Raw genomic sequence first — 62844 nt, forward strand, 5'->3', positions numbered from 1 at the left:
AAACAAAGCCATCAGATATTTAAAACTGAGGTGTTAAAAATGTTATTGTTAGAATGAAAACACTTCTGCAAGATTACTTCTGAAGTAGTTTGGAAGAAAAACATTTCAATTTTATAAATGACATTGAGGATTTTTTAAAGCACTGTGTTCCTACATGGTAACACCTGAGCAATGCTGAGTTAATGGTCCATCACCAACCTCAAAATATTTTCACACATTTTGTAGGTAGGCTGTGAATAACATATGGGGAAAAACATACTGTAGTAAATTCAAACTAGTTTGAATATGTGGCAAAAGAATAAATATATTTACTAACTGTGGTGTACTGTATTTTCATCTTTTCTAGTTCTATAACAAAACAGAGAAAAGGAAATTATGGCTTTGTACAAGCACTGATATTTCAGTGACAAAATAAATACTAAGTGAAGAAGCATAAATTTATTTTTCAAATGTTAGTTCATGTTGAAGACGATATATATTCCACCACTTTATGAAACCATCTCTAAGTGTTTGCAGTTCTGTGATCATGTATTACTACCAGTCTTATGCAAGTTGAAATAAATGACTGGATGGATGGATGGATGGATAGATGGATGGATGCAGGGCGTAATACAAACAAAAATTATGAACTTTCTGTGAATTTTAAATGAGAAATAATGGAATCATGATTGTAATGTGCAACTAGTCATTGTTTTAGTAGATGGTTTTACTAATATTCTCATTCAAAACTTAATACAGGCTACCATATCTCATTATGTAGCAAAAGCTTTAAATTTCTCTTTTATTTTGTCAAAATGATCAGTAAAAATTAAATATTCTTCAGATTAATGGATATGAAATTTGAATAAAAATAAATACCCCAGTATACAGTACAGACTGAGTTAATAACATTAATTCAGTTTGACCAGAACATCATTTTTTTGAGTAATCATCATGTCAGTTGTAATATTGTCCAAGTATTCCTACTAACAGAAAACGTCTTGCATCCAACAATAGATTAATTAAGAACAGAGAAGAAAAACATTTTCCTCTTTAAATCAGACAATCTTAGAAATTGGCTTCATAGGATAACTTTTTTTTTTCTTTTTCTTTTTCTTTTTCTTTTTCTTTTTTTTTTTTTTTTCCAAGAAGAAAAAGTTATCCATATGGAAAATAAAGATTTCTATACTGATCTCATAGTCTGAAATCAAATAATAAGATTTAAATGGAAATTTCCTCAATAAGAATGCAAAATACTTAAGAATTAAATTTGAAATAATTTAGTGGAAAATTTCTGTTCTCGTCTTTTGACATCATGGCTCTCACCAACTGAACTTTTTGCAAAACCTGAAAATTCTGTCAAGATTTTATTGTCTTTCAAAGGTAGAAATATATCAAAAAGGGATAATAACAGTGAGACTACAAACCTCACTTAATAAAAAGATTGAAAATCATGCTTTTGGGGGAATAATTTTATCAATTTTGTTTTAAAATGTCAGAGTTTTAGAAGTTGACTATGCAGTAACAGCTTCTGCCAGTTCATTTATGACTTAATAAATCTTTCCTTCCTTCTTTAATCCCTCTGTATATCTCATTGGCTGTATAAACATGGGAGCTAAAAATGAGGATTTCTGCCAAATGAGAGATTTGCATATAGATAGCCATTCAAGTTCTAAAGCTTTGAGAGGTTTTCTGTTAGAAAGCAAGGAAATGGGAGGAGGAAGGGCAATAGTTTCAATCACTGTGGGATTTAAAGGTGAACTTCAGTAAAAGCTCATACAATTCTTGTCTCTTTCACCTTGAGATGAAAATACTAGCATGCTTGTGATAGTTCCCATGGTTGCACTTCTACCCAGCTTAAAAAGTGAAGCTAGAACATATCACAAAGCCTCTTCTTCTTGACCTATGGTGAAATGAAAATGATATGAGCACTTATAACAAATCAAAGGGAACATCTCGTGGCTGGACTGTTGTGCCCCCAACCTTATTTTGCTCTTTTTGTTCTAATTTTCAATTGCATTTATTTTAGTTACATTTTACAAGATGTACACTTAAGCCACTGCAGAGCAGATTTTAGTGCCTGTTTACATAAAAAATATATCTATTTAATACCCTTTCTCCTTTTTTAATGTCCAAGTGTAGCCTCCATTCTCATCTATGCTTCTGTGTATACATTTATTTTTTTTTTAATAATTTGTCTAAGACTTCCTGTTTTCAGTATAACATAACAACACACTTAAAAGCCTTCCCGAATGGGGCATGTGGTCATGAGAGAAATAGTCTCTAAAAAGCAGCTCTCTATTGTAGCTGTTTTGACCTCTTTGCCATCCACAGTACCAGTCTTTCTGTTTTTCTTGTTCTTGTTTGTCAGCCTGATTTCAGTGTATGTGAAATACTAAGCAATAGGCAGCAGGATTAGAAGAGCAGGTATTTATTTAGTGACCTGTATGTCAAAAGCTTCTGGCTTATAATAGCCAATAATTTTACTATTCAGATGCTTTCCTTGTGCTGTCACTTCCATTAAGATGTCTCAATGGATATTAACTTTGCACATCTAGTCTAGGTTGACAAACTGCGTGTTCTCCCCATCATCATTATCTTCATTCACTTCCATGTCTCCCTCTTCCTCTTCTTCTTCTGTAGAGGTGTCATAATCTTCCTGGGCCATGGAAGGGAGAAAGTCTGTGAGAGAGACATTCTCATCTGTAGAGCTGTTGATAGTGTTGCCTCCATTCATTGCCACTGCTTCTTCTTTCTCATTTTCCCATGCATCTTGATGCTGTTCCATAATGTACTGTGTTGTGTTGTGGGGTGCACGCATCCCAGGTGGACAATGCCTTGCTCTGTTCATGGAGTGGAAGTAGTTTCCCATCTCTTGCAGCAGATTGAGATGCACGTTGAACCTTTCATTGCAGCTATGACCCTTCATGTTGCATAGTGGGAAACTTTTCCCATTTCTGCTCTTCCTTCTTTCATCTCTGGGTCTGTTGCTGTCCTTTGCTGACTCACGAGGCTGTTGCAACCCCAAGGAAGAGTTGCAGTAGTGGGCAGAATGGCAGGCTTGGCGCTGCCCATCTCTAGTGGCAGGGCTGTGCATTTGGGACTCTTTGGGGCTGTGCTGCCCACCTGACCCTTCTCGGTGGAGTGGCTTGGAAGTGCAGTGGCACCTCACTGTTTTCCTCTGCCTTCTCCTTCCGTTGTATTGCTGGCATGTCACTCCAGGTCTCTTGCGCCATGATCTCTGTGCAGGAGATTTGTGCAGCCGTTTCTGCCCACTGCTACCTTTTGATGAAAATGCATGGATTTGGTGCATCTTTCTCTCTGGTTTTCCTTGCTTTGTTGATCTGTTAAATGTTTGTTTCCCTTCCCTTGGCCATCTTCTGCTTTTGCCAGCCCTTAAGCCAGTCAGCTTGAGTACATCCCTCCGCCGTTGTCGTTGCCTGTCTCGTCTACTATTACAGTGCTGCCTCAAGTTGGCTGCGGCTTGCAGAGTGATGTGGCTGCACAAGCATTTCAAGGGACAGCCTTCTCTACCATCAGGGTTCCAATGTGTAACAAGGGTGATATTTGACAAGTGGGGACAGGAGAGAGCCTTGCACCTCACCTGATACATGCTAACACCCAGCTGTCTCACTGTGTTCTGCCAACACGGCTTCATCTGTTGTGGCCTGAGGGACAATTGACTGACATGCCACCCCAACCCCACCCAGTGGTATAGTGTGACGTCATCAATGGGGTGATACCTATGACAAGCGTCATCCTCTGTGACCTCAGCCCTGCTCAGCTGTGGGAGCACAGGGGATATTTGTACCTGCCTCCCAAGTAAACCTATGCACCATACCAGGTCTAGCTTTAATGTTAGTCCTAATTTTTCCTTCTCACAAAGCACCTCATACAGTGAATGAACTTTACCCAGGGGGAGAGGAATATGTGGAGGGACTACGTAGCCTTCACAATCTCACAGAAAAAGCCTGCACTTCCAAATTCCTTGCTTTCTTGGTGTCAAACCATGTGTCCAGTTCTCCACATTGTCTGTTGAAATTAATTCCTTCCATGGACATCATTAAGATGGATAGCAGACCTACCTCAAGATTCCTTATCCATACATATTTTAATTCCATCGCACCAGGCACTGCTTGTAGCATGTGTTTTGTTGACTTTCCCCAGTGCAGAACACATAAATAAATGAATAAAGGTGTCTGTTGTGGTGACAGAACAAAGCCTTACCAAAGATAGCTAGATTGAAGACAAGTGTTATGCGTTTATTTCTGGAAAAGCAGATACTGTGTCCTCATTCATATCACAGGAGGGTAAGGTTTGTTTGTTTGATTGACTGTTTGTTTATTCTCCTTTTTTAATTAATTATATTTTTATTTGTCTCTGTGAAGCTTTTCAAAGCCTGTGCAGCTGAGAAGAAGTGGACACGGGGGATGTATTTCTTTAGCTGTACACTGGTAGATCGGGGTCATGGTTTTGTCTTATGAGTTTCACATTTACATCAGGTCTTGTGTTCATCACTTGCTGAGAGATATTGTCAAGTACTCAACATGTAAATTATTTGCATGCAGCATTTATTTGTGTTCAGCATTTCAGAGAAAATGATATATACGTGTATTATTTATTTATTAATTTTCTAGTTCACTAACTTTCACTTGTTTTTTTCCTGGAAGTTTCCAAATCCTTCCAAATACAGAATGTATTAAAGATGAAAGGGGAAAGGAAAAAAACAAAACACAAAACCAAACAAGTATGGCATTAAGCTTTCAAAAGATAGATAAATAGATAGATAGATACATCTATCTTTAGTGTTAGGTTTTGGTACATTTGTTACCAATTGTGTTATCATCTGTCAACGCACGATGGCAGTAGGAGCCCATGAAATATTTAACTGATCATTGTGTTAGTAAAAGCCGCCTCTTTTCACATTCTTTTCTACCGATAGCTACAGGTTTTGCTTATGAATCTTGACAGCTGCTGAGTTCAGCTTGACAGAAGACTGAAAAAGAAGATGAAGGTCCATAGTATTCGTTCAGTCAAGGTGTCCTGAACTGTTGCCACAGATACAGTTTTGATCTCACCCTCAGTATATACAAGGGCAGTCTGGTGACAGCATTAACCACCATTTGTGGAAAGCTTTGTCTCACCATGATAACTATTGTAGGTTTTGTGGTCATTTTTCATCTCTTGGTCAGATTTTAGTAATTAAGAGGCCTTCCCAAATCAAAAGAAGGAATTACTTAGCAGCTGATCTGGCTAATAATGTTTCCTTATCTATGGTGAGTTTTGAGAGGGATCAAAGATGTTTGAAGGGCAGACATAGAAATATTCTGTATTGACACAGCAAATACAACTTTTTCCAAGCTGTTATCACTTCAGTATGTCAAGGAAAAATCTTTTAGACATGCAAAAGTAATTTAATACTCGCAGTGATTGATTTAATTTGATTTGATGTCATTACTTATCTCCTTGTTGAACACTGACAGCTTCAGCAGAATGTGTCTACATGGATTCCCTCTGGATTAACTCTTCAATGCAAACCAGATATTTAACTCAAGCTCTCTGTAACCCGAAGGAGTTGCACAGTGCTGGATTCCCGTGGGTCTTCCATCCTGAGTGAGACTGATTTGTAGTTAATTCACATTTGTATTCATCAATGGATTGTGTTACTGAAAGAAAAGTATATCCTGCCAGCTCCAGAACCTTGTCACTGCAAAAAGCCCGGGTTCACAGGCTTTACCTAGAAGGGCACAAGGACAGCATAGCTATGCTGTTTCAGACATCTAATTACCCCCAGTACTTCAGTCCTGAAAGGCAGGACATGGTTCACAAGTTACTCATTCCTCCTGTGGCAGTCCTAAAGAATGTAATCATAAGGTGTCAAACACATCACTGCTGCACTGACCAGTCTATAAAATGTAACAGCAATCTTTTAAAACTAGCTCTGGTTTTACTTGTTCAATTATCTTTTCTGATAGTACTGACCTCCAAACAGAGAGGAACAACAATTGCCTATGAAGATACATGACTTTTCTGTTTCTAGGACTTGCTAATGCTAATCTCTGAACTGTTTTTTGAAGTGACAGTAGTATCAACTTCATTGTTTCTGATAATACAGATAGTACAATGGTAGTGTAAGACTTCCACAGCTAAGGAAATCGGAGCAGAATATATAGATTTCCAGACTATGGATTCAGAATGAGTAGAAATACTGTTGTACAACCTGGAGAATGGATGGGGCAGGTCTGAAGACTTGCTGCCATGATGTTTCTTAGCTAACAGATTGTTGGGAAATGGCACTGTTATGGGCTCCATCTCGTGGCACTACAAGTTCTGCACTGTGTTCCAGTCAGACACCTGCTTTGTGTACTGCCTTGCAGCTAGCAGCTCAGACATTGCAGGTGGTTATCTACAAGCACACAAATTGTGTGCTTTAAGAGTAAGACTATGACCAAAATTTCAAGGAAGACAGGAAAGCATAGGAACTGGCTGCAGAAAAGCTGGGAATCACTGGGGGTTTTTGCTTTCTCATGCCTGGAGGAGGCTCAGGGGGAGACCTCGTTGCACTCTACAACTTCCTGAAGGGAGGTTGTGATGAGGAGGGGTTTGGCCTCTTCTGGCAGGCTACAAACAGAACCTGAGGAAATGGCCACAAGTTGTACCAGAGGAGGTTTACATTAGACGTAAAGAAAAGCTTTTTCTCTCAGAGAGTGGTCAGGCACTGGAATGGCTGCCCATGGAGGTGGTGGAATCGCTGTCCTTGTCAGTGTTCAGGTGGCATCTGGATGAGGAGCTACGAGATATGGTTTAGTGGTTTGTTGTAGCTACAGTAATGGGAGGATGGTTGGACCAGATTATCATATCAGTCCTTTCCAACCTTGTGATTCTATGATTCTATGATTCTATGCTTCCTACCTTTTTAAATTTCCACTCACCTCTACACACATCTGCTGTCATCAGAGAAGAGATCTGTCTCTCTTCTCCAACTTTAATTTGCTGTCATCTTTCATTTTAAAGTCTGCATTAATCTACTGTTAAAAGTCTTTTGTATTGTGTGGATATATAAGGATTATACTGTATATTTTGTGTTAGATTAAGGAAATCAAACTATTTACTTCATGACTACTATGTTGTACATTTTGCTCCCCACCATGGAAAATTCAGTGGGACTAAAAGTCATACTCAGTTTTTAAGGATCTGGGAGCTTTTATAACTCAGTTTTGATGTCAGAATCCTCCCTCCACTTGGGAGAAGAGATCTTTTTGGAGAGATACTCCAGTGTTACACACTGTTGTATTGCCAGAATTTTTGGCATCTCATTGCAAGAAATTCTGCCATTTTCCTCTTTTGCTTGTAGAGCAAAACAAAAGGAAAGCTGGTTTCTGTATGTGTGTCTGCTGGAAATCATTTTTAATCTGCCAGTTTAGTCTATTTATTACATCCAGGAATAGTTAACAAGAAGCCTGGATTGATACCTGAGACTTTCTTTTTGCCTAAGATAAATATCCTAATTTATTGTTTGAATTTAGATTCAGCCTCCTTTATTTTTTGTAATTGTGAAGTGCTGACTGCCAGTATGGGCACAAGACTGAAAGCAGAATATTTCAAAGGTGGAACCCTTACCTTTCTTGAACTCAGTAGGTCATTTGCCACTGACATTTTTACAACTGAGATTGTATCCTGTGTCTAACATTATGATTTCCAAGACATTTATTTGTACTGTTTTTATTTATGTTGTGTTTCAACCGGTAAGGTTTGTGCACTTTCACTTTGTGAAAACAGTGTGAATATAACTCGCGTAGAAAATTTTTGAAGAATTTTCTCTCACAAAAGTCAGTGGAAAATGAGAGCTATGCTACCACTCATGGCCTTGATCATATTCTCCTGGACTCTTTACAGTGACCAGAAAAAATAAGTCATTACAAATAGAGTTGTCTAATTTCTGCATTTCCCAGCACAGCCTTTTTAATATTGTAGATACAAAGCATGACATTTCTGACTAAAGGAAATATTGTAGTTTTGTTTGCTACTCTTTTCATGCAATTTTACTACAACTTATTTTGGTGAAAATTCCCAGTAACTTTTTGCCTTACAACCGCAGATGTCAGAATATTTGCCTCATGCACATGCTTGGCATATATTTGAATGGAGAAGCTGAAAGATTGTTTGAAAGAGAAGCACTGGCATATACTTTGGATCTGGCAGAATACTGAACTTCAGAGAAAGAGAAGTTAATGATCAGGCAGATAAAAGTATCATAGTAGGTAGCATGTGCACTGTGCATGCTGAGCACCTCTCCCAGTACTCTGAAGAATGCAGGTTGGTGGTGGGCTTCAGACAGTCTGTTCATGTGAAGTGAGTCTCAACCTGAGCATCATAGTTGAGCTGCATGTGGCTCAGCATTATTTGTAAAGTGGAACAAAGACTGAAATTCAGAGAAATCACATACAGCAGATATGTAGAATATAGAATAGAAAATAGAAAGTAAAAGAAACTCCCTGGATATATTTCAGCAACTGTACAAGTTCTGCATTTTATTACTATAGCTGACCACTAAATAAGAGATGGAGTTCTGCTCTGTGGTTTTGGAAGTCTTTACCAAACCAGTGTTTAGAAAGATTGTGTTCTGTGTAGTATTTATGTCTTGACTTCTGGAGCACAGTAGTTGATTTTTGTCTACCACTGCAACTTGTTTTTTTGTTTGTTTGTTTCCATCCGCCTCCCCCCCCTCTGTCCCCTCCCCCCCAAGCATACCCTTTCCTTGCTTTTATTATCTGACAAGAGCTTTCAAAACTGTTGTCACACTGTAGAATATGTTTGGGAGAAGGTGTCTGAACGTTCACAATGTTTTGCATAATTGCCTTGATTAGCAAGTTCGGTTTTCTCCAACCACTGCATACCTTCTCCAAGAATTACTTGCTGTGATAACTTGCTGTGGGCAGAAAACTAGCCTCTAGGATGTGGTGATTTACTTTTGCAGTAGAATTAAGGGGCAGGTTCAACTTAACACAGCAACTGTGAAAGGGGCTTTAGCACTTTATCCCCAACCTTTGAATTTTCATCTTTTCCACAGAATGAACTCCACTGTGAATATGAAGATATGAGGTAGCAAGAGAGGTGAAGTGTGAACAAAACGAAGGAATAGAATCTCTTTAGCATGAAAATAGATGGAAAAGAGTCTGAGTCTTCTGGGAGTTAGCTGTTTAGCCTCTGCTAAACCAGAGTAATCTTTCTCTGCTCTCAACTCTTCTCCCTCTCTTGATTCATCATGTCACTCTATATTCCATCCTTGCTTTACCTCACCTTCTTCTTCCCAGCTCTGTTCCCTACTCAGTTCACAGAAGCTATTTGGCAGCATACTTTTCTCTATTGCATTACATTCTGTGACTCTCTGAGATCTGTTTTTCTGATAAACCTCAAGCATCTCTGTCCATTTTCTCTCCCTTGGTAGGCAAGTCACTAGTTCAAAGCTAGAAACACTTTTGCTTACGTCTTCATTTGCTGGAGGTGGAAAAGCTTTGCAGTCAATGTGAAATAACCACTGGAGATGGATGCACATTACACAAGTAATAAAATATATGTATACATGACTATGAAAATGTTACCATTTTATAGTAATGTAATATTCTTGTTAATTAGATCACTATACAATACAGCAACAGAGTGCAGTACAACAACAGAGTAGAATTTTTTCTCTTCTTTTTTTTTTTTTTTTTTTTTTTCCCAGATCTTGGAATCGACTGTTTTCTGACTTTTTCCTTAATTTATATGTTACTGTTGAGCTAAGTTCTGAGCCAGCTCTGAGAATGTCCACTTGTATGTCAGGCAATGGGAATAAGAAGACCATGACTGCAGCAATGTTAATCACACAAAATTATAGTGATCCTTTTTGAAGACAAGCATCACTTGAATTTGATGCACTGACTGATAAAGGTAGCACCACACATACTTTTATTCAGAACTGTCTTTGCTGTTGGATTTATACTTCTCAGAAGAGGTTTCAGTTTCTTATCAGAAAGAACAATTAAATGGAACATCAGGCTTGACTTTCCACATAGGAAAATTCAGCTTATTATTTTTCAAATAATTCTGGAGCAAAATAAATACAGTTAGTGACTGAAATCTCTGTGAAAGCATGTTTGAACTCTTACGTTAAAAAATAAAGTAATACTGCCATGATTGATATTTGCATAGCTGATTTCTGACTAAATAATCTTACCTCGTATGAACTTTTTATTCTCTTAATGAGAAAAAAAAAAAAAAAGAAAAGAAAAAAACCAAACCAAACCAAAACAGGAAGAAAATAAATCACAAGATATGATAGTGTGTATTAAAAAAAAAAAAAAAAAAAAAAAAAAAGACAAGGTCTCACATTCCCAGGACCTGTTCGATGTACTATGACCTCATGTTCTATTATTCAAAACTTTTGCTTTATCCCATTCTTCCACTGCTTTGCTGGACTCATTCTGTTTTTAGTGCAGCAAAGCACATGGTTTCTTTCAGAACTACAGTTAAAAAGAACGATGACATTATGCTAATGAGCTTTTAAACAAGCTTGTTATAAAACCTGTTAAACCATTCCAGGGTAACTCTAACAAAAGAGTATCACTCTTTGTAGTCAGTTCCCAATGGAATAAATGTTTTTCTTCCTTGATATTGGCTTTCATATGTTCGAACAAAAGCTCATTATTTACACACTGATTGAATGACACGGAAGCTGAGTCCCAAGGAGATAGCTACAGAACATACCACTTTATATTCTGAATATTGAAGCATATATTGTGTATTGTACCTTTGACCACTAGACATAGTCCCACATATTCATATTTTGATGATTTAAGGAAGAGGTCTGGATGATAAAAGAATTAAAAATGTCCCAGCTCCAGAAATGTGTATCAAAGAATAACATGCCTTTGGAAGGAAACATTAAAATGAAAAGAGTTGTTTTACAGTTTGTTCTGTGTGTCAGAAAATGAAGAAAAATTATTTCAAATGGAAGAGAAGCATCCTGATCTTACCTCGTTCTGTTGTTATTGTTTGTTGGTTCATCGTTTAGTTTTCCTATCCAGATTTCAAAAATGGTAGCCAAATTAATGAAAGTGAAGTCATAAAGGCGAGACATTGTGGTTTGCTGTATTCCTTCAAATCTGATTTTAGCCTCCTTGGATTTCTTTGTGTACAAACATGCTTCCCATGTTCCCAGAGGTGAAGAATGTAGTCTCTGTGCACAGATTTTCCATTGCATGGCCAGATAGAAATCTAACATGTCAGCTGCACTTGCATTTTAAATGAGTGCATGGATTCAGTTCTATGAAAGGGAGTTTGATACCAAACAAATGTCAGTCTGTGTATGTGGAAGGATTTGTTATGTTTTATGGAGATCTTTTTGGCTGAAGTCTTTTCTCAAAGATTTGCTGTCACAGATGTGCAGGTGTTATTTGTTGCCTTTCACTCTGGAATGGAATAAGTGAGCACCCAAATTATCTTGTTAAACATTTTGGAGGGCCTTTCCCTAGAAAAATATTTTAGAGCTCCTAATTCCCTCTTCCCCAAAAGGAAAATAGTTATTCAAACTATGCAAAGGGAAAAAAATTCCTAACCTCTAACTGGTAATGCTCTCAAATAACTAAGGAGAAAAGCTCAGTTCTAAACACGCTTGTAAACTAAGCCGTCTTTTCCAGGACATTTATTTCCATTATAACCCATGACTCCAGATTGTAATCCAGAACACAATAAACAGCAATATTTATTATTATTATTATTATTGTTGTTATTATTGTTATTATTATTTTTAAAATTATTATTATTATTATTATTATTATTATTATTATTATTATTATTATTATTATTATTTTGTGACTGTAGAAATACAGTGAGTTTACCTAATTCCCATGTAGAATAAAGCTCAGTATTTCTCAAATAATTCATTTTACATGAGTTTTTTATTAGCCAGATAAGCCAATAGGTCAGTTTACCCAAGATACATAAAACAGCTTTGGGCTTTATCATCATTATAAAGAATAACTCTGCAGACATTAATAAATATTTTATATTTAATCTATGATTTATTATTGACTGAAAGATTCTGTTTTCTAGAGAAAACATGCCTTTTGGAATATTGTTTGTACTCTTCTAAGGTGAAGGGATGATTCAGAAAAAAAGTAGACAAATGTGAGTGTCTCTGAGAGGGAAAATATTTAATCAAATGAAAAGGGATAAATGTTCAATTGTGCACATATATTTTCTTTTTAATACTTTTCCTCCTATGTCACAATTTCAACATATAAAATTATTTAAATTTCAAAATCATACATTGATTCAGGATAAAATTTTGCATTTACATTGATCTTCTATTGCCTTCAGTACTATTTCTGTAAGTAAAACATTTTTCCTGATATTGCTTTGCAACTTACAGTTGTTTAGATAATCAACTTGTATTATAGCATCCCATATGATTATCTGTATCTCATTATCACTTTCATTGTTAATGGAAATATTTCCCAAAATAACAAGATTTGAAAAACATGTATTTTGTGTAAGTGTAGTAGGGAGTTAATAATCTCTTTTAAAAATTCTCATAATATGTGACAGTACTGGCTTCTGTGGTAGCTTAGATGAGGTTACCAACTGGCAAACGGGGTAGACACATGTATGCATAAGGGGTTTTGCTCAGGTTGATGGGATTACCATCCAGTCTGATGTCTTCAAGAGCCCTGCGTACATAAGTGTAATCTCTCATTTTGCAGAAAGTATCTTCATGCATCTCTTGAATGTTGTTGTTCTAAAAAAAAAAAAAAAAGAAAGAAAAAAAAGAAAAGAAAAAACAACAAAAAACTGGTATATTTACAGTGTCTAGGGAGATAATAGAATTTAAGATTGTGGCTACAAGTCCTCAGCTGAGAAATCTCCTAAGCAGAGGGAAAAACTTTTGTCTGGTGCAGAGATTCAGAAAATAAATAACTCAAAACTTATAACCTAGGCATGTTTTGCAGGAGGGACCTGGTAGAAAAAAGAGCATTTTCATTTTAAGAATCTTAATGAACAGCCTTATTAATGTAACTTGGAATCAGCACAGGGCAGTCCAAAAGTCACAGAACAAAAATTGCCATCTTAACAGCTTGATGTGCCTCAACCTGTAAAGGCACAAATCTGGAATTTGATCTGTGATAAATTACTGTCCCCCCAGGCCCTCCCTCTCACATTAGCTTAATCCACATCTGTATACATATAGGGAAAATTATACGTTTTGGAGCTTACTCCTTTGATGTAAATTCCTCATATATACCTTATCTTTCTTGAGCTTTTGTTCTTTAAATGAACTGTTATGAACAGTGAATTGGTGGAATCCAAGATTGTCTGGAAATTAGAACTAAAAGAGTCACCTCTTACAGTGAGGTTTGGCTGAAAATTATTCCTTGTTACTTTTTTAGTCAGAAATTTGTGTGGAAAGAATATAGCTCGCTAGCTTTGGTCTGTAGCACATAGCACTAAATTCATTCTAGCATTTTATGACTGAAAAATATTGTATTACAAAATCTAATATTTTTTAACTGAACTAAATTTTACTTATTTCAAACACTGCAGTAATTAGTTAATTTTATGTCTTCAATAGTTTATTTGGTTCAAATACATAGACTTTTGGGCAAACAGAAAAAAGAAAACAAGGTAATATTCAGACTTTCCAGTTTCATTTGCTATAATTAACATGATACACAGAATCACTACTTTGTAGCTTACCTGAAGATGAAGAGCTTGGAGACTTTCAGGCAGTGGCAAAGGAACATGATCCAAGTTATTGTCAGTGATGTAAAGATGCTGTAATTCATGCAGATCCTGGGAGATGAAGAATGAAAGAAGGTGAGGATGTAAATTTGAAATCTATCACTTTGACTGTCTCCACTGGAAACTAACTACTTTTGCTTCAGCATTATATAGATGAAAAGGCAGAAATTCAAAGAGAGTTAAGAACTTTCATTTGCACAGGCTTTGCACAGGCTGAAAGCTATTTCTGTTAAAGATTAACTGTTTGGATAAAAATAAAGGAAAAATGTATTTGAAATGTCTTTAATTAGAAATTTCATTTCAGTGATGTAATAAATTGAACACTACTTCTACCAGTCATGCAGAAAGGTTTCCCTAGTCTGTCTTTATTCTTGCTTCTGTGAAAACTTACTCATTTTGCAGAAGCTGATTTTAAAAAAATTATCAGCATAAGAAATGCTTAAGCAAAGAATAAAATTATCTGCTTGAAAAGTAAAATGATTTTCTCCACAGTTTAGTGGAAGAAGCAGCTTAATCTGATGTCTATAGCAATATCAAGATATAAACCTGGCTAGGTCAATAAATCTCAGTAGAATGCTCTCACTTTTCTTCTTCTGTTACATACCAAAGTTATCATAGTACCTAAGTACAGTGTTCTAGTTTAATTCTTTTTGGCAGGGATTTTTGAGACATCAGAGTGAAGATGCTTGGTAAGTATGGGAGAGAAGGGCTGAGAGCTCCTCCTGCAGTGTGCAGAAGAAATAGGTGCTAGGTCAGAGTCTCAACTTCTAAGCTGATTTTTGTTCATCATTCCTATTCCCAGTACCTTTCTTTTATTGGGCTAGGCAAGAATGCCTGTTTCAGTAACTGCTTGCTGTTGGTTGCTTCCCTTATAAGCGAGGGAAGTTTGGACACAGTTGATTGCTTCTAGATGCAGTTGGATGCTCCACATGAGCCAAGTCCAATGTGTGAAGCTAGTTATGTACTCTTAGGTATTTACAATAGAGCCTAACAACTTCAGATTTCACATGCACATAGGGATACTACATGGTTGCCTCTCTACACCAAAATTCCCCAGGAAGGGTGATCACTCAGAGGTTCCAGTTTCCCTGCTTTTTAATATGGGGAGAAAGTATATTCATTTAATGATATACTCTGGAACACTCCCATGTATATACAAAGCAGAGTACTTTTGAAGCAGTATCATTCATAGTTTTTCCCTGCCTTCTTGTCTGCTTGGAAGAGAAGATGAAGGGTTTTAATGTTCAACTGGAAACGTACATTCATCTTGTTCCATTTTTGTCGCTTTCCTTGGCAATCAGCACAGTAGCAGAGTCTATAACATCAATAGCTTTGCTACTGCAGAAGGGACATTTAGGCTGCTTTTCAAACCACATACTACTTCAGTTTGGAGAGAGGAAGAAAGAATTTTCCTGTGAAACCTGGACTTACTTTAAATGCCTCATTACGGATTCCCTTGCGACCAAGCCTATTGTTACTAATATCAATGAAAGTCAAGGTAGATGGCAGCTCAGGAAGTTGCCTTATCCTGTTGTCACGGAGCACAAGTTCCTGAAGTTGGGGCAGTCTCCTGAAGGCATCTTCATGGATCTCTGATATTAGATTTGCAGTCAAATCAATCCTTTTTAAGTTATCTGGCAGAGAAACAAATGCAATGAGCATTTCAGAATGTATTTCTTGAAACTTATTAAAAAAAATAATAAAAAAAAAAAAAGGTGGAGTCTTGAATTAGGTACATATGACCTCCAATTTATTTTGATAGAAATGCCAACAGATACTTCAGAACAGATAATTCACATCTACTGTTTCTAGAAAAAGGTAGAAAAAGGGATCAACATCTCCCTGTCAACTTGTACAAAACTTTTTGTGTAATTCATCATACATCTTTCAGTAAAATGTCAGTAATTGTTAAATTTACATTTGTTCTAGAAATATTTAAATGATTATCATTTGGAAAAAGTTTAAAATGAAATAAAAATAATCCACACTGTTTTCAACATTTTCCTATTAGAAATGTAATGTAAGAAATCGTGTATGTTGACTTTTTTTTTCTAAAATACATTCAAACAGTTTTTTTTCAAGTTGAAAAAAAATTTATAAGATGAAACTTACTTTAATCTGAATAACATATAAATATCAATGTGTTGATATGCATTGACTTCAACTTTAAGACAGTTAATCTGTGGCTTAAATCTAATTTTTAACAGGATTGTTTTTCATCATTAATCATTATTTTATTTTATTTAACATTTATTTAACTTTTGTTCATTTTACTGCCTTATTTTTTTACTAGCAATATATTTCGGCTTAAATGTCTTTTAGTTTTTCTAAGTGTTTCTTTCCCTTGTTTTATTTATAAATGGAAAATGTGTCCCGACCCAGCCTTCAACTTACTATGTTGGCCAATCCAAGCATTTACAGTTTTCTTTTATAAGAGAATCTTTTTGTTCCCTTTAATTACTGAAGTAGCCCTTTTTTGTCAGTGATCCAACACTTTTCAGCATTAAATCTATAAGCATTTGTTACATAAAGTTAGGTCTAAAACACAAAGCAGAGAAAGTGGCTTGATCATCAGACTGGTAAGTGTAAAAATCATGAATCTTCAAGATGACTCAAGTAAGAAACACAAAAAATTGAAGCTTTCTAGATTACTAGTTTTGGCCAGTTCAGGCCACACAGGATTTTCGGTTTGAATTTTTCATTTATTGAAGAATTTCCTAGATAGTTCCGGAGTAAATCTACTTAAGAGCTTGATTTTTTATAGGAAAATTGTGCATTCTGATATACAGCAAATATTCAATTTGTGCTTTATTTTTTAATTTATTTTTTATTATTTTTCTATCCTTTTAAAATTAACTTTGAGTAACAGCAAAAACGCAGATTATTATTTTAGTAATTCAAAATTTTGACAATATTTGAAATACTGATCTCTAAGCAGAGCAAGCCATGTTTCAATGTGTGTTTATATGTATAATCCTACTAGCATCAAACATGATGCATAATGAATCACAGTGCCAGAAAGAAAAGAAAATAAAAATATTTGGAAAAATAGTATTGTCCATACTTAAGTTAGCAAAGTCGTTTTTGTTTATCTTCCTGATCCGGTTATAGCGTGAGTAGAAATACATAGTTTTCTTAGGCAGTGGTGGGACAGCATTCAGCTCATGGTCATCACAGTAGACTGTTGTCCCTAGGCATGTACACAAAATGCACGTAGGAAGACCTGTGAAAGAATTTAGAAGATAAATGACTGTTACCAAAAAAGTGCAAAAAGGATATGTAAAATAATGCAATGAAATCCTCACCTAAGCACATAAGGGATTTTATTGATACTAAAGGTAAATCCTACTCCATCCTGATCACCATGACATATAATTACAACAAAATGATTAAGATATGCCTTTAAACTAATCATTTTTTTTCCCAACTGTGCCTTTTGGAAGGTATTTTAAAATATTGCTTTTGATACTGTCGGTCCCAGGCTATAGCAATAGAATATTATGTGGCAGCAGCCAAAGTTCAATTTAATCCTAACCTGGCAAAAGTTCACTTCCATCTAGAAGGAGAAATTAACAGCCAATGACTAAATCTTAAAACAATTTCCTAAATCTCTTTCTGCAAATAGTATTTCTAAGTAATTTGTAGGGAAGTCAATATTTTCAGAGCTATGGAGAACTTTAATTTTTACTTTTTATTCAGATTTAATGATTCACAAATTTAATGTCAGGAGAAAAGTATCTTTCTATAAGTCTGAGTTAAGGTAGTTTGAAGACAGTGTTAACAAAATAGTTACCACCAGAATGAAAATGGAAAAGCAAGACATTTCTTCCTAATCATAGAATTGAATGAAGACAGTGACGTTGGGTGTTTCTGATATTGTAGTGTCCAAATGTTGCGAGAATTCTGACATCAACTGGATTTTCTAAATACTATTATGAGCAGAAAAAGTTGCTAGTTTATGTTCCATTATTGATACATCCTTTCTTTGAGCGTAGGTATAAATCATAGAATCATAGAATCATAGAATCATAGAATCATAGAATCATAGAATCATAGAATCATAGAATCATAGAATCATAGAATCATAGAATCATAGAATCATAGAATCATAGAATCATAGAATCATAGAATCATAGAATCATAGACTGGCCTGGGTTGAAAAGGACAACAATGATCATCCAGTTTCAACTCCCTGCTACGTGCAGGGTTGCCAGCCACCAGAACAGGCTGCCCGGAGCCACATCCAGCCTGGCCTTGAAGCATGGGGCATCCACAACCTCCTTGGGAAACCTGTTTCAGTGTGTCACCACCCTCTGAGTGAAAAACTTCCTCCTAATATCTAACCTAAACCTACCCTGTCTCAGTTTAAAACCATCACTATCCACCCACGTAAACAGTTGTTTCCCTTCCTGTTTATATGCTCCCTTCAAGCACTGGAAGCACACAATTAGGTTCCTCTGTTTCTCATCTTTTACTGCCATAGAAATTTTCCTCTGTTTCATGTTTCCTCCCTCTTTGTAGCAGGTGGTTGGTTGTTCTGGTTAGTTATAAAATGGTAGCATAATTAATGAGTATAGAAATTTTAATCTTGCAGATGTGATTTTTTTTCAGATCAGCTGTATAAGGTTTGCCTTCTTAATCTGTGCCAGTTACCAACAATAAACAGTAACTAGCTGAAGGACAAGCTATACATGTGGTGTCTTCAGGCAAAATTAAAGATTTGATGACCAGAATACTCTGTATATGTCTACTTGGATGACTAAGAATAACATTTCTGTAAAGATTAACCTCTTATATATATATGTATGTATGCATGTATGTATGCATATGTATATTTATATATAATACACACACACACACACACACACATATATATATGTATATATGTATATATATATATGTATATTTTCCCTAACTTCTTTCACTGGGTGGTTTAAACTAGCTACAGAGAAAAAAACAAACTGTCATACCTTGAATCATTCCAACAGTTCTAGACCTAAATGAATGCAGAGTTGAGGATGGCTGATTTTATTTTTTGAAATATTGCAACATAGTACAGGAAGAGCATTTCTTCTTATGCCCCATTTGAAGGACTTGTACTTACCGCTATGTCTAGAGTAGCCTAAAAAAGGATAAGGGTAGGATAAGGATTCAAAAATATGTCAAAAAGATAAATGAACTTGGCTTGATGTTCCTGGGCTTTGTAATCTTCTGTCCCGCGTGAAGCCAAGAACAGCAGCAAAATCTGAGAGGAAAATATGTTGCTGAAAAAAGCAAAGGCATCAAATCTCATTTGATATGTTACAGTCCCTGGCCTCCCCCATGCATCCCTTCATTTGGTGCACTAGTTGTTTTACACTCAGTGCTCAAAAATGCTGATGGATGAAGTATTCATCATATGTAATATGTATGTCAAATGTTTTTGTAACTTCCTAAAGTTTGAAAATTGAAGGAAATTGTGAGGGGTTTTCAGGATTCTCCTGAGAAACTGTCATTTCCATTTCTGTTTGTTTTGGCATATGTTTAATGTCTTTGTCTGGTCAATGTTCACTATTAATAGTAAAAAAAAAAACAAAACAAAACAAAAAAAAAAACAGCAAAAACACAGACAGACATTATTCATTTCTCCTCATCAAACACACACAATTTTGGAAGCATGAGTTTTTTATTTTTTTTTTCATTTGTCTTCCATGGCACTGTAAAAAGTATTTAGGCTTTTTTCTGTTGTGTGTTGATCAAAATTTCTGAATTATATATATATATATATATAGTTATATATATAGTATATGTATATATATACTTTAAAAAAATTCAAAAAATGTTTTAAATGATGCAGATCCATTTTCATAGGGAAACGGCATGGGAACCCTTTGACTAAGCGTGTATCTGACTTCAAGGCATTCAAGATAAAGCACAATATACCTCTTCAGTTACAGAGGTGCAGAGAGGATATATCTTATAACAGTAAGCTGAGGTAGATGTTCATAAATAGGCAAAGTGAGCTCACTCAAAAGCAATGCTCCACTTGTAAATCTTGTTTCTCTTTCATACTAACCATCTTGAGTTTGGGGCACAAGAACCCCAGACCCTTGTAATCCATCAATTAATTTTGGTGTTGATGCTTCTTCCTCAGGTTCTTCTGTCAGCGGTGCAGAAGAATAACTCTCTTGAATTATAGAAGGTATTGCAGTCCCAATCTCTGTCTGGGAAAAAAAATTAAGAGAGAAATGTTACTGTTTACTTCCACTAGCAGCTGTTTGTCTTCCAGTTGCTTACAGTCTGCCAGTAGAGGTCACGTAAGTTCTGAAGTTTAGTTCTCAAGCTGCATTTTATCGGGCAGCTATAGTGAATTCGGGTGGTGTGTAAACAAATCCTAAAACTTCAGCATGCTTATTCTCTTTTTATCTTAATTTTTAAATGTGCTGTATGCATACATGAATGAAAGCTGCCTATATTTCATTAATCAGAACATGTACTAACAGAATACTGTAATCAACTTTTATTTAAGCACATAATTTTTCTGATAAAGCTGGACATGCTCTGTGTGTCAATGAATTAAAATTTGCTGTGAAGCATCAAAAATATGCCTGCTATTTATCCATGATAGTGCTATTTGGATCATCCTAAATTCAAATTCAGTGTGACTGTGGAACCACTGGTACTGTTTTAAAAACAGTAACTTACTTTTAAAAAGTTATTATTCAAGAATTCTGCAGTTTAAGTGAATGCAATACTTGCTAATATGTCATCAGTATTTTTGTCAAAATTTGTTCTCAGTGTGAAGAACTAAATAGATGCATTCATTTATGGACACATTATGTAGAAGAAAGAATTAAAAATGGAAATAAAAGTTATTAGGTCTAAATCTTGATTAAGAGAAATTCTATAAAATTTGGCAGATCCCTTCATGGAACAAGAAACTATTTTTTCTTCTTTAAATCCTGTATTGAATATAATTGACATATTTAGTTAATTTTATTTAGATTACTCTGAAAATGATATGATTTTGCTCTATGACAACTTGAAAAAAAACAAACAAACAAAATGCGGGAATTTTCTCATGTCATATCATCTCTCATAAAAACAGTGTTGTAGACTTACTAAGCTTGTAAGAGGGGCCCACATTTGCTAACAGGCAGTGCAGTTTCATGTAATCACCCACATGCTAGGAATACACTGTAGTTGTCTAACCTTTGCATTTTGCTTTTCTGCTGTATCTTGATTTCCCCATGTTTTAGCCCCTCAGGATCTCCTTTGAGAATGCACTTAATTTTAAACCCAGAACAGTGAACTGGGGTTCTTATGGTGCTTTGCATGTTGAGGTGCTGTTTAAATATTAGTTAATGTATCCAGCTCTTCGGTTGCTGCACCTCAGTACTGCAGTTAACACTCCTTAGGTTTCCTATTTAGACTACACAAGTTAGAAGAAATAGCACACATGAAATGAAAAGGTCTCAGACTCAAGCATGAATAATGCCTTTGCTACATTCTAATACCTATATGAATTAAATTTGGACTGAATAGGCTTTAGGGTCTCTGTGTATTCCCTAGTTATATCACTATAGGCCATATTTACAGATAAATATGTGCTGATTTAGTTATTAGGATCATAACTTTGTAAAATGCGTGATCATCGAGTGAGCAAAATGGACTTGAGATGAACTATGACTGAGTAACCTGTTGGTGTAAAGGGAGTGAGGCTGTATCTTGCTCCTTTGTGTAGACAAATACAAAATGTTCCCATCTGTAGCATTAACAGTAAGAATCTTAAGCAGGAATGGACTTGTGGACAAATCTAAAGAAGACTTTTAGAACAAAGGAAATGGGACAGATGTTCTCTGAATGGAGAAAGCCTAGAGGGAGAGGTACATTCCAGACTTTTATTGACCCAGGCTTGCACTGCACTAAAGTACTTGCACATGCTGTCTACTTCTTCACCAAAGGACATCATTTAGAAGCCTCTGACCTGAATAAAATCCATTGATTTTGAGATCTGTTAACAGCTTTATATGCATCTTCTATGGCAGTTCTACAGAAAACAACGTTCTGGATAAAAGCATTTTCAAGAGAGGATTTGTAAATAGACCTAGGAAAAATTCCTTTCACTTGTCACAGGATTTGAATCATCTACACTATCATTCTCTGAATGTGTGAGGGTTTACTTTATTTGAGATCTGCAGGTTTTTGTTTGTTTGGTTGGTTTTTTATCTGCCTTTTACTGTTCAGCTTAGCTTTTTAGTCACTGTAGTTGTTAGGTACCAAGGCAGAAATACTAAGTTCTAGTAATTCTGTTTCTGATTTCTCACTCTTCTCTTACAGGACATGATCTCATTTTGGGGATGCATAGATAAACATCTGCCCACATTTCTTCTATAGCAATTATTCCAAGCAACTCACATTAATATCCATTCGATCTCTTGCATCTGTTGTGATCATCATTAAAAAAATAACACCAACTATTGCAGGGAACGTTATGAAATTGACATTTTTGTACTGGTAATAGAATAGGAGTTTAAATGTATTACATACCAGTCCCATAACATAAGCAGTATTTGCTTGCTATACATAGACTGGACTTGAACCACTAACCTAGCGGTCACAGTCTGTTTCCCATTATTGGTCATCTGATCCATACAGTTTTTTATTTTCTACATATTTGATAAATCATGCAAGACTGTAACAAGACAAAGATGTTTTTTCAACTATATATTGTACAGAATGACCTTTTGTCTTCCAGATGTTTGTTGCTTTTTTTGGCAACATGCACTTTACAAAAAAAAAAAAAAAGAAAAAAAAGAAAAAAAAAAGAATTATTTTTAGATCATTTTATGGGATTATTCTCTTTCTTTCTTTCTTTCTTTCTTTATTTATTTATTTTATTTCATTTGCTATTCTAAATAATATATTAAAAGAATAAAAATGAATAATGTTCTAGAGATAAAGGATATTTCTCTTTGCCAATATGCTCAGGCTTTCAAATCTTAATTAGCCTTTAAAGACCAATATAATACATGTCATAAGAAAACAGTGAAAAACAATCACCTCAAACTACATGGTATGCAGCTATTCTACTCTTCCTTTGGAATCAATTGAGAGATTTAGTGAACACCAATACCAATATTATCTATAAAGCATGCTGTAAGCAGAGTAATATGTTTATTAAGATGTCATGAAGCATTCATGAAAAGTTTTTTTCCTCCTATATTATTGAGTGTGACTATAAAAATAAAAGTGTTCAATATGGATGACAAATTCAGAGGCATTTTCAGATCAGGAAGAAAATCAAAAGAAAAGAAATCTGAATATACTAATGAGAGATAAAACACAACTGGCGAAAGCCAGGTCACTACATTCACATTCATTCTCTGAGATTTTAACTACATGCACGTTTACACTGAGCCCTGGCCAAGATTACTTTGTTCCACATAGAAGAAAAGGAACACAAGCTGCTGATTCCTCATCACACCTCTGAGGGTTTTCTTGACCAGTACTGAAAACTAAACATTTTGCTGATCTCTTGTGTCTTTTAAGAGTCATCAACAGTTATGAGACAGTATTTTGCCTCATTATCTTGGATACACAAGCACTCATGAATCTTATTTCAAATTGCTTCAGTCTGTCTGCTTTAGCTCATTTGGAATATTTTTTCGTGTTTAAAATGGAAAGAAATGGTATACCTTGCATTCTATAACTATTTTTCCTACCAGATGCTGGTAGGGCAGCATCTTCACTGAGAAGACATCTGTTCTTCAATGTGCAGGACCATCAGTTTTGGCGTAAACAACACATTTTTCTGTTTCGCTCCTGGGAACAGTGTTCTGAAAATGATGTTATCAGGCATGGCATTCTTTATAAGTCCTTTTATGGTAGTTTGTTTGTTTGTTTGTTTTTAAGTGATTTTGTTGTTTCTGTTGGATTTTACACACATATACATACATACATATACTTCAGTCAGACCAGCCAGTATCTATGAACTTGTAATTGAGTTATTTAGAAATTAATTCTCGTGGCTTCTGTCTTGGAAGATATAGATAGAGTCTGAGGCTCTTTTAATTAATCTTAGAAAATGGCCTTTTTATCATGACCACATGGTATCCTAAAACATCTTGTATTAAAAGCAAGCATAGCTGTGTCATGTCTGATTTTAGCTGAGTAAAAATATTCATGTTGCACAGCATTGAAACAGAGATCTTACTTACAAATTCTATTGTCTGAGAATGCAGAAATTCCACATAAATTGAGATAATCAGGATTTCTGTCAGTATTAATTAAGATACAGTCTCATTGCAGCACTGTTTGAAATTACAGATTTCAAACAGTCTGGTTTGAAAGCTATGTAATCCTTAAGTAAGCCTTATTAGCAGACATTATTCTTTGGAATAGTGCTGAAATTTTGGAAGACAAATTTCAGAGAAATACCATGCCAGTTTTAAAATTCAGAAAAGAGCTCCTTGAATAATTAAAGGGCACATCAGAACTGAAAACTAAGCTACTTAATGAAGACTACCATGGGAGTTCTTGCTGATCCAAGCCACGAAGTGAGCATACACAGTCAGTTAAACAAACTTAGAGACCACTCAGACTGATAGAGTTTCTACCAGGAATGTTGTCAACCCACAGAAGCAACTTCAGTTTGACTTTCTTAGCTACCTGTAGAGGAGAGTTCAGCATCTCAAGCATATTTTCTCATGCACTGCAGTCAGCACTGCTGGAGTTGAACATGTTTTTGTCCATTTCATCAGCCTAGCTTTTCCTAAAAACACTGTGATTTGAGTACACTCCAACAAAACACTGTTAGAAACATTAACAAAAAAGGACTGTATTCATTCCACTTAGCTTCAGACATCGAACTAAAATAAACTGTTCAGCAACTTAAACTCCTTCTGAAGATAGGCAAGAAAGAATCACCCGCTGAGAGTGGCTCAGCTCAACTTCCTAAGGTGCCTGTCCATTTTCCTTTGGCTGTGTAGGAGACCATACGGAGGCAATAACATTTTTCACTGTACACCAAAGTCTGGTGTCACATCCATTCTTCATCTCATTTCTATAGCTTACAATGCTAAGATATTTCATCTGATTTGATTCAAACTGGTATATGCATGTAGCCCAGCCACCATGATGCAGATATAATGCTGACAAGCTGTTGCATCTTCAGAACTAGAAAAAAATTCTAATAGTTTAAGTGTGTCATCACAGAGTGAACTATTAGTGTAAAAATGTCTGACAATCATTTGGTGATAGTTCTAGAACAAGAACATGAGGCAAAGGAGAAAATGCTGAAGACATTTTATTCTACATTCAACCAAGAGATCATATACCTGTTGTTAGCCTGCCAAGGTTGGCATCCCAAATATCTCTGTTCCAGCTACCAAATGAGAGAGAGAGAGGAGAGCATGGATGAGATGCTGAAACAAAGCCAGGGGATATCCAAAAAGGTAAAATTCAGGACAGAATGGGAACGAGCCAAAGGAAATGTGCTTATGTTGCCTAATTCATGATGGAATGAGAATTTTTCAAAGGATTATTTGTGTACCATGCATTAGAAAATCACTGTACATGAGCAAAGATAGAAGCAACAGAGAAGGCTCAGAGCGGAACCACAGTTCTCTCCCCTCTGACCTGCATACCAGACCATGCTCTGGACTCTAAACACTAGGAATTTTTCTTTGAAATCTATATCATGTTTTGACTGACTCTAAAATGTTTCTTTAGAGGTGAACATTAAAAACTTGCTTGTATTCAGAAAAAATGATATACAGCCATAATACAGCCACACATACAATTTAGAAATCAGGGTTAATTTTATTGAATATAGTTATCCTTATGTCACAGTCCATATCAGTAGGAAGTATACACATCCCTTCTTTCTGGAAGAGGTCATAAAGCTGGATGTCTGGAGAAAAATTCTTAAGTGCTCAGGGTTATAAAGGTAGCAAGCATCTACTGTAAAAGCTGTAATCTCACTGTTGAGTTTCAGCTCTCATCTCTCACAAAGGAATTTCAAGCTAGTGATAGTTATGAGCTTGAGCTCATAGCTTAGTAATAGCTTGAGCTCATTACATAAGCTTCGTGCCTTCAGACTAGGATAACTACATTGATGATTTCACTGTTTGAGGCAGGAGGCAGACTGCAGTTTCTTAGTTCACTTAGAGTAGTTGCAACTCATGGTATGACTATTTTTAATGTTTGGGGTATTTAAGATTGTTATCCAGTATACTTAATCTTTGTAATTTTTTATGTGGGTAATTAGGTGAGACTAGCTCTTCTTGGGTTATTGTACTTGAACTTCCTTCCACTACTTGAAGGGAGCTTATGAACAGGAGGGGGAAAGACTTTTTACATGATCTGATAGTGATAGGACAGGAGGGAATGGCTGAAAATGTCTAGCCTTTGTGGAGATATCCACAAAGAAGTGTATAGAATCAGTTCTGAACAGCTGAGATAGAACACTGTGTAAATGGGATAAACTCCAAATGGTAAACTTAATTCCCTTACTAACTATATAGTTATTTTACTTCTACATTAGTTGTGCCAATTCATAAGCTTTTTTAAAGTCTATATGATGTATGCCCACTTTTAAGTCTCTAGTTTAATCAGAAACTTACCACGAAGTCAGAAAAAGCAGTGCAAGCTTCCTTCAGCACTGAATATGGGCAAGAGGGAATTCTTGCACAAGTATCTTCATTTCGGTTACGATAACAGCAGCAATCCTTTGTGTGCATATGCACATAGATTTCTGTGAATGTGTATTAATCATTCGTGTTCTTTACTTTGTGCAGGATTATGAACAGTCTATTAGCAGTTTTATTCAAATTCAATACACAAATGCAGTTTTAGATATTAGGTTATTTACAGTGCTTGTTTCTAATTTTCTTCTGGATTCATATTTCCCAGCTCACCTATTCTGTTTTCACAGACATGGACCCTCTTTTTTTTTTGCTGCTTATTTAGTGCTAGGTTAGCTTTCTCTCTTCTCAGCCTCTCTGGTACCAATGAAATAGGCAGAATTATTTTTCTGCTGTCCATGTCTTTTCAATTCCTATTTTCTGCAATATTTTTTCCAAACTGAAGGAAAATGGCCTAATTAAATTCAATTAATTAAATTAATAATTTAGTGTAATCAAAAGTGTGTAATATGATTTTATTAAACATTGTTAGCTGATGAACATAGGAGTATCTATGCACAATTTGTTTGTCTCATCAAAACAGTTTTAGTTTTGAAGATGGAAGAACTCAGCCTTCTGTTAGTACAAACAAGAAGTTACACAACAGTGCCTTTAATAGACTTACTTCATCATACTCGTTTTAAGGAATTAAATCAGTACACATTTGCAGAGAGGTTGGGACAATTAAGACAATCTTGACTGAAGCCTTTTGGACCCCATTGTGATATAAATATTCATTGAAAATAATTAAAATTTGCAGTGAAGGAATGAAACAGTACAGCACATGTTTATGCAGTTTTAACTGTCAGTTTAAAAACAATACAGATCTTGTAGGTAACTTTACAGTGACATATCTTTGCAGTCCTTCTCCTCCAGGAGAAATTTGAAATTCCAACCTTGGTAAAAGGTTTTTATTCTTATTTTCTTTTTTGTTGTTATTTGTTCTTATTTCATTGCTGTTGCTCATTCTTTGTGTGTGTGGGCATTGCTTATTTGCTTTTATCTGTAATTGTTACTGTTTTCCTTAAAGTCTTTGTAAAGTTTTCTTTCTGAAGGATGTGTTAGTTAGGTTTTCTTGGTAACAAATGTCCCTTAGCTGCAAAGTCTTGGCTTAGACTTTTGTGTTTCCTTAACCTAGACACTTTTAGAAACCACAGACTTTTTAGCCCAATTTTGATCTAATACATGTCAGTGCACAACTTTGATTCAGGATTCTGTACAATCCTCTAATTCTCAGCTGCAAGCAATTTCCCCTTGAAAAATCCTTGTACTAAAAATGTGTTCGATGTACATTTATTGTATACAACAAAAAGAATGCAATAAATGACGTGCTTATTTTAGCAGGCGTTGCTGGGGAATCTGATTTCTATTGTTAACTTTTCAAAACTCAGTATCAGAATTAGAGAAGTCATGACCCTTCTGTTACTGATAGCTAACTTTATTAAATTAAAATTTCAGCTCAGCCAGACACAGGTACCTAAGGTTTATATTACCTTATATGAGTAAAATTGGTATTCAAAAGAGAGGATGACGTTGAGATGCAACACGTAATTTTAACCAGATGGAATGAAAGATAGGAATCCCACCCTAATTACTTCTTGATCTTTCAGTTTGGTGATTGCACATTCAGTGACTGATTACAGGACATATCCGGGTAGCATTCTGGAAAGGGCATAACTGACATAGGCACTTTAGTTCAATTCTTTGACATTCACAATGACCTAATGCCCCTAAAATAAGCAGAAGCAACTCATCTGAAGTCCTATTGCAAGTCTGATTTGTAGACCATCTGAAAATCAGTTTGAAGTATGACACTGGAAAAGCTTGAAATTATCCAATTAGTCTAAAAACATGTTAGGAAAAGTTTGAACTTCTGTGAATCTAAACATCTGTTATATAGAATGATTTATGTTTGCACAGAACTGAAGAGAGCAATGACAGAAAATATTTCTTCAGTTTTTCAGATTTCCAGAAAGCTAAAGCATTATTTGGAGGTCCCTAAATCAAAATGCAAATCAGGTTCTAAAGAGTTACTGCATACCATTTGGACCAAATGAAGGCTTGCTATTTGTATGTGCCTCTGTGGTATAGCTCATCATTCAAGCTATACATAATAAAATCTAACCTGTGACCTTCAATAAATACTGAGCTCTATACACAGGGCTGCACACAGAGATATGCAGTTTGCATCTTCATGGTAAGCGGTAACAGTGACTGAGAAGTCATTAAATCATAAAATGGCTTGTGTTGGAAGGGAGCTCAAAGATCAAGTTCCAACCCACTGCTGCAGGCAGGGTTGCCAGCTGCAACATCAAGTACTAGATCAGGCTGCCAAGGGCCTCATCCAACCTGGCCTTGAACACCTCCAGGGACGAGGCATCCACAACCTCTCTGGGGAGCCTCTGCTAGCAGTTCACCCCCTCTCAGTGAAAATCAAATGTGTTTCTAAAACTCGAGTGATGACAATAACATTTAGAGTATCTGAAAGATAACTGACTTAAAAGTCTATAAAAGCTTTCTATAACAACGACCACCCTGAGCTCTCCTTTGGGTTTTGGGAACTATGAATGCTTAGGCTTCTTTGGGGTGGTACATGGGAAAATGAATGTAAGCAAAGGATTTTGGCAAAAGACCTGGGAAAAAACAGCTCTCACATGGAGGTCTGTCCACTCATCCTTAAAGTAACATTCCTTCCAGCTGCTATGATGAATAACCTTCATTTGGACAATTTTAAGAAGACTGGATAAAGAGCTCGGCAGTGGGAGAAAATCCTACTTTGGAAAAGTTTACAAGACAAAATAAATACTTTTAATGTCTTGTTTCTATTCCATATTTCCCTAAATACAGCACACTGAGATAGGATCTGTTTCATCTTGTTCGATATAATATTGATCATCCTGAATTTCGTTTCAGCTGGAAGAGACTCACAGAAGACTTGCCTTATCTCTATATATCCCTCAGAAATTCGAAGAAGGCCATACAGACAATAGTATCATAGCATATCATAGGGAGAACAGGAGACATTTGCGCTTAGCATTCAACACATTACTGAGCAATCTATAGGACTGATACATCTTCAGGAATAAAAGGTATAGGAACTCAGAGTTATCACTCTCTAAAATGTAGCATAAGTATCCAGTGACTTAAAGTTGAAGGTGAATTTTTCAAGGAAAAAAAAACCACAGATACACAAGTATTCAAAGAGATTTGATTCTGCATGGCACAGAGAAGTGGAACAAAGGCAAAATCATTCACCTAGGCCAAAGCTCTTCACAGCTCTTCTTTGATTAGAAAATGTATTTCCTCTAAACTGTGAGGTTGCGATCCTAATGCAGACATTAAGATGATTTTTATCTTTCCAGTTTGCTAGTTTTGGAATATATTTATCCATAAATTTCGTCTCTTTCTCCTTTGATTTTAATTCTGCTACCAAGTGTTGACCCCACCTTGATGATACACTCGTTACTGTCTTTGTCAGTGCAATCATGAATTACTAAAAGGATTACTTTTTCATGAATTATGTACTGTAATGTAAGAAACTACTAAAATACTAGATGTAATTATTAAAAAAAAAAAAAAAGTAAAAAATGGAAAAAAAACAAAATTACTCTTATTATCAAACTAGTATTTTTCACTCATCTTCTATTATGAACATCCTCTTTCCACTCACTGCTGTACCACAAAATGCTTATATCACCTACATGGAACTTTTGCCTGTGGTTATGAAGCAAAGAGAGATTAGCACTAATGTAGCTTTTTACTCACATAGAAAGCACACAAGAATGTAAAAGAGAGCATTAAACTCAACAAACAGACATGCCTTGTACAGGCCACACCATCTCAGAATATGAATTAATTTCAGCAGTTTTTCTTCAGTAATATTTATTCCATTCTTGTTTTTCAATTCAAGCTCATTTCCTTTCTCACTTCTTTCTGTCCACTTTCCTAACAGAAATAGTAATCACTAGCTTTTGTAGCCTAAAACACTTGCATTTAACATATTTGTTATTATGAGAAATGACCTCAAGCAACAGCACTTTACAACCTCATTTCATGGGGATTCCTGCATGTCCTATATCAGCTGCTTCAGTCTCTCATCCAGACCAAAAAAAAAAAACCACCACCACCAACAAAAAACAAACAAAAAAACCCCAAAAAACAAAAAACAAAACACTGGGAGAATATCAATGACAATTTGCAACAAAGTTAGGAGGCCTGCTCACACATATATTAATGAATTGGGGAAAAAAATTGGCCACATATTTAGACTGGAGAAAATATGAATGGACAACAGTGTGTTATCAGCACAGAGACTTGGCTGTTGATACAGAAAAGACAATAACACGAGCAGATTTGTCTGCTATATGTTCTCATGGCCACCGAAAAATGTATCTCTTGTAGTTACATACTTTAAAAGAATGGATAAATGAGAAGTTCTCATTACCTCTAGTTGGTCAGATTGCTCGTTTTCAGCATAGACAGATGGGTAAGGCAGTTCTCCAAGTGAAACATCATAGAATTCAGAATCGTAAGTTGCAGTGTCAGTGATAGGTACAGCTCCAACAGACTCAAAGATAAAAAATCCCAGAAAAATATTTACAAAGGTCTTCATTCTGGTTTTGTTTGTTAGTTTGTTTTTCTGAAAGAGAAGAAAACGGACAAAATGTGACTGATATGAAAATTGCAAGGAATCTATGAAAATTTAATCTCAGAAATACAGTGCTTCTTTTCATGCAGCAATGATTTTGATGCTCAAATTTATTCACAATGTCTCAAAGTTTTATTTTGGATCAGAGAATTTCTGCAGATGGCTTTGGTCATACTAACATTTAGCTAATTAAGGAAGGACCTACTGATTTTTGTTGCATCAGAATGGTATAAAAATAACCTGGCCACAGTGTGAAGGTAAAATAAGTTTATATAATGATCTTTATTCCCTTTCATTTGTATTTAACTGTTTCAAATGTATCACTAGAAAGAGCTTTTGAGAAATTAGCCAAGGCTAAATTATTATTATTTTTTTAATCTATCTCAATAAATCACCCTTTGAAATGTCCAGCATAATTTTGTCTTTCTCCTCTACCAAAATATATTAAAAAACATTAGGACCACTCTCCTTCCTGTCTATGGATAAACATAATCAAGGCACTTTTTCATCCAATAGCTCTTCTGACATAATGTCATTTAAAGTTGTTCAAAGAATGTGGCATATTTGGAATGTCTCTTCTGCAAAGGTCTGGGGAGCAAAATCAGAAGTAGCCTATGTTTTTCCCAGCCCTGTTGTTGACAGTTGTCTTAATTCCTTCATTATCCAATCAACATAATTTTTAAAGTAGTAAGAAGTGACACTGGGGTGCTGTCATCTGGTCTCCTTGGAGGACAGAACTTCAAAATCAATCACCACCTTTTTAAAAGTTCTGCATTTTACTAAAATAATTTAAAATTCACACTGACCTTAAATATTAGTGTTCATATACTCCCTGTTCTTTGTAACTTATGTCTATCATGTAAGCTGTCTAACACATGGGGTCTATTCAACATTCTTTACTTACATTTTAATTTATTCATGGCTTCCACTAATTTCACCAAAAGTACAGACTTTGATAACAAGCAGTAGGTATCTAATAAACTGTACTTACTTGTGATCCCATAATACAAGCAGCTAAGTATTTCATTTAAAATTATAAGAGTTTAAAGTAGATTAAGTATAATAAATGTGTGAGACAGTTCTTGGAACGCATGCTAAGCAACAACCTGAATTTTAGCGATCTGAAAAGAGGTCTTTATGAAGCTGGTTTAGGCATGAGGATATGAAATTCCTCTGGGGATGGTCAGCAACACAAGGCATTCATTTTTCCCTCATGTGCTTTATTCAAAAAGACTTTTCAGTCGCTGCTGGGAGAAGCTAGAGCCACATTAGCTTGTCTTTGAACAGACTTAGTTGAATTGCACCTTTCAGTATTAGCCTATAAGATTACTAAAGGTTTCCTGATTCACTGCAATAAAATAAAATAAAATACATCCACGTTCTGAAACACACTTGAATATTCTTGTTCTTTTTTAGAGTTTTGTAGTTTCTGCTACTTTTAATAGAAATGTTTCTGTGTTTTTCTCTAACATATCATTTAGTTCAAATAATTAAATTACAAAGGATATTATCTATTAACCCCCAAATATAATAACAACATATTGAGTGTAATTTTCTTTTTTCTCCAGGCAAACAAATCCTGAATATTCATTATTCAAAATCATTTACGTTTCACTTTTCCTTGAGATAAAAGATTTTAAAGGACATGGGGTTTTAAATGTATATCATTTTGTGTAAGTAGACAAAAGCAATAAATGCAGTGTAAATATCTGTGGAAAATATTGCTATTTATGTACACCTATAGAATCTGCACTAACCTACAGAGCTTGTATGCCTCTGTGCTCCCCTTATGTGCGACGTATTGGAACACCCTGTAATGATATTGGCATCTGCAGTAGCTGTAAGATCAAATATTTTGATGAAGATTATGTACTCCTCTCACAGGAAGGAACTAAGACATATCCAGAGAAAAACAGTCTCCTCTACCTGCAGCCTTTAAATCATGAATTTGTGCAATCAAATCAACAAATGCTATAAAAATATTTCCAACCTTAAAAATCCAATTAGCTTTTCTAAGAAATAAGTACCAGAACTTACCTTTTGCTTCCAATCTCTCAAATGGCATGGAGTTACTCAGAATGCAGAGCCAATGGTATTAGACCCTGACCAATGACAGTGGCATTCTGGGGCTGTGGGAGGTGGTACAGCTTCTATCCTCAATGGGGGACTTCAGCTCAGAGAGTTTCTCTGGCTTTGAACACCTTTATGTTTGATTTTGCAGAATTTGATTTAAACAAGGTCAAACTAAGATTTATTGTAAGAAAATGGCATTTATTCCATGTCACTGCTTTCTATCCCTTCCCCTAAAACTTCTCACTGCTCCTACCAGTGTCTTCATAAATCTGATTAAAAAGTAGAAGTAGTTTTATTTCTGTTCAATTCATCTATTATAGATTTTATAATAACAGGAAGGACGCAGAAAAGAAATGCAATACATGATCAACATTCAGTGATATATATTTTAATACATTAAAACCTCTACAATAAAATGCAGAGGTGTTGATATTTAATTTCTTGATTGCTCGGTCAGTAGGCGGGTGTAAACAATAAGCATAAAATAAAAGCAACAGTAAAAGGAAATCTGAGTAAACTGTAAGAAAATCAATACAGAACACACATGACTTTGAAACAATGCCCAGTTTAGTTTGAATTAAGATACAGTAGTTTCATCAAAGCTGGCAGAGTTCCTCCAGATTTACCACAAGGTGAATGACTTAAGTCTTTTCTTACCTAGCAAGTAAACATACTGTTATTCAAAATAGTCAACACTATCCATTGTGTGCTGGAAACAATTTTTTAGGTACTCTGATCATTTATAAATATGTTTCCTACCTTCCAAAATCAAGACCTGAACAAACTGGATAGCAGACGGAATACTTTTTCCTATGACAGATTGTTTTTCAAGTGACAATATTTAATTTATTTCAATCTTCTGTGGGTATTATGTATTTAGAGGATATATTTTTTTCTCTAAATACTACTAAGACGATACTTAAAGACCTATTCTTTCCCGTGCTTTTATTTTTTTATTTTTTTTTTTTTTTAACCTACTTGGGTTACCTTCAGTAAAGCCTTTGATTCTGTCTGCCACAGTATTTTCCTTGAGAAGCTAGCAGCTCATGACTTGGATGTGATTGGTACTCTTCACTTTGTTAAAAACTGGCTGGATGATGGGCCCAAAGAGCAGCAGTGAATGGAGTTAAATCCATCTGGTGACCAATCATGAGTGGTGTTCCTCAGTGGCCAGCACTGGGGCCTGTCCTTTTACTGTCTTTATTGATGATCTGGACAAGGAGATTGAGTGTATTCTCAGTAAGTTTGCAGATGACACCATACTGGGAGGTAGTGTTGATCTGCCTGAGAGTGGGAAGGCCCTATAGAGGCCTGTAGTGGCTGATCTCTGAGCTGAGGCCAATGGGATGAAGTTCAACAAGACCAAGTGTCAAATTCTCTCTTTGGCCACAACAGTCCCATGTGCTCTGTGGCCAGATCTGGGGCAGATCTAGGGCAGAGTGGCTTGCAAGCAGCATGGAGCAAAAGGATCTGGGGGTGTTGGTCAACAGCTGGCTGAACTTGAACCAGAAGTGTGCATAGATGGCCAAGAAGGACAATGGCATCCTGGCTTGTATCAGGACTATTGTAGCCTGCAGAACAAGGGAGGTGATCATCCCTCTGTACTTGACAGTGGTAAGGCTTCACCTCGAGCACTGTGTTCAGTTTTCAGCCCCTCTCTACAAGACAGATATTGAAATCTTGGAACACATCCAGAAAAGGGCATCACATATTTGAAAGATCTGGAGCACAAGTCATATAGGGAGTGACTGAAGGGACTGGGATTATTTAGTCTGTAGGAACTGGGATTATTTAGTCTGTAGAAAAGGAGGCTCAGGGAAATCTTATCACTCTCACCAACAAACAGAAAGGAGATTGTAGCACATGTTGCTCAGCCTTTTCTCCTAGATAACTAGTGATAGGATGAGATGCAATGGCTTGAAGCTGCACCAGGGAAGGCTCAGGAGTTGGAACAGGCTGCCAAGGGAGGTGGTGACATCAGCATCTCTGGAGGTGCTCAACAGACTTGCAAAGATGGCCCTGAGGAACATTACTGGCCATGGAGGCACTGATATGATAGTTGGACTAGATGATCTTAAAGATCTTTTCCAACTTCAATAATTCTATGGTTCTGTAAAGGAAGATACCACTTCCTTAACATATATGAACTCCTATAATATACTGCAAGTGATAAATATATATTGTGGTAGTGTGTACTTTACTGCACCAGAATAGGCTTTACAGTGTTAGCCTATTCATGATTTCTTGTTGATGGCAATTTCTGTATTATTTTTTCTTCTTGATTCTGTGTTTATTTTTGTATTATTGCCTTTTTTTTTTTTTTTTTGTACAATAAACAATCACTCTTCTGATCTTTTTTATAATTTTTCCATTTCTTCTTTTAAACATACCTCCTAATACTGGCAGTGTTCCATGCTAACAGCTGAGAAAATCCAAAAGATATTTCTTACCTATGAAGAAATATAATGTTAATGTAGAAGACACCAATGTATTAAGGAAACACAATTCCTTTTGCTCTAAATAACTTCCCCATCACTTTGTTTTTCAACTAAGAACAACAACCTATAAGCCCAAATTTGTACATGATACTCAAAAACATGTTAAAAATGTTAAGCCATCTCATAATAAATTGAATGTCCACTGGCCTAGGCAATCCGAGAAATTTGGAAGGATTTAGCAGATAGATCAAATGATCTGTAGAAAAATAACACCTCTGACTGCAAATAGGCAAGATATTCTGAAACAAATAAAATGTTACTTAGTATTATGTGTTGTCTTGGCAACTGAGTGAAGCCCTGCAGTGCATTACACTACTATAACTACTCCTAGATGATGGGAAGGCTGCAGATGGACCCTGAATCCTAACATCCAATAATTTTAATTTCCTTCTTGAAAACGCCTTCCCACAGTAAGTGCTGTGGAAGCACCACACTACTGAATTCTGTTGCAATTTTTCTTCTGGTCAACAGTTTTAAACTCAAAGTACTGTGGTTTACTTCTGAAGTTAATGACCTAGTTGCTTTCAGAGCCCAACTATACTCTTTGAAGGCCACATAGGAAATAGTTACACCTTCTGCAGTAAAATGCATCCTACTTGTAATTTTTACATTCTTCCACATAATGAAGTAATCAACAGCATTTGACTCTTAAGTATCTTATTTTATTCTGTATGTGGTCTTTTAAAAGATATAATTTCTAAATGCTCATTCTAAATAAGTCTTTCTCATTTACAAAAAGTATTCTCTCTAGATAAGTGCTCATATAAAAGACTTTAATCTTGTATCCTTTGTTGAAAGAAAATTCTTATCTAAAGCAACTTATTCAGGTCTACACTCATGTTTATTTTCTCAGTTCTTTACAGAAATAAGTTGATTCTCACATACAGTGCCTAGGGCCTAAAGCCTTTGGCAATTTTGGTCTATAGGTTTTGTTTTATTAAGACCAAAACCATTCAAACCGCTTTAGTTTCTGGATATTACCATAATCTTGATTTTCATGGCTTACAATTCTTCAATTCATGCTAATTTGCTAACTTTGTTTTAGCAGAAACAAGGAGGCCAGTAAGCAAATAAAATGAACTGAAGTCAGATGTTGCATTACAGTAACTGATTTTAGTATGATTTTTTTGTTAGAGCTATGGAAACTTATTTGGAAAAGCATACATTTTATACAAAGTATGTAACAAAATTTGGAATGGGATGTCTTATGTCTTATAAAAGGATCAAAGGAAGAAAAATATTTTGGGGGTGCATTTTATGACCTAAGTAAGCAGAAGTTGGAGACTGAGTGGAATATCTGTGGGGGACAAGCTCTATTTGATGGTGGAATTAATGTTGTGCATTTTCTTTGACCTTGGATTGCAGCAGCCCTAAACTAGGTAGAAAGCCAATAGACCCAACAGTTAATCAGTTGGGGAATATTATGCCCACAAAAGCAAAGGAAAAGAAAGGTTTTGTAAGCACTGGTGATATTTTTGATCACAAAGACAAGCATTCAAAAAAAAGCACGCAGAAAGTTTATCATTTGGATTACTGTCTAGTGTTTTCTGAATCCTGTTTATCACAGAACAAAATGAAATTCCTGGGTCTGGCAAAAGGACGTTTGCAAATGATCATTCCACGTCCTGTAATTAGTCCCTTCAGAGTCTTTTTTTTTTCTTTCTCCAGGTCCTCTAGAGAGGATTTTGCAGTTTAAGTTACTGTCTTGCAAACATCCCTAGTTATCTCTAAATCTTGCTGTCTGACTTTGTAAATTGGGCTTGATTAAAAGCTCACTAAAGTTAATGGAGAGTTCCATTGCATCTAGTGGTTTTTGGAGCAGGACTAGAGCTGGAAGCATATCCAGCTGTGGTCATTGCCTAACACTTTTTAGCTAAAAATGCATTCCTACAGTATAATTGCTGGCAATGCAAAATGAATTAATTTATTCCCTTTTTGAGAAGGCTTTGTTTCCATTTCAGTTTTCCCAGCTCCTGGAGGTACAATGACTGCTAACTGTGTTCTTGAACTTGGTGCCAAAGCCTCAGGGTTGTCCTACTCTTGTTTTTCCAAAACTTTTTTTATAAAACACTGAGTCTTTGATTCAGACTGTCAGCATTTATTTAATAAATACAATTTTTTTCTTTGCTTTTTTTTTTTTTTTTTGCTTTTTTGTTTTGTTTTGTTTTGTTTTGTTTTGTTTTTTCTTTCGGGCCTCACAGATTCATCCTCAGAAACTTCTGATAATAAAGAATGTGTGGGAAGAATAGCGTTTTCTCCATGAAATGAAAAATCATGTCTGTCCCTCAGAAAGTTTGTATACATCATTAAGATTCTCCATCATCACATTTCTAGCCTGCCAACCTGACCAAAAATACAGATCTTTACTCTGTTACTTCAGATCTGTCATGTTTTCCTGCTTCTTTTAATCAAGGAGGATAATGCCCAACTTTGGAAGGAGTGACACAACAGTCCCTACGTGAGTCATTTCTTCTGTTTCTACTTAGCACCTGGCTAAAAGATGCTCCCAGTTTGAAATGACAGTCAGAGCAATCAGTGAGGATGTTTATGTATTTTCATATAAAACTACGGTAATAAAATGAAAGATCGCCTTCTCTTGGGCCTGCGACCAGTCTAAATAAAGTAGAGAAGTATTGTAATACTGGTGACAGTAACTTAAGTTTCTCAAGACATACAGACCCTTAAAAAGACATACTAGGATTCAGTGGTCAGAAGTGCATTGGCCACACAAGGAAATCTGGGACACTTGCATTATGTAGAAGTATTCTTGGAGATGCAAAGGAGGGACATTTGCATTTTGCTCATGCCTAAGAGTTCTGTATGTATTCATTTGATGGAATACACTGTGTCACATAACCAAAACTGAAGTAACCTTGGCATGTTAACTTTTGCATCAGGTGGTTAGCATTAACATTAGTATGGGGAACTGACCTTAATTTAATTACAGAGAAGAGAATGCCCTTCTGAGAGTACAAGTGCTCTCTGTCCCCCAGCACAGGAGAACAAACAGGGGAGGCAGGAAGCCAGAATGGCTGGGCAAGGACCTACAGGTCAAATTGAAGAAAATGAACATGTAAGACAGCATAAGCAGTGATGTGTCATGGGAAAACTACAGGGATGCTGTCTAGGTATGCAGTTACAGAATCAGGGAAGCCAGAGTGCAGATGGAAATTCACTTGGTGAGGGATGTGGAAAATAAGAAGGGATTCTGCAGGTACATTTGTCACAAGAAATGGGCCAAAAAGAGTCACCACTGTTAGCTATGCATTTTCTTCAGTGATGGACAGGGACCTAGATGCAGCACTTGTAAAAACAGAACCAACAGAACCAACAGAAATGACCCACAGCTGCTATGACAGATTGTTGCCGAACCACACCACCTACCACCTCAACCTGCTCAAATCCACTGTTTGCTCACTATAAATGTTCAACAAGCATTAATGAACATCAGTGAGTCCAGTTTTTACTACAATTGGAAGACACCTCTGTGCTTCAAATTAATTTCCATGCCAGATGCCATTCTGTCACACTCCCCCTCTGTTATCATGCGTCGTACAGCAACAAAATGTAACAGAATATTGATGGGAAGATTTAACCTCTATTGTCATGCCACCAACATCTGCCTCTTACTCCTTGGTCCAACATAATGAAGTAGGATGCATTACTTTTGGAGCAGCCTTTATACATACCTCAACCTGATCTAACTGGACAGATTTAAATTTTCTAAATGAAAGCAGTATTTGTCACTCCAAACTTTTCCCACTGAATGTTCATGAAGAGCTTTACTAAGATGCATACTGTCCTAACAATCCACTTCTCATCTAAATAAATGTTTGTCTCAACTCGTTCTTGGTATATGACATCATTACTGAATGATTTTCTATTATTTGTTTTCCAGATTTAAAATATATGCTCACTATTATATAGAACAAAGAGAAACCAGAATGCAAAATCCTGTAATATTTGAAGTTAGCTGCAATCAAAGGCAGAGATATATTTCAGGGCAGCATTTCAGAACATTCACTTCTAAGATTCTGAATGCCCCCTGACTGTCCTTTTTGTTTATTTGTTCTAAAGGAACAGGTTGGAGAGGTAGGAAGCTATTTTAACACATCCCTGTCCTGTCTCAGTATCTCTTAAACTTCATGAATTGCTGGATTGTAGAGCCTTGTTTAGCCCAGGACCCTGGGCAAAGGAGCACATCAAATGAACCTCCTTGGGACTTGGGAACAAAGACTGGAGAACATAAAAACAAAAGTCTCAGAGAGAAGGGAAAGGAAGGAAATCATGTGTCTGCAGAAGGGATTAGTATTTCCATTTTGCTCATCAAAGTTAAACAGAGTACAAAAGAAGGATTTACAGTGCTCCGACTGTTCCATCCCTTGTGCAAATCAGCATAAACAGAAGGAAAAATAGAGTTAAACAGAAAATGTAAGATAGCTACAACTGTTTTTATTAGTAAAGTCCTGTTTAGTTAAAATCATTTCTAGATAAATAGTGAATGCAGGAAAACAAATAGCTTTTTAATGAGTCATGGTTATAACCAAAAACCCATTCCGTGTGTAATGCCTTAATTCTCATACCAGTATGCCTGATACTTTGTTCTTGATGTCAAATTTCATTTTCAATTCATATGCTCCTTTGAAATTGTTATTTGTCTCTTAAAAGTTACTCTCACTGTCACTGTTCACTTTTGCATTTTTTGTTAGCAGTTTATAATGTTGGATTGTGTAGTATAAGACGTTTTTCCTATTGTGAAAACACAAATTTTTGGTAATTTTTACAGCCTGCCCATTTCATTTTAATTTTTTTATATATTACATTAAAATAATAATAAAATAAACATAAACTAAAGATAACATGCCTGTTTAAAATCCATCAAATGTATACCAGATCTATCTAGCATTGATTATCACTGATTAGATCTCCAAATGTTTTCATGCAGTTTGGTGTGCTAAACCATAATGCTTTTCTAAATGAGCATCCAGAATATTGGTTTCTTACCCATTTAAATAACATGTCTATTTAGATTTGGAATTCCTTTGTTATTAAAAATAAAGTATTATTATTATAAAGGATTCCTTATATTTACTGTTTGTAAAATCAAATACCAAATCTATAGTTACAGTGACAATTTTTTTTCTTCTGGAAAAGATTATATAGAACCTCCAATATCTGCTTCTGGAAACTGTAAGCATGATCCAAGAGCTATTAGTTTTAATCATCTTTAACCAGACTTGCAGGCATGACTGTCCTGCAAAATTCAAAGATTCTCCTTGTTTCCATTTTACATCCTTAACTTTTGTTCACAGAAACAGCCCATAAGTTAAATCCATCACACTATGCTACTCCCTCTTCCAGTATGCTATGAATTTTCAAGCAGATGAAAAAGTTGTGAGATTACTGTATATTTTATACAAATAAACCATATGGTTAGCTTAGAAAAGCACTTAGAAAGTCAGAGAACTCTGATTATTCAAACTCAGCTTAATCAAATCTGAAATAGTTTTACAACAAATTATCCACCTTGTACTTCTTCCTTTTATTTGAATCCAAAGTCTCAAAAATATATTTTTTTCTCAGGATATTTAGCAGTTTCAGTTTGGACACAGCTGGCAGGTGTTACTGTCATGTAACCTTAACTCAGATCAGTACTTGAGACAATGTTTGCCTGTAGTGCATGGAAAGGTGGAGAGGAGAGATTGAGATGCATTTTCTGAAGACTTCATTGGAGAAATTATAATGGGTCATTTTTCTGTTGTTTTTTTTTTTTCTTTGTTTGTTATTTGTTTTGTTTTTGTTTTTCAACCTGTTACTAATCCTTTTATGCTTTTAAAATCAGTTAGGTGAAAACAAATGTATATTTTGTGCTTAATTTCTCTATCAGTTATTTATAAGCTATTAACAAAAGCAATCTCAAGAACTTTCACTGAGCCCAAAGGCTGCAGTCAGAGCTTCAGACTCACATGCTTGGGTTATATTCCATTCATATTAGATAGGCTGCCATTCGTCTAAAACCAAATTTACAGTTTGCTCTTTAAGAGGTATAATTTGCATGAGTTTTGAGGAGTTGGGCAAGGAATCTTTCTTAATCATAGTTAAACATAAGATAGGAGTGCTGAGTATGCAAGCATGTGGTATGGCAGACTGGTTTTTATTAACATCTGAGCTATTGTCTGCTGTTCCAGACCAGCCTGTGGTGTTAGACCCTTTCAGGAAAAGGCAGTTCCTGGCTGCAGAGATGGAAAACTATTAAGTTTTTGCTTGGCTAAACAAATACAGTTCAGAGCTGGGTTATCATATTTATCACTGAAATATGTATGATGCTTTGCCTGGGATGGGAAACTAAACCAGAAAGAGGGTTCAATAGGACAAGGATTTGGATTTCACTAGAACACAGGCTTTGTATGATATATTATATTTTTATTTACCCACTTTCCAAAAGAAATAATGAAAACTATCATATTGTATTGAATTAATGTATCAAGACTGTAAAAGATAGTATGGGGCAGAATGAATGTCATATCATCCTCAATTACCTGAGCAAATTTGAAATGGAAAACACTGAACAAAGATTTTCCCCCTCACTAGAAAAAATTTATTCCTTTTCTTTGATTGTAAATATGCTTCTGAAACATCAAAATATACTTGTAAGTATGATGGCACAATTCTTTGCACTTGAATGCCTTCATGTAAGTCCATCCTTTTAACATAAAAGCAACCTCTGCTTTCACTGAATTTGTTAGAAAATGCATGAGTATTTATTAACTGTAGAGCCTCAAACTTTACAATTTCAGAATAATGCACTAGCAAGTAATTCTATCTGTAATGATCTGTTTGTAATAGGAAAAGAGGAAATGACCTCAGGTTGCACAAGGGAAGGTTCTGGTTGGATATTAGGAAAAATTTCTTCTTTGAAAGAGTGGCCAGGTGCTGGCACAGGGTGCCCACGGAGGTGGTGGAGTCACCATCCCTGGAGGTGTTCAAGAAACATGGTGTTGTGATACTAAGGAACATAGTTTAGTGGGCAATATTGGTGGTAGGTGGATGGTTGGACTGGATGAACTTAGAGGTTTTTTTCCTACTCTAATGTTTCTATGATTCTAAATAAGATGCAATTACTCAACCTGTAGAAGATAGTCTAGGGATTAGAAACAGTCTATAAAACAGTCATGACAATACTTTGACGAGGCAACAGTGTCAACCATACAAATGGCATTTCTGCTATCACTGTATTAGTTGCATACTTCAATGGAATCTATGCATTACTTTTCTTTTATTTGCTTCTTTTAACAGTCACCTAGCCAGAAGCTCAGATGGTATCAATCTCAGGCAAAGCTCTACTGTCATTAGTACCCATTGCTCTGGTCTGGCATTTGGGAAATACATTGATTTTCTTTATCCCTGATGAAGGACTAAATGTCAGCCTGACTCCCCCGAGAAGGAGAAAATGGTGGAAAATTACCTAGTGAAAGGTAGGATACACACACACACAAAAACCCATAGCTCCCTTCTTCTCCCCCAACTATCAGATCTAGAGTAAACAATTACAACTTCATTTTAAAAGGTTTTTGTTTGTTTGTTTGTTTGTTTGTTTTAATATTTTCATTGATAAAGCTAGAAATAAAATGTGGTTAATATTTTTGTGTTTTTCACTGAGTTTTACAAAACATTAAAATTATAGCCCTATATGTTGGTTTTTTTTAATTATACAGGTGGATTTTCTCTCTAATGTATTTGATAGTTCAATAAAAGTACATTTGCATTGTAAAACAGAGCAGCAAGTGACAGCTGAAAGGGATCATATAAACAGCTGAGCTTCAGCAGGTTTCATTATCACCAGCTGACTGTGTACAATTTATTTTCTTCCCATTGCTCTAATAATGTGGAAATTGCTTTTAAAAATAATGTATGTTATCATAGATTAAATTATTGATTTTGTTAGCAAAAGATGTTTTTCCCTCTCATTTCTCTCCATCTTATGAGAAGTCTGCTTCCTGTTCATACCAGCTTTGAAATAACTTGGATTTTATCACAGTCCATGGTCCAGCTTCACTCCAAAGCAGCAGATTTTTAGGCAGTCTGCAGAGGAGGGATGTAGTTCCCCAGCATGGCTTATGGGCTGCAGAGCAGATGAGGAAAGTGAGACAGACAGAGCTGGGCTGTGGGCTGTGACCTGACTTCAGGACCTCTGGCACTGTCAGCAAGAGGCACACCAACCCTCAGCCAATAGTTCTGTTTATTTGTTTTGAGTTTCTGCTTTAAACTCTTTTCTTTTCTGAGCAGACTTGGGAACATGTCTTATGAGACACTAGCACACAGTGAGAGAATCTAGTGTATAATGCACGATTTTTCTCATTGACTTTAAGGAAATATGAATCTTCTTTAGCTGTTAAAATTATTGAGGTGATTTATCAAGTATCTGCAAAATAACATAGCTGTAAACAAGAAGGAAATATAATCTTAGCCAGAATCCATTTCTGTTAATGAAATGTGTGGAAAGCAAGTCAGAAACAAATTACCTTGCAAAAAAATACTGGCCCAGATAGCAGTTCAGCATAAGTTCAGGCTGCTGTTAGCGTGACAGTAAAGGAAACTAACACTGATTGAAGAGCAACATACAAATTTTTCCATCATTTAAAAAAGGTCAGATTTAGTCATATTTTTAAAGGCAAGTGCCTGAGAAAAATGCCTACAAAAATATTTTTGGTTATTTTTTTTTGTTGAACAGAAGTACAGAGACATTGCATTTCATTTAATATTTGAAATGTACATGGCCTTTACCAAAAATTCTCATTAACTTTTACACAAGGACAAAGGCTTTCATAAGCTGACACATACACTTATGGTGTCCTGATAGCTTGACAGAACTTCAAACTTCTAGAATCAAATGGCTTTTAGAGGTCTGATTTACAAAACCACCTTTATAGGTGCTTTTGTTTGTTCTTTTTTTTTTCTTTTTTCTTTTCTTAGTTGCCTGAAAAACCCATCACTGGCTTCACAGCTCAAAATTAAGCTGAAATCAGCATTTCAGCATTTGCCCAGTGTACAGAATCACAGAATCACAGAATTACCCGGGTTGGAAGGGACCTCAAGGATCATGTAGTTCCAACCCCCCCGCCCAGCAGGGCCACCAAACATACACATTTACTAGATCAGGTTGCCCAGGGCCCCGTCCAACCTGGTCTTGAACACCTCCAAGGACGGGGCATCCACAACCTCACTGGGCAGCCTGTTCCAGGGCCTAACCACCCTTCTAGTAAAGAACTTTCCCCTAACATCCAACCTAAATCTTCCCTCCCTCAACTTAAAACCATTTCCCCTAGTCCTGCTATTATCAGCCCTTTCGAAGAGTTTACTCCCCTCCTGGGAGTAAGTTCCCTTCAGGTATTGAAAGGCTGCAATGAGGTCACCTCGCAACCTTCTCTTCTCCAGGCTGAACAAACCCAACTCCCTCAGCCTGTCCTCATAGGGGAGGTGCTCCAGCCCCCTGATCATCTTTGTGGCCCTCCTCTGGACCCTTTCCAAAATCTCCATATCTTTTTTGTACTGAGGACTCCACACCTGGACACAGTACTCCAGATGGGGCCTCACAAGAGCAGAGTAGAGAGGGATGATCACCTCCCTATCCCTGCTGACCACCCCTCTCCTGATGGAGCCCAGGATCCCGTTTGCTTTCCGGGCTGCCAGAGCGCACTGCTGGCTCATGTTAAGTTTCTCATCTATCAGGACCCCTAGGTCTTTTTCAGCCGAGCTGCTCTCAAGGACAACTCCTCCCAGCCTGTACAGGTGCCTGGGGTTCTTCCGACCCAAGTGCAAAACCTTGCACTTTGCCGTGTTGAACCTCATTAGGTTCACCCGAGCCCAGCTTTCCAGCCTGTCAAGGTCCCTCTGAATGGCATCTGTTCCCTCCACCGTATCGACTGCACCACTCAGCTTGGTGTCATCAGCAAACTTGCTGAGGGTGCACTCCATTCCCTCATCGATGTCATTAATAAAGATGTTAAAGAGCACCGGTCCCAAGACAGACCCTTGAGGGACGCCGCTCGTTACCGGCCTCCACCTGGACATAGAGCCATTGACCACCACCCTCTGTCTGCGGCCTTTCAACCAATTGCTTATCCATCTAGTTGTCCACCCATCAAATCCACCTCCCTCCAATTTGGAGATGAGGATGTGATGGGGGACCATGTCAAAGGCCTTGCTCAGGTCCAGGTAAATGACATCGGTCGCCTTCCCTTCATCCACCAACGCCGTCACTCCATCATAGAAGGCCACAAGATTAGTTAAGCATGACCTTCCCCTGGTGAAGCCGTGCTGGCTGTCTCGGATCACATGCTTGTTCTTTATGTGATCAAGCATGTTGTCCAGGAGGATCTGTTCCATAATCTTCCCAGGCACAGAGGTGAGACTCACCGGCCTGTAGTTACCCGGGTCATCCCTGCTCCCCTTCTTGTAAATGGGAGTGACGTGACCCTTCCTCCAATCATCCGGGACCTCACCTGACAGCCACGACTTCTCAAATATGATGGAGAGCGGCTCAGCAACCACCTCAGCCAGCTCCTTCAGGACCCTGGGATGCACGCCATCTGGCCCCATAGACTTATACTCATTCAGTCTAAGGAGGCACTCTCGGACTTGCTCTACCCTTACAGTGGGGAGGGATTTACCTCCTTGGTCCCCACATGGAGGTATGGGGGTGCAAGACTTAGGGACGTGAAAAAGACTAGAATCCTGGCCACCAGTGAAGACCGAGGTGAAGAACTCATTCAGCACCTCAGCTTTCTCTTCATCTGTTGAAGCCATTTCTCCTTTTAAATTTACCAGAGTAGGCACGCCCATTTTGGCCTGTCTCTTCTGGCCAATGTACCTGTAGAAGGTTTTCTTGTTGTTTTTCACATCCCTCGCCAAGTTCAGTTCTGCCTGCGCCTTGGCTTTCCTGATCCCACATCTGCAAGTTCGGACGGCATCCCTGTATTCTTCCCGGGTGACACAGCCTTGTTTCCAGAGCTTGTACACCCCTTTCTTCACCCTCAGTTCTCTTAGCAGGTCCTTGCTGAGCCATGCCGGTTTTCTACCTCTCCTGCCCACTTTCTTAATCAGGGGAATGGAGACCTCTTGTGCTGCCAGGAGGGCATCCTTGAACAGTAGCCAGCTCTCCTCAACGTCCTTATCTTTGAGGGCAGCGCGCCAGGGGATCTTGGCCAGCATTCCATTGAGTAGCTTGAAGTCTGCTCTTCTAAAGTTGAGCATCCTGGTCCTGCTCTTTGCCAGGCCCACATCGCTTGAGATCACAAACTCAACCAGGGCATGATCGCTGGAGCCCAGGCAGCCTCCAACCTTGACGCCTTTGATGATCTCCTCAGCGTTGGTGAGCAGCAGGTCCAGCAACGCTTGACCTCTGGTCGGTCTGTCCAATACCTGAACCAGAAAGCTATCATCAATGGATTCCAAGAGCCTTCTGGAGCTCTTGCAGCTCGCCGTGTGGTTTTCCCAACAGATGTCAGGATGGTTGAAGTCCCCCACCAGGACAAGAGCCCGTGAGCCAGACGCCTCACGCATCTGGAGCAAGAAAGCCTCATCAGCAGCCTCCCCTTGATCAGGTGGCCTGTAGTATACCCCTAATACCAGCTGACCTTTATTAGTCCCATCTCTAATCCTAACCCACAGGCTCTCAACCTGTTCTTGACTGTTTCTCATGGGGAGCTCCTCACAGTTTATCCAATCTCTGACATAAAGGGCGACTCCCCCACCCTTCCTACCTCGCCTATCTCTCCTAAAGAGCCTATAGCCATCGATGGCAGTATCCCAATTATGGGAGTCATCCCACCATGTTTCTGTGATAGCAACAATGTCATAATTTTCAGAGTGCATCACAGTTTCCAGTTCCTCCTGCTTGTTACTCAGGCTCCGTGCATTAGTATAAAGGCACTTCAGCCGGGCTGTCCGTCTCACCACCTTCATAAGCGATCCAGGATCCACTAGAACAGCGGCATCCCCAGCATCCCCCTGCCCTACTCCCTCCTTTTGCACTCTGCAATCTTTGCCCACAGAGTTTGGTACAATCCCTCGAATGTACCGTTCAACCCCAGTAGCCCTTATTTTGCCCCCTTCCCCCTTCGTTCCTAGTTTAAAGACCTATCAATGAGTCCCGCTAATTCTTCAGCTAATACCCTCTTACCCCTCAGGGACAGGCTGCTTGCATCAGCAGCCATCATTCCAGGTGCAGTGTAGATTGCCCCATGGTCAAAATAGCCGAAATTCTTGTGTTTGCACCAGCTCTTAAGCCATCTGTTTAAGAGATGGGTTTTTTGGATCCTCCCTGTATCTTTTCCTGACACCACGGGCATAGAAGAAAAGATCACCTGCACCCCAGCTCCTTCAAGTATTCGCCCCATTCCCCTGAAGTCTTTCTTGATGGACCTCAGGCTTTGCTTGCCAACTTCCTCACTGCCAGCCTGAATTATTAAAAGTGGGTAGTAGTCTGAAGGATGAATCAATCTAGAAATTTTCTTTGAAATGTCCCTGACCCGTGCCCCAGGAAGGCAGCACACTTCTCTGCGGGTAGGGTCAGGCCGGCATATAGGGCCTTCTGTTCCTTGCAGAAGGGAGTCACCTACAACAATCACCCTTCTGTCCTTACGTGTAGAAGCAGTCTTGAGGCTTCGGGGTGACTGCTTCACCTGTGGCAACCTCATGGGTGCACTTGTTTCCATACTCTCACTAGTCCCCCCCTCAACTTCCAGGGCCTCAAACCGGTTTCGCAGAGGCACCTGGGGAGCCGGGGATGGTCGTGATGGAGGATGCCCCTTCCGTCGAGCAGGTACCCGCTTCCACTCCTCCTCCCTTCTCAAGTTACTGCTGGGGGGAAGAGAGGACAGGGGGCCGGCTGCAGTGTTGCCAGCTGGCTGGTTACCCTTTACCACCTGTTTGTGAGGTGGCAGGGGCTGACATGCTCCATTAGGAGCCTCGACTGTGTGCTGAGAACTTGAAGCAGAGAGGGACTGACACCACCAGTCAATCTCCCTCTCACACTCTTTTATAGTCCTCAGCCTCTCCACTTCCTCCTTCAGGTCAACTACGAGGCTGAGCAAGTAGTTCACCTGGTCACAGTGAACACAATCACTGCCTCCCTCACCCAGCCCTGCAAGGGCCAGGCTCTGGCACTCAGTACAGCCAGAGACCTGCACACCAGCATCTTGGGTTGGGGGCTCAGTCTGAGTTTCCTCAGACATTTTGGCAGCAGCCTTCCTATAAGGCATGTGCAGGACGTCAGTCTGGGTCTCTGCAGTCTTCTTGGTTGCTGCCTCCCGTTTCTGTGAGATCGGGACCCTTGTCTTGGCCTCCTCAGTGTTTCTGGCAGCAGCCTTTCGCCGGGGAGCACCCATGTTGGAGCAGATACTTACCAGAGCTGAAACAGGAAGTCAAGAGGTGCACGAGCCCCGCCTCTTCCTGACCGTTTCTGGTGGGCAGCGACTAGTCGCTGCCCTCCTTGTGCCCGTTTAAATCTCCCTCCGTAGGCAGGGAACGCCCACACGCTGCGTCAGCGGCTGCGTCAGCTGCTCCCTGAGAGCTGCCGGCTTCTCCTCTACCCGGGGGTTCCCTGCTTGAAGGAACCGCCCGAGATCCCCCTTGACCACGCGGTCAGCCGCTGCTGATCGGTCCGGGACGGCTCCGAGTCAGGCGACTTCGGCGATCAGAAAGGATTCTGCCGAGCAATGTGCCCGTTTAAATCTCCCTCCGTAGGCAGGGAACGCCCACACGCTGCGTCAGCGGCTGCGTCAGCTGCTCCCTGAGAGCTGCCGGCTTCTCCTCTACCCGGGGGTTCCCTGCTTGAAGGAACCGCCCGAGATCCCCCTTGACCACGCGGTCAGCCGCTGCTGATCGGTCCGGGACGGCTCCGAGTCAGGCGACTTCGGCGATCAGAAAGGATTCTGCCGAGCAATGTGCCCGTTTAAATCTCCCTCCGTAGGCAGGGAACGCCCACACGCTGCGTCAGCGGCTGCGTCAGCTGCTCCCTGAGAGCTGCCGGCTTCTCCTCTACCCGGGGGTTCCCTGCTTGAAGGAACCGCCCGAGATCCCCCTTGACCACGCGGTCAGCCGCTGCTGATCGGTCCGGGACGGCTCCGAGTCAGGCGACTTCGGCGATCAGAAAGGATTCTGCCGAGCAATGTGCCCGTTTAAATCTCCCTCCGTAGGCAGGGAACGCCCACACGCTGCGTCAGCGGCTGCGTCAGCTGCTCCCTGAGAGCTGCCGGCTTCTCCTCTACCCGGGGGTTCCCTGCTTGAAGGAACCGCCCGAGATCCCCCTTGACCACGCGGTCAGCCGCTGCTGATCGGTCCGGGACGGCTCCGAGTCAGGCGACTTCGGCGATCAGAAAGGATTCTGCCGAGCAATGTGCCCGTTTAAATCTCCCTCCGTAGGCAGGGAACGCCCACACGCTGCGTCAGCGGCTGCGTCAGCTGCTCCCTGAGAGCTGCCGGCTTCTCCTCTACCCGGGGGTTCCCTGCTTGAAGGAACCGCCCGAGATCCCCCTTGACCACGCGGTCAGCCGCTGCTGATCGGTCCGGGACGGCTCCGAGTCAGGCGACTTCGGCGATCAGAAAGGATTCTGCCGAGCAATGTGCCCGTTTAAATCTCCCTCCGTAGGCAGGGAACGCCCACACGCTGCGTCAGCGGCTGCGTCAGCTGCTCCCTGAGAGCTGCCGGCTTCTCCTCTACCCGGGGGTTCCCTGCTTGAAGGAACCGCCCGAGATCCCCCTTGACCACGCGGTCAGCCGCTGCTGATCGGTCCGGGACGGCTCCGAGTCAGGCGACTTCGGCGATCAGAAAGGATTCTGCCGAGCAATGTGCCCGTTTAAATCTCCCTCCGTAGGCAGGGAACGCCCACACGCTGCGTCAGCGGCTGCGTCAGCTGCTCCCTGAGAGCTGCCGGCTTCTCCTCTACCCGGGGGTTCCCTGCTTGAAGGAACCGCCCGAGATCCCCCTTGACCACGCGGTCAGCCGCTGCTGATCGGTCCGGGACGGCTCCGAGTCAGGCGACTTCGGCGATCAGAAAGGATTCTGCCGAGCAATGTGCCCGTTTAAATCTCCCTCCGTAGGCAGGGAACGCCCACACGCTGCGTCAGCGGCTGCGTCAGCTGCTCCCTGAGAGCTGCCGGCTTCTCCTCTACCCGGGGGTTCCCTGCTTGAAGGAACCGCCCGAGATCCCCCTTGACCACGCGGTCAGCCGCTGCTGATCGGTCCGGGACGGCTCCGAGTCAGGCGACTTCGGCGATCAGAAAGGATTCTGCCGAGCAATGTGCCCGTTTAAATCTCCCTCCGTAGGCAGGGAACGCCCACACGCTGCGTCAGCGGCTGCGTCAGCTGCTCCCTGAGAGCTGCCGGCTTCTCCTCTACCCGGGGGTTCCCTGCTTGAAGGAACCGCCCGAGATCCCCCTTGACCACGCGGTCAGCCGCTGCTGATCGGTCCGGGACGGCTCCGAGTCAGGCGACTTCGGCGATCAGAAAGGTGTACCACCTTCAACAAATTCCCACATGGTCTGTGCTGCATGAGCCATCTCAGTGTTACCACCACTGGAAACAGGATCTGGGTCAACTTGAAAATGACCTTTTATCAAGCACAGACATTGCAGCTGAAATTCTCCAATGTGTGGACTTCTACTGCTATCTGTTCTCCAAAAGATACAGATTTAAGCACCTAATCTAAGCAAGTGAGCCAGGTGTTGGAAAAATGCACAAGCACTGAATTATACATGGAAGGAGAGAGGCTTACTTCTGGGTTCAGAGTAACCACAGTAGTAGCATGTTTCAGGGCAGTTTTGAGATTGGTAATGTCTTGTTTTCACACAAAGCTGTGGAGATGAACGCGTAAGGGAAGCATTCACAGGGAAATTTTGGCTTGTGCAAGTTTCCTGAAGTCAGGAAACCCATACTAAACCAGATTCAGCAAGCTTTGGGCTGTGGGAATTATTCCAGCTATGGTGCAGAGGGTAATTCTCCATACAAGCACAAGGGAGACAGTGTTAAATTTCATTATACAGATGGTGCTCTCTTTCTGTCCAATATGGTGCAATGTGGTGATTACAGGGCTGTTTGCCCAGATGCCCACAGTTATTTTGCTGATTCCTTTTGGTAGTCAGAGGATCCACTGTAAGGAACTGGAAAAAAATATAACGTTAGCACCACAGCAAAAAGGCCTACATGAGCCAGGTTTAAATGCAGGTGAAAATATCAAAGTTTTCTGACTGTAACTGCCACAGCTTCTGAAGTAGCTGGTCAGTGGAATATAAGATGAGAAGTTCTGCAAGTTTTTAGTGTAGAATCACATCAATATCTTATTTGGAAGATGTGATAATAGGTAGCTGAGTTTTTTGGTTGAGATCAACAAGTCCTACCTGAAGATCAGAAGCTTAAATTCATTATGGGGAATGGAAAGTAGTGAACATTGTCAGACGTATCACATAGTCATAGTCAAGGTAGCTGACATGAAGCTTTAAATTATTAGTGTGCAGATGTGCATGCAAATGACCCTGTATGTCATGACAGAGAAAGGGAAAAAAATCAGAATTACTGTCAAGAAGACCAGAAGGAAGAGATTCTAATAACTGAGTGCTGTGAAAATACTGACAGTCTATAGATGGGAATAATAGTACAAGAAACACGGAAAACAGTCTGGCATGTAGTGACAAAATTTAGATAACAGGAGAAGGGAGGCATCCAAATCAATAACTATGGGAGAAGTGAACAGCAAGAAGGAATAAATGTAAATTTTTGAAGAAACGTAGCACTGAGGAGAATTAAAGAGGAAAAAAAATAAATTCTATATTTTCCCATTTTAAATTGGAGTTTCTTTAACATAGACTTCAGCAGAAGATTGAAGAATCCTTATCACAGAGGTTGAGAATCAAATGGTGAGAATAAATTGACTCATTTAAAGGAAAAGAGCAATGGGTGATTAGCAGGACATAGAAGATGCTGAGAGAAGGACTGAAACCTGCTGAAAAGGGACCTGAGGTATAAGAGGGAAACTCAGGACTGGATGGAATTGCTAAAGCCAGAAATGAAAAGCTAAATCAGCTCTTTATTTTCTGCAAGGAAGTGAGAAATACCAGTTTCTATCTGCTAAGTGGGTATTTAGGTGTATATCATCTCATCTGTAATCTTTTGCATTCGAGGTCTGTGGCTTTTCCTTATTAAAGTCTGAAGAACACAGTCTCAGTTGGTGAAAGCCTGATTTTCACCTCAGAGAGCAGATTGAGAGTTAAGCCCTGAATGTTTTATGGCATCTTAATGATCGTAGTTCACACACAAGCATGGTATACCAAAGCTAAGCACAAATTAAAGCACAGTTCCATGTGACTTGTAACACTACAGCAACAAACCAAAGCCATCTCTGAAGAAAATCATTTGGAGCCAGTGGTAAGTTTGGTCTGCTGGAGAAAGTCCTTGTTTTCATTTACACCTCTGAAACACCACTAACAAAGGCAGATTTTGGCCCAAATGATACTTTAAAACAGACCTCAAGGGTAGTAAAAAATCCAGACATCTCTGTCGTTAAAAAGAATCCTGCTGAGGGGGCCAGTCTGTTTGGACTGCTACCGTGTAGTGCCAATGGCTGTCACTGTATCAGCTGCTAAAGAGAAAAGTTTCTTTCTGCGGGAATTCCACGACAGCATTTGAGTTGGTTTCGTTTAGATAATTTTGGGTACTACATCTGCAGATTTAGATCACTGAAGAAAGGTATTAAAAGTGAGCTGAGGAGAGCTCCTTAATATATTATCTGAAAAGAAGAATAACCAAAAACAACAACCGATATAAAATAAAATAAAATAAAATAAACTTACCCTTTGGCAGTCTTTTTTTTTTTTTTTTTTTTTTTTTTTTTTTAACTTTTTACTCCATGAAACATGAGAACTTTTATTATGTAAAACTGTGCTTTCTTGTGAATTTTTCCTTTAGGCTTGCCAATGAGAGATGATGATTTAATTCTTTCCAGATATTCAGTTGATTTAATATAATTTCTTTCATGTGGAACAGAACAGGGTAAATGGGCATCAGTCCTAGAATATTTATTCTTTTTCAGAACTCCTTAAGGGTACATTTAATAGAATTACAACAAATTTTTGGCATTCAGTTCCTGCACTAATTACATGATGTTTGATTATAAGACTGTCTATTGAAGATCATAGAGTGTTTGTGCAGTGTGCTTAGCCTTGGATTTTTCTTTGTTTTAATGGAGAGTGATGTATGCTTGAATTGAAGATGCAATTTAAAACAGACATATTTGAATAACAGCCTCCTTTCCCCAGGTTCTCTAGGCACAGCTGTTACTATTGCAAACTCAGAAGATTTCATGTACCTCATTCCCATTTCATTTCTCTTGAATTATTTCCGAACTAGCCTGAGGCAATGGTTATGGTTAAAAGCTTCATTTTTCTCTAAGTAAAGCCATTTTGGTGAAAGCCATCATTTCATAATATCTTTTACTCACGGCTGTTTTTCCTCATCTACTCTTTGTCTTCTGCAGTATTTTTCTTGTGTTTACTAGACATATAGTCATTTGGGTAACAACGTATTGAGAAGAGTGTATGTGTCACTCCATCATGTATTACTGACACATAGAACAGCCCTACCTCTGTGGGATTCTGGCAAGAAGATTCAGTGGTTTGGAGAGGGAATGTCTGATCCAGAAAAACTTTTTTCTTTTCTCTTAAGTATATTAAGCATTGAAATAAAATTCCTGTTGTGTTAAGGTAGAGCCAAAAAGTAATACTGCAGGTATAGGACTTTGATGCAAGAGTTACATAGGGGCTTCAAAAACATTTAGATAACAAGTCCTCTAGTGGAAAAGAAAACACACCACAAAAACAAACAAACAAACAAACAAAACCTATGAATGGCATTTTTGATATTCTGAAATCTGAATTTCATATGAATTTGATTCACATTAATCTGTCTTAATTATCCAGTTGTCCGCCTTTCACAAGCAGGATGAACCTACAGGGCGATCTCATTTACAAGAGTAGAGGTGCCCCAGATGATACGATTAAGTAATTCTGGGACTTAGAATTCTTTTAAACAACTTTTCTACAGCCATCCAACATTGAGTTTTTTCTGTTTAACCTCTTTTTTTTTTTCTTTTTTTTTCTTTTTTTCTGATATTCCTAGAATAAAATTGGACTTTTCCACTGCATATTGTTAAGTAGAAACAAGCCAAAAGCTTTAGAGTCTGTGATGTATCCGAACCTTAATTCAGCAGCTGAAAGCATTTAAGGGGCCACAGCACTCCTGAGAAAAACAAGTTAGAGGGCCACTGAAAATTAGTAGACCATGGATCTAATCTCAGCTAGTTTTTGAAGCATTAGCTGATAAAAGTAAGCATGCGGAGAACCATATGGTTTACAGGATAAGGGTTAAGCCTGAGAACACTGCAGAGTTGATTTGCCAGCAGACATTGCTTCCTCATATGGTTTCCAAAAAATCTTTAATGAAATTCAAGGTTGTGGCATATTACTATACTCCTTCTGGAATTCTTTCTAAATGGCAATTCCACATCAACATGAAACAGTGCACAAAATATAGTAATGCATGATCTGAAGAAAGCTCATGGGTGCGATTTTCACATCGGCACAGTTTCTTTGTGTTTGGACGGGGCTCAAATGTCGGTTTACTTACTAATCACGGCACTTTGGACATGGATAACAAACATAAGATGCTGTCACTGAATGCTATTGCTTTCCTGCCAGTTCCTAAGAGAAGTAAAGATGGAGAACACTGAGATGTGGTGAAACTCAAGTTTTGGGAAAGGCCGTAGCACCACTATAGGAGGCATTGTGGAGCAATAGCTTCTGGGTTCTCAGATGCCCTCCCAAAATGCATCTGAGCTCTTTAATATTCTTTCTCCCTTGTTTTACACAGAGCAGATGCCCAAGAAGACATCTCTCAAAATTCATTCTGTTTCAAATCAAACTTATTTTCCTTCTTACTCTGATAATTTCCATCTACCAAAGACATTCTCTTCTTTTCCTTCCCCAGTCTTCATTTTCATTTCACTCTCTCTCAACTAGTACTTGGTCTTCTTTGTTTTGTTTCATTGAAAGTTGTGCATATATACAAAAATATGTGATAGAGTTGACTGCCACAGACATATTTTCATACCAACTACAGTATCTCTAAGAATTATCACTAGGAAGATGAATGTTCCACCATTACAATTTAATTCTATGAAAAGATGATCTTTTCCGTATCTCCAAAAATTAACTCATCTAAATTGCTTGGTTATAGTTCTTACTTAGGAGGAAGGCTTTTTGTACTTAACGTATTTTAGTCATATCCTTATTTCTGATTGTCTTCGTTTTCTTTTGGGGAGCTTTCCCAAAAACACTGTAGGAATACTGTAGATCAAATATATGCAATTGGAAGTAATTTGAATGAGTTTCATCATCCAGCGTCACCTAAATTTCTTCTGATATTATATGAACTTCAGGAAAAAGGTGATTTATTACTTCATAGGGTTTTTTTACTTATTTTCATTTCTGACAATGGTTTCTGCTTGCAATAGAATTCTGCATTTATTTGACTTTCCACCATGAAAGGAAAGACAGAGCTTTTCTTTTGAAAGATTTTGGTCAGTGGACTCTTGAATGACCAGCAAACAGACTGAGGTCACTAGCTTGGGTGACTCGCAGTTCATCAGATATCTTTTTGAATGTAAAACCAGTTTTAAAATTAAAGTATATTTTCCTACACAGAGAGAGAACAGGTAGAATTTATAAATGGGAAGTGTTTTCATAGTAATAGGATGCAAATACTCAGTGAGAAATGCAGCTTCTAGTAAATCAGTGTGAAACAATTTATCTAAAACATTTCAGATTATCTATTACTGATAAGATATAGTTACTCAAAGTTTATTTTCTTTTAAATAAGGCACACGGATTCATCAGAACTGCCATGGAAATGGTTTCTGAAGTGATCAAAAGAGATTACGAAAACTGCAAGAGTATTTGACATATTTTCCTTGAAAGCAGTAACAACTTTCAGAGCAGAGACTTGTTTTTAAAATCTAAACAAAGGGTACGTTTACATGAACTTTCAACAGGACTTATAACTGCTGGGTTGTGTCAGAACTGTTGTGTTTAAACGATTTCTGGAGACTTGGAAGAGCTGACTGATTATCATTTAAAGCTGATCACAGATGTCAGTGTAGAAGAAAAAGCAAAAACTTACCTGTTACTTCTTTACTACTATTTACCTTTGACAAGGTAAACAAGAGAAGGCAAGTCATAAACACTACAAATCCTGATCTAAGCATCCTGGATTGCCTCCTCCCCCAGTCACTATGGGCTAACATGAAATGTCCCTCTGTCAAATCAATATTCTTTGTTCCTTTGCCCTTTTTTTCATCTTCCAGCCTCCCTTGAGGGTTTGAAAGTGCAAGAACTGGGTTAACTTTTCCCCAGATAGTTCATATGCATTTAGATAATTTTTCCTAGCTTCAGCTGGGATAGAGTTAATTTTCTTTCCTGTACATAGTATGATGTCATATTTTGGATTTAGGATGAGAATAATGTTGAAAATATGCCGATACTTCAGCTGCTGCAGAGCGAAGCAAAGCAGTGCTCACAGTAAATCAAGAACTTTCCAGCTTCTCACACTGCCATGCCAACAAGGAACTGGGGGTGCACAATTCTGTAAGGGGACAGAATCAGGACTGTTGACTCCAGGAATGTCCCATACTATGTGTTCCATGACATTCTATGATTCTATTATATGGTGTCTTGATGAACAATGAAACTGGTGGGCATTGGTCTGCTGGTGGTGAGCAAACCTGTGCGTTTGTTTTGTATTTCTATTATTACTACTATTATTATTAGTCTTTTCCTTACTTTCCTGTTAAACTATCATTACTACAACCCATGGATTTTACCTGGTTTGAAATTCCTTTCTCCATCCCACCTGAGGAGAGTGAGCGAGAGCTTTTGTGGTGCTGGGCTGCTTGCTGGCTTATACTATAAACTAGTCAAATCTGTGTGGATGACTCCTTGAAGGAAACATGAAAAGAAGGGAGGCAATTACCTTAGAAGTATATTTGCATCCAGAGTGTATGCAACTCCCCCCTAAAAACAGATGTTTGCTGATGTTGATACAGATGAGGCAGTGGAGTCATCTCCATGATACTTCTTTACTCATATAAATTTAAGGTCTGTCATAAAAGAAAATTTATGTCCGGGAGCAGTTTTGTGTAACTGCTGACTAAAACCAGCAGATACAGCAAGCATTTAGTTTTTTTCTGATTTTGAGAAAATAGTTATAGGGAAGTAGTGTGCCAAGCAGAATGCATCAGGTGGGCTTTTGGACTTTGGTGTACTGGGATCCTCCAGGTTTCTAGAGCTTGAAAATAAATAAATATATACATATATATATATATTTCATTACTGCTGATTCTCTGAGAAAATAGAGCTAACTGATCTTTCCCTCCATGTTTCTCATCTATAGACATAAGTATATGTATGTCTGACTATCATGGTTTTGTAATTTTTGTTATTGGTATTCCACATCATAACATCATGTGGAGCACAGTGAAGAAAAACTACATGTCCCAGAGGACTTCACAGTCAGTGAGGGAAATATGTCACGGAAATGATGCTGGCTCTTCTCTCTCACTGCCTGGCAGCAGGTGTGGGTATGCTTCCCAACCATGGTGCCTTCAATTTCAAAGTAGGCTTCTTGGTTTTCAGAAGTAGGCTTCTCTGTCTCTTATTTTACTTGATTTATTAGCCCCAGTTTCAATTAGATTGTATTATATTGTGTTATCTTGCATTCTGGTATCATATTTAATAAAATAAGTTTTCCTCTTTTGATTGTTGCTGCTGCTCTCTTTTTTCCCTTGAGTCCATCTCCCATCTCCCTAAACTTTCCCCTTTTCCCTTCCCATTTTTTGGGTCAGAGGCCCCACAGGCCTACTGCCCCACTGTCATGGACATAGATTGATCAAGATAACTCCATGACACTGACATTTTGCCCCAGTTATGTCTTTGCTGCCATCTGTCTTGTGCTGAATTAATTGCTGCTCTGAGTGTTTGTGAAAAACTTCATTTACAGCTGAACCCATTTCTTACCTTGATTCCTACCAATCAGTTCAATGTCTTCACAGCCCTGAGGTTCCAGTCACCTCCCTGAGCTGCTCAGACAAAAGGCCCAGAGGCTGATATTCCTCCAGAAGCAATGGGACTTAGCCTACTTCACTCTTCATAATATTACCAACACTGAAAAATCCCAGTATTGAGGTAATATTAAACCAATAGAAATAAAGGGTTACAGGGTTTCAGAAGGTAAGATGGATCTCTGCTAAAGACAATCATTCTTCTTGTTCATGAACTGCTGCTAGAGAACAAGTGGCAAAGCAGATCTGCTCAGAGGAGGCAGCAGACAATTAGTTTGCATGCCCAGAGAATAGGATTCCGTTTTGTGAGTACAACATTCTGACAGCTGCAGTAAGAAAGGCATTAGTTATTCTTAGGAAGACAAGATCCTTATGTCTTTCACATTGTTTTTTTTTACTGCTTACAACAGGCAGTCTCCATAGCAAGAAGAAGGTATGTCATGGAAGAGGGGAGACAGCAGCTAGATGTGGAAATTACAGGTACCATACACATACTTTGATCCCTGTAAGCGCAGTTTCAAGCACAAGCATCTTGCACAAATATTGAAAACAATGGCTGTTGAAACAGTACACAAAGGAGGATCTGTATGCAGACCTCATAAAAGTACAAAAAAATGAGCACAACTCTTTCTAATGCCTTGAGGGGAATAAGAAGCATACATAATACTGCTTCTGGAAATCACTGATGATGTCCTTCAACACCTGAGAAGTCTGTTTTGTGATTCCAGTCAGAAAGAAACAATGGAGAAAAAAAAAAAAAAAAAAAAGAAAGCGCTGAAATCCTGGCTAGAGAACAGAAAATTGGCTTTTCAGTTGGTTTGTTTGATGGGCAGACCAATATTAAAATATTTATGTTTATTTGACTGCAAACTATTATTTTTTTCTCTCTTTGAACTGGAAGGTAAATCTCTCATCATGTTTTTTATGTTGTATTTTGAATTGAGTGTTTGGGAACTTGCATCAAACCAGATCAAATAGGTAAATGACTACCACATTGAAGGATCCAAAACACAATCACCTTCAGATAAAATCTTCACCAACAGCTTTTACTTTTGGCCAAGAAGCCAAAGTTCCTGGCAGCTTTCTCAGATGAAGGAGGACTTTTAGGACATGAGCAGAACTCCTGCCTGTTGTGCTACTGAGCAATCTCTGGATGGGTTCCTGACAGTCTTTTCATCACAAAAAGAGAACGTTAAGATTCACAAAATCAACTGAACTTCTCACTCAAACAACCTCCTCAGAGGAAGAAATCTGCACTCCAATTCACTCTGCTGGATCTGAGCATAGATCCCACGATACCACAGAGGCTCTCCCCACTGCCAATATAGAGTTTCAGTGGCTTATTTACTGTCCTGAAACAAAGCTGAGCATCAAAGGGAGATTACTCTTTTTGAGAATAGGCTTCCTAGTATTAGGAGTGCAATTGCAGACAAATTCCTGGGTTTTATTACCTGGGGAATTGCATACCATGCTACATTAATGTCTTAGCAGAGGATTATTATTTAAGACATAAGCATTGTTGTACTTTTTTTTTCTTTCCTTGCTGTTGAAACTATTTGCATATTTTTATAAATTCACTAACAATTCAGAAAGGCTGTGATAGAGATTTTTTATGAATAAATTATTTGTTGATAAAGCTTGATTTCACTGAGAACTGCTGATTCCCCATGTAAATTTCATTGTGCCATTGTACCTAACTAGGAACAGCTTTTGTTCATGGAAGATGTGTTTCCAGTTTCTTCTGTAGTTCTCATATGTATATATATGAAAACAAAACAAGACAAGACAAAAAACAACAGTAACAACAACAAAACACAACTAAGAGAAACAAAAGCCTTGGAAAAGGGATTTCCAGAGACACCCTGTTGACATGACAGCATCAGCCTGGGTGCATGTGCATGCGTAGGAAGAGGTGTGAATGCTGTATGCAGCAGGGTACAGTGCTCTGCTTTGCTACATGAACAGCAGTCAAGAAAGTATTTCCCATAGGGAAAAAAAAAAAGATGCGAATGAGCTGCCAGAATCCAGACAAAATTAGTGCAGCTTGCATAAACGTGCTTAATCTTAAAAATTTTGAAAAAATTAGACTGAATGAAGTTGGTCAAGGGGCAAATTTTTTTGTCAAGTGCATATACTACAGAAAGCAAGACAAAGCCAGCAAGGAATATATCCAACTATTGGCAATAGTGGAAAGGATGTGAGAAACAACTACACTGGGAAATAATTTCAGAAAAGATTTGTTTGCACCAGAAAAAAAATATGATACTAATGGCAAAGCAGATAAATTAGCTAAGGCAGGGCATGATGTACTTGGGGTTATATTGCTCTGGATGCCTAATCTGAAGTGGTTAGCAGTACTCCACAAAGTATCATTAGTCATACAGTGTAGTGCTTTGCAGACTTGCCCTTTCTCTTTAAAAGAGTCAGCGATTCCGGAAAAAAAAATAAAAGCAATTACTGTGGAGACTTTCAAACAAGAGGAAGATGTTTACTAGCTGACTTGAACAGTGCCAAAGATTCTGTGCCATGCAGTGCAGAAGTGAGACAAGTGATTCAACAACCAGTACAGCAATATAGTTGTTAATCTAATTCCAGATAGATGATGAAACTAGCTAGGATATAGTACCAGGAAATATTCTTTCTAGTCTGAAAAAATGACATGTGTTTCTGCCAAACATTAGAAACCATCTGAAACAAAGGTGAATGCTAGAGGTAACACTGGATATACCTTAGAGTTAGTAAACACAGACATCAAGGTCTTGCTAGTCATCTTCAAATTTTTAACTCATTGTTTGTGCTTTTTTCTTTGGATGTCATACAAGATGCTGTGGTCACTAGTATGTCTGCTGATGATTGTTGTGGTGTTTTTCATTAAAAATGCTGAAGACGAAAGTGGTAGCAAGCTGTTTGAAATAGTGAGAAAGAAAATGCCAGAGAGAAGTAGAGAGAAGGAAAACTTGTGCATATAGCTGAATTTTTTAACTATACTGGCAGCATCTATAAAGGACTTTTCTTTCTGCAGAGCCAGCTGCATTATAAAATCATAAAGGCTTTAGATAGATCTAGCATGCAGACTTCCATCAGGCTGGCAGATGTGTGAGAAATGTCTGGGTTCTTCTCACTTCTTGAACTTCTCAGTTCTCTGCTTTGCTTTACAGCACAGCCATCTGTACCCTGAGTTGAAGTGACAGCACATCTGTGTTAACTATCATAATTTCAAAATTAAAACATATCTCATATGCATTTCTAGCAAAGCATTAGGTATCTGCGGTTTGGTTAGCTGTTGGCCACTACCACACTATTCTTAAGATGACTTGCTTCGTATTGAACTTCACATACTTCTTCTATATATCTTTGTTTCTTTAAATGATAATCCATTCAAAATTATTATCAGAGCACATTTAAAACTAAGTGAAACAAATGTCAACTTTCTGAAGGCAGCTGTGGGTTGAGACTAGAAAGATGAGAGCTCTGCTCCTCTCCCCTTGCAGTGGAAGAGGCTCAATTATTTCTGAATCAGGAGGTAACAGTGAGAAATGAATACTGGATTAGGAATAATCAGTGTCAGACTTTCAAGCACAGTGATGCATTTCACAATGTTTTAGAGACCATCATCATAGGGAGAAAAACAGTATATTTTATAGTTTCTTTTATAGTCTTCTAGCGTAACAAATGAATTAGGTGAGTTGTGACTGAAAGCCTACATTCAGTTCCCCATTGTTTCTTCTTATTGTGCAATTTATTTGTGACAGAAGGAAGTTTGAGATTGAATTCAATCATGTAAGTCAAAAATAATGTGATTTAGACCTGCTATTTTAATCTGAGAGGAAATTTCGCCTGTATTTCCTAAGTATTTAGAGCACCAAGACCATTGCAAATAGAGCTTATGCATGCAGTAAATCTGCCCAATCCCCAGTCAGTGTTGATTTGTCCTGTGAAGATCAGTGTAGTATCAAAGCTCATTTGAATTATGTATCATTCTGCTGCTTCTGGGAGATTGAATCAAGACAGAACATATTAGCCTAACTTCCAATATT

General features: G+C 38.1%; 1 protein-coding gene across 2 annotated transcripts; it reads right to left on the reverse strand.

Moving 5' to 3' along the window:
- Nucleotides 1–12021: 12021 nt before the first annotated feature.
- Nucleotides 12022–33229, reverse strand: EPYC (epiphycan). Of its 2 annotated transcripts, none has more exons than XM_015857963.3 (7): nucleotides 33109–33229; nucleotides 30868–31062; nucleotides 19814–19961; nucleotides 16823–16981; nucleotides 15190–15392; nucleotides 13714–13809; nucleotides 12022–12757 (listed from the first exon to the last, which is right to left on the reverse strand). In XM_015857963.3, exons 2-7 carry the CDS (start codon nucleotides 31033–31035, stop codon nucleotides 12587–12589), a joined length of 945 nt encoding a protein of 314 aa, XP_015713449.2. In that variant the 5' UTR covers nucleotides 31036–31062; nucleotides 33109–33229; the 3' UTR covers nucleotides 12022–12586. The 2 variants fall into 2 exon arrangements, with proteins under 2 accessions (XP_015713449.2, XP_085394583.1); XM_085538457.1 differs by lacking the exon at nucleotides 33109–33229 and adding an exon at nucleotides 32829–32904.
- Between the last annotated feature and the right edge of the window lie 29615 nt (nucleotides 33230–62844).

Source organism: Coturnix japonica, chromosome 1 (genome assembly GCF_054131305.1).
Source record: "Coturnix japonica strain WE chromosome 1, WE-NBRP24, whole genome shotgun sequence".
NCBI classification, from domain to species: domain Eukaryota; kingdom Metazoa; phylum Chordata; class Aves; order Galliformes; family Phasianidae; genus Coturnix; species Coturnix japonica.

Coding starts and splice junctions, on each gene's coding strand:
- EPYC (XM_015857963.3), bottom strand. CDS start 31,035: ATGAAGACCTTTGTAAATATTTTTCTGGGATTTTTTATCTTTGAGTCT. Junction 19,962..30,867: donor AGCAATCTGACCAACTAGAG/GTAATGAGAACT, acceptor TTTTTTTCCCAG/ACAGAGATTGGGACTGCAAT. Junction 16,982..19,813: donor TGTGCCCCAAACTCAAGATG/GTTAGTATGAAA, acceptor ATTCTTTCACAG/GTCTTCCTACGTGCATTTTG.